We start from the raw sequence: 72089 nt of genomic DNA, 5'->3' as shown, positions 1-72089 counted from the left end.
CTCAGCCAGCTGTGGGAAGGGACCTTCTAATTCCTCATCTATAAAGTACTGGGAGTTAAAGAATTGCTTAGCCCTTCTCAGTGCTAATTTTTTTGGTTCTGTAATTCCATGTTCATTGACATTGGTTAACTCCTGATTGAATTATGTGAGTTTTGATTGTTTTAATACATGAGCAAGTATTTGGGTACTCTCCTTAAATACCTGGGTTTTATAGTTCATTATGGTTAGTGTGTGTTTTGCTTAAACAACACAGCCATTCTCACAGTCATTCTGGAAGGTGACTGTAGAGTCAAAATCTACAGTAGATTTTGACTGTAGGCTCAAATGTGCTTTGTGGAATCATAAGTGGTTGGGAAAGGCAGGGCACTGTCAGCATTTATCCATTCATTCAACGAAATGTTTGTGTGCCTGCTATTTGCCAGCCACTGTTTTGGGGACGTATGACAGTGAACAAAACTCCCTGATCTTTGTAGAGAGAAGATAGATGGTAAGCAAGAAATAAACCTAATAATGAGGGGAAAATATATTAGAAGGTGTTGATACAGTGGTGAAAATAGAGTAGGGTAAGGTGCTAGGAGACCAGCAGTGACCCAAACACTTTCAACCACTTTTTGTAGTTCTCAGGATAGAGATTGGTCCTCCCTGAGCTTCCCTTCTGGTCTTTGAGGGAACCCTGCAGGCCACATTGATTCCACTGTGCATTCAGCAGCCACCAGCTCCTGGTGGTGGCCATGGGGAATGGACTATTCCAGACCCCATGAGGCAGAAAACACTCACTCCTGCAAACTATACACCCACTGGAAATGACACGATCCATAATTTAGTTACATGTTCAGCTACATCTAGCCATTGAGCACACACATACACAGGATAAAGACTAGGACAGATTTCCTAATTTTTTGAAAACAGTTTCCTTAATTTTATGTTAAAAAGTAGCCTAGGAAGTTCCAAGAAAGGTAGAAGGCCTCAGAGTACCAAATTCTCTTACCCTTGCTCTAGCCAGTGGCTTTCCAAGTGTCCTCCTAACAAGTAACATCAGTATCACCTGGGAATTTGTTTGGGCTGCAAATTCTCTGGCCCACCCCAGACTTACTGAACCAGAAACTCTGGAGCAAGGCCCAGCAATTTGTGGTTTAATAAGCCCTCCAGGTGATTCTGATCCAAGATCATGTTTGAGAATCCCGGCTAGACCGTACTTATGAAAATAATTGGTAATAAAAATAATGTTTTATAGTTTTAATAGTCATTTTCTCACTTGAGCTGTGCTACAACAGTACAGAATCAGCATAGCAGACACGTACATGAAAAAAGCAAAACAAAACAAAACAAAACACATGAGGATACTTAGAGAGGTTAAGTGAGTATTCTAGGATCACACAGCTAGTAAGCATTGAAGTAGTGTCTTGGTGTTCTGTTTCCTTGTTCCTTCCGAGCTCTCTCCATTTCATTCTTTCTCAGCTCTCCCTTCTTTATCCACAATCTATATATACTGGAACTGAGATGCCTGCCTTATACCCTCAGAGCAGTAGGGGACAGGGAATAGAGATTATAGTTGATATGGCAAAATATTGTTGACAAAAATCAGTGTCTGAACTGTAAGCTTCTTCAAGTGAAGGGCTTAGAGTTGCAGTTCAGTGTTTCTCTCTTTAATAAGAATAAAAGACCTTGCAAAGTTGGAAAATATTCACTCCAAGTAGCCTCTCAGGCTAGTTAGTGGTCTGACTGCTGTTTCCAGGATCCTTTGCAAAGGCCCCTGAGCCCAACGCATGCCATTGTACCAGAAGGATTCACTGGCTGGTGGTGAAGTGTCCATGTGGATGGTGTGGTTTTATGATCCACACTGCCATCTTCTGGGGATCTCACCCATAGCCAGCCATTCCACTTTTAGTGCCAATGTTCCAAATCAAAGATGGGTCTACTTATCTCAACTGGACCTACCTATTTCAATGAGCTGAAAAGACGACAATGATGATGATGATGATGATGATAAAATACAGAGGATACTGTGGTTTACAGCTGTTCTCACTGTTTAAAAGCACATCTCATAAAGAGTACAGCTGATCAAACAAAAAAAGAGAAGAAAATACACAAGAGAGTTGCTGCTATTTTTAAAAGGTGGAAGTGGATGGAATGGCCAGGGGGAGGAAGTGAAGAAAACTTGAAAATATATGATCTTCAGTGATTGGCTCTGGAACTTGGGATCATGAGCACTTTGTAAATTTTCTGCTTTGTTTTCCAAAATTTCTACGGTGAATAGTTTGTAGGGTATATCGTGGACTCTATTAGTTTGCTAGGGCTGCTGTAACCAAGTACCACACAATGGGTGCCTGAAAACAACAGAAGTTAATTCTCTAACATTCTGGAGGCCAGAAGTCTGGAAGCAGGGTGTCAGTAGGGCCATGCTGTCTCAGAAGCTCTAGGGGAGAGAATCTGTTCCGTGTCCTTCTCTCAGTTTCTGGTGTCGTCAGCAATCCTCATCATCCCAAACTCTGCCTCTTCCATCCTCACGTGGTGTTCTCCCTGTGCTTCTGGGTCTCTTCTCCTCTTATAAGGACACCAGTCATATTGGATTAGGGTCCACCTTACTCTGCCATGACCTCATTTTAACTAATTACATTTACAGTGACCCTGTTTCCAAAGTCACATTCTGAGGTTCTGGGAAGTGCAGGAATTTGGGAGACAGTATCCAACCCAGCACATGGTCATTGGGTTCAGATATCAGCTCAGCTACTAATGAGCTGTTTCACCCTGAGCAAGCTGCTGACTCTTTCTGAGCATCCGTTTTCTCATCTATAAAGTGAAGCCAAGAATATCAACCCCACAGGCCCTTTGAAAGGATGAATGTAAAGGGCTTAGCATATGCCTGGAGCAGAGTAAGTTCTCAGTAGGAGACAGCTATTTCACTCTCAGGAGAAAAAAAAAAAAAAGCTTAACAAATTTAAAGAGGGGAGAGAAAAGGGACACAACCTCTGGACCAAAACACGCCATTTAAATCCAGGGAACTTTGGGGAAAACAAGTTCTACCTTTCTCTCTCACATTATATTTAGTATTTAGTTAAAAAAAAAAAAGGAATTTAGCCCAGGAGATACTGGGTTGTGGTTAACTGACTGTTTCCCCTGCAAGAGGTAGTATTTGGGTCTGTTTCAGTCTCATGTGAGAGGCTCAGAAGAGAGACACTATTTTAAAATCTAAGGGTACCTGCAGCTCCCTTTCCCGTTCCCCCCACCCCCCTCCAGCTCTGTGCAAGCCTGACTCTCCAGGACTAGGTTCATTCTAACTTAGCTTTATGGAAGTTTAGTTAGAATGTCCAAGACCTTTAGTGTTAATAGAAGGGAGCTGTAAGATCTCCTTGTCAGAAAGTAGCCCCTTGTCAACCTGATTAAACTTCTCTTCATTAAGGTTGGGGACTGGGGACTTACAGATATGTTATCTGGGAAGACCACGATATTGACTTATTAGAAATCATTACCGCTTTAGGATGCATTTGCTTTCCAATAAATTAGAAGCTCAAGAGACTAGGACATTCTCAGGGGAGGAAGAAAGTTGAGAAATTTCCAGAGGCTGACTTGCTGCAGGGTACATGCTTACCTGAGAAAAGGTAGTAACTGAGAAAAAAGACCCTGAGGCATCAACTGTGGTATGCAACATGTGCAAAATGTTTCATGGCTCCTCTAAAAATGTCCATGTGGCTCTGTGTATACATATGTTTACAGAATGTGTAAATAAATATGAGTAGAATATGAAACACATGTGCCTGTGTTTATAAAATATGCAATCACTTATGCTAATGGAATTACTTCCATCTGAGAATAAATGGTCATTGTCTGCAGAAGCACTAAGAATTAGGGAGATTCCTGGAATTTTTATCCTTACGCTTGGAGAAACTGAGTCACTAAAGTAATGTTTTTGTCATGTAAGGCAGGAAATGTGGCTTATGCCAACATTGAAAACTTTATTGCTTAAAGAGCATATAAGTTAGAAAGAAAGCTACTCTCAGAAATCCCACTTTCACAACAGAGGAACTTTTAAACTCAAATTCACTTCCAGTGCTCGTTGCAGTAAGCATCCCATGTATTCACATGTCCAGTTTTAGCAAACTTCTCCAGGCCTCCCAACAATTTGATGTGCATAAAAATCCCTGGAGACCTTGTTTAAAATGCATATTTTTGTTAATTATATTAATCATGTAGCACAATACATCGCTAGTAATTATTTATCTTATAACTGAAAGTGTGTACCTTTTTTTTTTTTTTTACGGGCTCTAGGCGCACGGGCTTCAGCAGTTGTGGCACGCAGGCTCAGCAGTTGTAGCTCGTGGGCTCCAGAGCACAGGCTCGGCAGTTGTGGCGCACAGGCTTCGTTGCTCCGCGGCACATGGGATCTTCCCGGACCAGGGCTCGAACCTGTGTCCCCTGCATTGGCAGGCGGATACCCAACCACTGTGCCACCAGGGAAGTCCCAAAAGTGTGTACCTTTTGACTATCTTCATCCAATATATATACTGGATATATCCAATATATAATTAACACTGCTGTATATTATATATGAAAGTTGTTAACAGAATAAATCCCAAGAGTTCTCATCATAAGGAAAAAAAATTTTTTTCTTTTTCTTTTATTTTGAAGCTACATGACATAATGGATGTTCACTAAAATTACTGTGCTAATCATTTCATGATATATGTAAGTCAAATAATTATGATGTACACCTTAAACTCATACTGTGCTATATGTCAATTATATCTCAATAAAACTGGAAGGAAAAATGAAATTAATTAATTAAAAAAATAAAATGCATATTTCTGAACCCCACTTCCAAGGAGTCTAATTAATTAAGCCTGGGGACCACACGTTAAGAAACACGGCTCTAATGTCTGAGTGGTGGAATGAGGAGGAGTTCTTTTTTTTAATGGGATGTGGGTAAGGAGGAGCGTTTATATAGAAGATGACATGCAAACAAAATGGAACAAAAGTCTGTCTGCTCAATGCAACCCCAAAACCAACTCCACTGGATGGCTAATAGGAGTTAAAGTTGTAGCTCAGCTGCTCAAACGCAGGTCTGAAGAGGCTGAGGTCCTTCTTCAGACAAATCAGTTCATGTAGCCACAGCTGCATGCTAATCCAATGTCCACCTTTGGAGAAATAGGGCTTAATTTTAAAATTATGGGTTGTAACCTCATGATATCAATCTAATGGGTCTTGAGCAACATTTTAAAAAACTTTTGTTTTGAAATAGAGATACACAAGAAGTAGCAAAAATAGTTCAGAGAGGTCCCATGTACGCATCACCTAGTCTCCTTAGAGGCAGCATCTTATCATCTATAGGACCTCATCAAAAGCAGGAAATTGACATTGGCATAATACATTCACTATTACAGATTACTGACCTCACTCAGATTTCACCACTTTTTACGTGTACACCTTTATGTGTGTATATATAATTCTATAGCATGTACAGATTTGTATAACCACCGCCACTGTAATCAAGATACAGAACTCTCCCTCTCTATGATAGTTGATGTTACCCCTTTATGGTTACCCTCTCTCCTATCCGTAACCCCTGGAAACCACTGATCTGTTCTCCATTTGAGCAGTATTTTAAAAAATGAAGGGCTTCCCTGGTGGCGCAGCGGTTGAGAATTTGCCTGCCAATGCAGGGGACACGGGTTCGAGCCCTGGTCTGGGAAGATCCCACATGCCGCGGAGCAACTAGGCCCGTGAGCCACAATTACTGAGCCTGCGCGTCTGGAGCCTGTGCTCCACAGCAAGAGAGGCCCGCGCACCGCAATGAAGAGTGGCCCCCACTTGCCGCAACAAGAGAAAGCCCTCGCACAGAAACGCAGACCCAATGCAGCCATAAATAAATAAAAAAAAAAAAAAGAAAGAAATAGAATAGAACAAATGGAAAATAAAAGAAGAGAATAGAAATAAGAATGGAAACAAAGAGAAGAAGAAATAGCTGAGTGCATTTCAAAGGGGAAGAGGAAGTTTTGATTTGGGAGACTTTTGTTTCTGTTATATGTATGTATGTATGTACTGGGCTGTGTTAGAAAACATATTTCTTATGGAAAGTAACAGGCAAGAAAAAAAATTGAGAAATGCTGTGATATTAGACAGCCTGCATCATCAGCCAAAGTTTCCTGCTTCCTGGGCTCACAGTCACTGAGTAGAGGCCTTTTCTGTTGGGTGATATCTGCTGTTGTCCTCCAGGCCCTTAGTTAATGACTATCTGTTTCACATTTGGATGGATATCCACCATCTGGACCCTAAGTGTTTGGATATTTCTGCTCAGACCTGCAGACCAGGAGACAAAGTGAACCAGAAGCAGGTAACGGACCCTGAGGGACTCAAGGACCATACAAGTTCCAGGCTTCCCTGCCCCCCTAGCCTCCCTTGGGGCCTAGAAGCTAAGAGAAGCCAGAAGATAAACTCCTCAACTCTACCGACACACCAAAGACTGTTCCAAAGAGCAGCTAAGGGTGTTCCTGGAACATTTTTTTCATTTATAAACCAATTTGGGGTGTGTGGTTCATACTCAGGCAATTTCAGGAAAACTTAAAAGGTTCATCACAATTTTAAATAAAAATATTTGTTAACATTTTAAATAATATATTTCATATTATTGACAGGGATAATATTTTGGTAATATTTGGTAATATTTCACCAAAAAAAATATATATGGCTAGAAAGTAAATGGATTAATGCATAGGTGAGGTTCCCCACTTGTTTTCTTTTCATGTTCCTTATTCCTAATGAATTAGAGCTTATTGTGAATGGCACGTGTTTAGTGACTTTGTCAAACATGTTCAGAAACCACAGGGTTATTTCTCTGCAGGATGCCTGTTAGCGCCCTGTAGTTGTGATGTGGATGGGCTTGTTCTGCCCAAAAGCTGAAATATGGAATGTTTCAGCTCGGGAGACAGTGGTGAATGGTTGGGTGCCTAATCCATTCTTTGGTTGCATATATCCCCGGAAATAATTCCTTCACATTCTGTTGCAACATTTGGGCTTGAGTTTTTAAGTACGTCCAACCTTATGCCATCGATCTATTTCACCAATGAGCAAAGGAAAACACCTAGAGTTGGGGAGAGTCCAGCTCTCAGGGACTGAGCCGCTTACCATAGAGCTTTGTCATCTTACAAAGTCCGGATAGCCTACTCTCAATGCTAAGAATTTTTACAGCCTGAAGTGACTGAATCAGGTATTGCAAGGTACTGAAAATTTCGCTGCCAGATGTCATTTGAACAAACTTTATGAAATCACAGAAACAATCTTTACTAAAATTATCATTCTTTACTTCAGAACCTCATGTGAGCATTCTTTACTTTGACAGCTGTTATATTGATTTTGGGACAGCAACGTCTCATGTTTGCTGTCATTTTTTGCCACAGCTTTTTTTTTTTTCAGTACATGCATTTGGATCACAGGTGCAATTTTCTCCATTTTCTTAAACACTGACTCAGGATCAGAAGCATGCTATCGACCATTGGCTGTTCTCTGGGGATAACCCTGAGTGTGGATTGACATTCGATGTAGCCTCTTTTCTTTACCTGGCAATGTCCCTTCTTGTGGACACAGAGCCGATACCCCATCAGCACTGACCCCATGGCAGCTTTTCCAGGTCACATCACATCTCCCAGGTTGTTTAACCAAAGAGCCACACACACCATTTTTCCATAGCATGGGTTCTCATTGGTAATCAGCAACAACAAAGTCATTAATTCTTCTCCCTCATACAAACACTATGGCAGGGACCATGGTTTGTTGTCCCCACACTGTTTCCTCCTGGCTTTTCCCACTGTGTCATTTCCAGGCTAAGGTATTTAAGAGCTGATGTGCCTCCTCCATCTCTTTCCATGCTGCAGTGATCTTGGAAGACCTTGTTCTACATGGCCCAGCTACAATACAGTAGGGGGTCACCCAGCTGCGTCAGACTTTATAAAGGCACAGTTTCAGGGTTTATTTGTTGTTACATGTAGTCTAGCCCTACTTGACTTTACACAGGCCAAAAGTTGATTCATACTTTGGACATGAACACTTTTATCCAGCTTTAAAGTAAACTATCTGCTCATACACATATGATAGCCATGGCTTTTCCACATTTTTACACCATTGAATTTTATGTGATGTCCACAGAGATGTTTTATATAGGAATTTACTCTGCTTTTTCTCCTGGCATGACATTTACAAATTTGGGACTGATTTTACAAGATTCTTGGCAGCAAAGCAAACTACTTGTTTTTATTAAAAGAAGTAGGAATTTGAATGGTGTCTCTATGGTTTTGGTCTCTTCTTTGGCCTTAGCAACAAAATTGAATACTGCAAAACATTACTTTGTGCTTATCCTAGAAAAACTCAATTGTTCTAATAGAGAGTTCAGAGTGTTTTGTATAAAAATAAAGCAAGAGTTTTACAAAGTTTCATAGAAGACAGTACATGCTCAATTTGACTTTTCTCTTTCTGTTTCTTTTGTGAAATAATCACTTGTTTGAGCCACATGGACTCATATTCCATATATACAAGAAATTCCTACCCACTGCTTATATTTGGGAAGCTTTTCTGAATTGTAGTTTATGTTACCATGCTCATTACTCTGTTCATGCCTCAGTGAACCATTTTAAAACCAGTAACCCAGTTTCATAAATTGGGAATATAAAATAATTGTTTTAACCCAGGTCCTCAAGAAAGCAGAGCCTGAGACAAGGATTAAAGTTCTGGTAATTTATTTGGTAGGTGCAAACCTAGGGCAGTGAGGGTGAGGGAAGAGAGGGTGTGTGAAGCAAGGAGAGATGTAAATCAATGTGAGGTAACACATTACTGCACTGGCCATGGCATCACAATGAGCCACAAAGAGAAAGAGCATACTGTACAGGAGGCATGGCCACTTCCCAAGGGGGCTTCTCTGGAAGGGTTATAACTCCATGGAAGAGGGGGAATCTCTCTGCCCAACTCCTTCCTGTCTCCTGTATCCCAGTGGTCAGTGTATACCCCTAGATGGCCAAATACCTGTCACTTCTGGGTTGTGCCATCTAGACCCTTGGTGGCTTCTAAGTCTCATTTCTGTCCTCTGTCAAATGAAGACAATTATATGATCTCCTTGTGAGGTGTTTGGAGGGTTAAGCAGGACAAAGAATTTAAAAGCTTAACAATTGCAGGTATTCAAATAAATGACTGCTAAAGGAAAAGATGATAGGAACTCCTAGGTGTCCAGCCTTTGACCAGAGTTCCTATTCATCTATGAAATGATGAGCAACTTGCAATCAGCCAGACAGAAAGGAACAGTGGAGACAGCTCGGTGTGGTGACAGACTTGGAACCTGGTCCAACAGTGATGTGCAGCTATTTTGACCATATTCATGAGAGTGGATGGAAAGGATGGGCTCCAAAAATGTTTCAGCAGGAATAATAATAAGCAAAAATTAAATAACTTTGGAAGGAAAAGACCTGCTCAGCAGTGGCCAAACACAATACCTTATAATGGCTTCCTCAGAAAAATGTCTATTTCAACATTGTTCCAGGAATTCAGAGAATGTTGGAAATCACTTATTTTACCCTGTTTCTGCCTTTCTTTTTTTTTTCTTTTTTTGGTAAATATCACATAGACCAAGAGCAAAAGTTTACATCTCCATCTGTAGTCTCACTGGGGCAGAGCTGTTCCTTTAAATCTGGGAGGTAAGAAAATCAAAGTTCCCAGAGCTGTCTCTATTCCCTCACACAGAATTCTCTTATTTTGAATGGCATAGTTACAAGTTTCACTACAGAGTGGCAAGCCCACTGCATTTCAGCCAAGAAATTCACACTTAGAAAAAATATTTCCAAGCCCTGCTGAAAACAGATCCAGTGCTAACACAGTCAAATTAAACACTGAAGTCAAGACATTTAAAAATCGGTATCCTCATGTTGCATGCTACTTCTTAACATGGCATGCAACTGAATACCTTAAATCTGTTGAGTTCGTTAAGAACATGACTTTTCATTCAGCAAATACTCCTTGAGATTTGGTGTAGGGCTATGGACATTAACAGGCAAGCATTGCATATCATTTGAGCTTTCTATTATTTAGTTAAAAATATGTGACAGTTAACTAATACAGTAGTGAAAAGGATGTTATAAGGCAGTCTGCGATTCTGGACTACTGAGTGGTAAAGATAGCTAACTCCAACACCGAAAACTCGGTCTCTGTGCAGTTGTGCCAAATCGAATCACCGAGACAGAGTTTTGGGTGAAGTAGAAAAGAATAGCCTTATTGCTTTGCCAGGCAAAAGGGGACACAGAAGGCTCATGCCCCCTCAAAACTGTGTGTCCCAACACAGGAGGACTCGGTAAGGAGTTTTATAGCAATGGTTCAAGGGCGGGGTTGCTGATAAAGATTAGGGTGTGTGCAGGGCCTGCACGCCTTTAATCTCATCACAGGTGGTCTCCTAATCTTGATGAGCTTCTCTGATTCCTTTAATCTTGCCTCAGGTGGTTTCTTAGCTGCTCCTCCCTTGATTAAAAGCAAGGATGTGATTGCCATAAAAGTCAAGATAATGATTATCTCTGGAGTAGGGAGGTGGAAGGGAATTATGATGAAAAAAGGATACAAGATGACATTCTAAGGCATTGGTGATGTTCTTTAAACAGTACATTTGTGTTTTATAAACTTCTATATATGCTTCACTATTAAAAGTTAAAAAAAAAAACCCAACCACATTAGTCAAAATTCAAAAATCTTATCCTCTTGGAACAAAAAAGTACATAAATAGAAAAATAGATGAATTTCAAGTAAAATCTGAGGTGTAATTAATAATGTACCAATGTTAATCTCATAGTTTTGATGCATGTCCTATGGTATGTAAGATGCTAACAATCAAGGAGGATTTTTAGCGTCAGGAGAAGAAAGGTGCTTCAGTCTGTCTGACAAGCCAACAAAACTGGGCATAGGAAAACCTCAACACCACTGGAGACTGTAAATGTTGGAGTTTACAAGAAAGCACCAAGAGAGGAACAAGGAAGGGCACAGGAGGACCTTCAAGATGGCAGAGGAGTAAGATATGGAGATCAACTTCCTGCCCACAAATACATCAAAAATACATCTACATGTGGAACAACTCCTACAGAACACCTACTGAATGCTGGCAGAAGACCTCAGACTTCCCAAAAGGCAAGAAACTCCCCATGTACCTGGCCGTGTGGCTGACAGGGTTTTGTTGCTCTGGCCGGGTGTCAAGCCTGAGCCTCTGAGGTGGGAGAGCTGAGTTCAGGACATTGGACGACCAGAGACCTCCCAGCTGCACGTGATATCAATCGGCGAGAGCTGTCCCAGAGATCTCCATGTCAATGCTAAGACACAGCTCCACTCAAAGACCAGCAAGCTACAGTGCTGGACACCCCATGCCAAACAACTAGCAAGACAGGAACACAACCCCACTCATTAGCAAAGAGGTTGCCTAAAATCATACTAAGTTCACATACACCCCAAAACACACCACCGAACGCAGTCCTGCCCACCAGAAAGACAAGATCCAGCCTCATCCACCAGAACACAGGCACCAGTCCACTCCACCAGGAAGCCTACACAACCCACTGAACCATCCTTACCCACTGGGGACAGACACCAAAAACAACAGGAACTATGAATCTGCAGCCTGCCAAAAGGAGACCCTAAACACAGTAAATTAAGCAAAATAAGACAGAGAAATATGCAGCAGATGAAGGAGCAAGGTAAAAACCCACCAGACCAAACAAATGAAGAGGAAATAGGCAGTCTACCTGAAAACGAATTCAGAGTAATGATAGTAAAGATGATCCAAAATCTTGGAAATAGAATGGAGAAAATATAAGAAACATTTAACAAGGACCTAGAAGAACTAAAGAGCAAACAAACAATGATGAAAAACACAATAAATGAAATTAAAAATTCTCTAGAAGGAATCAATAGCAGAATAACTGAGGCAAAAAAACAGATAAGTGACCTGGAAGATAAAATAATAGAAATAACTACCACAGAGCAGATTAAAGAAAAAGAACGAAAAGAATTGAGGACAGTCTCAGAGACCTCTGGGACAACATTAAATGCACCAACATTTGAATTATAGGGGTTCCAGAAGAAGAAGAGAAAAAGAAAGGGACTGAGAAAATATTTGAAGAGATTACAGTTGAAAAATTCCCTAATATGGGAAAGAAAAGAGTCAGTCAACTCCAGGAAGTGCAGAGAGTCCCATACAGGATAAATCCAAGGAGAAACAAGCCAAGACACATATTAATCAAACTATCAAAAATTAAATACAAAGAAAAAATATTAAAAGCAGCAAGGGAAAAGCAACAAATAACATCCAAGGGAAACCCCATAAGGGTAACAGCTGATCTTTCAACAGAAACTCTGCAAGCCAGAAGGCAGTGGCAGGACATATTTAAAGTGATGAAAGGGAAAAACCTACAAGCAAGATTACTCTACCTAGCAAGGATCTCATTCAGATTCGACAGAGAAGTTAAAACCTTTACAGACAAGCAAAAACTAAGAGAATTCAGCACCACCAAACCAGCTTTACAACAATTGCTAAGGGAACTTCTCAAGGCAGGAAACACAAGAGAAGGAAAAGGCCTACAATAACAAACCCAAAACAATTAAGAAAATGGTAATAGGAACATACATATCAATAATTACCTTAAATGTAAATGGATTAAATGCTCCAACCAAAAGACATAGACTGGCTGAATGGATACAAAAACAAGACCCATCTATATGCTGTCTATGAGAGACCCACTTCAGACCTAGGGACACATACAGACAGAAAGTGAAGGGATGGAAAAAGATATTCCATGCAAGTGGAAATCAAAACAAAGCTGCAGAAACAATTATCATATCAGACAAAAATAGACTTTGATATAAAGACTATTACAAGAGACAAAGAAGGACACTACATAATGATCAAGGGATCGATCCAAGGGGAAGATACAATTGTAAATATTTATGCACCCAACATAGGAGCACCTCAACACATAAGGCAAAAGCTAACAGCCATAAAAGGGGAAATCGACAGTAACACAATCATAGTAGGGGACTTTAACACTCCACTTTCACCAATGGGCAGATCATCCAAAATGAAAATAAGGAGACACAAGCTTTAAATGATATATTAAATAAGATGGACTTAATTGATATTTGTAGGACATTCCATCCAAAATCAGCAGATTACACTTTCTTCTCAAGTGCTCATGGAACATTTTCCAGGATAGATCATATCTTAGGTCACAAATCAAGCCTTGGTAAATTTAAGAAAATTGAAATTGTATTAAGTATCTTTTCTGATCACAATGCTATGAGACTAGATATCAATTACAGGAAAAAATCTGTAAAAATTACAAACACATGGAGACTAAATAATACGCTACTTAATAACCAAGAGATCATTGAGGAAATCAAAGAGGAAATCAAAAAATACCTAGAAACAAATGACAATGAAGACACGATGACCCAAAACCTATGGGATGCAGCAAAAGCAGTTCTAAGAGGGAAGTTTACACCAATACAATCTCACCTCAAGAAACAAGAAATATTTCAAATAGACAACCTAACCTTACACCTAAAACAATTAGAGAAAGAAGAACAAAAAAACACACCAAGTTAGCAGAAGGAAAGAAATCATAGAGATCAGATCAGAAATAAATGAAAAAGAAATGAAGGAAACAATAGCAAAGATCAATAAAACTAAAAACTGGTTCTTTGAGAAGATAAACAAAATTGATAAACCATTAGCCAGACTCATCAAGAAAAAAAGAGAAAAGACTCAAATCAACAGAATTAGAAATGAAAAAGGAGAAGTAATAACTGACACTGCAGAAATACAAAGGATCATGAGAGATTACTACAAGCAACTATATGCCAATAAAATGGACAACCTGGAAGAAATGGACAAATTCTTAGAAAAGCACAACCTTCCAAGACTAAACCAGGAAGAAATAGAAAATATAAACAGACCAATCACAAGCACTGAAATTGAAACTGTGATTAAAAATCTTCCAACAAACAAAAGCCCAGTACCAGATGGCTTCACAGGCACATTCTATCAAACATTTAGAGAAGAGCTAACACCTATCCTTCTCAAACTCTTCCAAAATATAGCAGAGAGAGGAACACTCCCAAACCCATTCTACAAGGCCACCATCACCCTGATACCAAAACCAGACAAAGATGTCACACACACACAAAAAACTACAGACCAATATCACTAATGAACATAGATGCAAATCCTCAACAAAATACTAGTAAACAGAATCCAACAGCACATTAAAAGGATCATACACCGTGATCAAGTGGGGTTTATCCCAGGATTTCAAGGATTCTTCAATATATGCAAATCAATCAATGTGATACACCATCTTAACAAATTGAAGGAGAAAAACCATATGATCATCTCAATAGATGCAGAGAAAGCTTTTGACGAAATTCAACACCCATTTATGATAAAAACCCTCCAGAAAGTAGGCATAGAGGAAACTTACCTCAACATAATAAAGGCCATATATGACAAACCCACAGCAAACATCATTCTCAATGGTGAAAAACTGAAACCATTTCCTCTAAGATCAGGAACAAGACAAGGTTGCCCACTCTCACCACTATTATTCAATATAGTTTTGGAAGTTTTAGCCACAGCAATCAGAGAAGAAAAAAAAATCAAAGGAATTCAAATCGGAAAAGAAGAAGTAAAGCTGTCACTGTTTGCAGATGACATGATACTATATGTAGAGAATCTAAAGATGCTACCAGAAAACTATTAGAGCTAATCAATGAATTTGTTAAAGTAGCAGGATACAAAATTAATGCCCAGAAATCTCTTGCATTCTTATACACTAATGATGGAAAATCTGAAAGAGAAATTAAGGAAACACTCCCATTTGCCATCGCAACAAAAAGAGTAAAATACCTTGGAATAAACCTACCTAAGGAGACAAAAGACCTGTATGAAGAAAACTATAAGACACTGATGAAAGAAATTAAAGATGATACAAACAGATGGAGAAATATACCATGTTCTTGGATTGGAAGAATCAACATTGTGAAAATGACTATACTACCCAAAGCAATCTACAGATTCAGTGCAATCCCTATCATACTACCAGTGGCATTTTTCATAGAACTAGAACAAAAAATTTCACAATTTGTATGGAAACACAAAAGACCCCAAATAGCCAAAGCAATCTTGAGAAAGAAAAACGGAGGTGGAGGAATCAGGCTCCCAGACTTCAGACTATACTGCAAAGCTACAGTAATCAAGACAGTATGGTACTGGCACAAAAACAGAAATAGAGATCAATGGAACAGGATAGAAAGCCCAGAGATAAACCCACACACATATGGTCACCTTATCTTTGATAAAGGTGGCAAGAATATACAATGGAAAAAAGACAGCCTCTTCAATAAGTGATGCTGGGAAAACTGTACAGCTACATGTAAAAGAATGAAATTAGAGCACTCCCTAACACCATACAGAAAAATAAACTCAAAATGGATTAAATACCTAAATGTAAGGCCAGACACTATAAAACTCTTAGAGGAAAACTCTTAGAGGAAAACACTCTATGACATAATTCACAGCAAGATCCTTTTAGGCCCACCTCCTAGAGAAATGGAAATAAAAACAAAAATAAACAAATGGGGCCTAATGAAACTTAAAAGCTTTTGCACAGCACAGGAAACCATAAACAAGACGAAAAGACAACCCTCAGAATGGGAGAAAATATTTGCAAACAAAGCAACTGACAAAGGATTAATCTCCAGAATATACAAGCAGCTCATGCAGCTCAATATCAAAAAAACCAACAACCCAATCCAAAAATGGGTGGAAGACCTAAACAGACATTTCTCCAAAGAAGATATACAGATTGTAAACAAACACATAAAAGGATGCTCAACATCACTAATCATCAGAGAAATTTAAATCAAAACTACAATGAGGTATCACCTCACACTGGTCAGAATGGCCAACATCAGAAAATCTACAAACAATAAATTCTGGAGAGGGTGTGCTGACAAGGGAACCCTCTTGCACTGTTGGTGGGAATGGAAATTGATACAGCCACTATGGAGAACAGTATGAAGGTTCCTTAAGAAACTAAAAATAGAACTACCAAAGGACCCAGCAATCCCGCTACTGGGCATATACCCTGAAAAAACCGTAATTCAAAAAGAGTCATGTACCACAATGTTCACTGCAGCACTATTTACAATAGCCAGAACATGGAAGCAATGTAAGTGTCCATCGACAGATGAATGGATAAAGAAGATGTGGCACATATATACAATGGAATATTACTCAGCCATAAAAAAAACTATATTGAGTTATTTGTAGTGAAGTGGATGGACCTAGAGTCTGTCATACAGGCTGAAGTAAGTCAGAAAGAGAAAAACAAATACCGTATGCTAACACATATACATGGAATCAAAAAAAAAAAGTGGTCTAGAGAAACATTCTCTAAAAGAAAGCATTTTGATAGACATTGGAAATAATTTTAATAGAAGAAAAAGCTCATATTTATCTAGATGTAGCTATGTTACACAGGAAGATTTCAGTATCCAAAGTGCAAAGACAAAATGACTGTGGCTTTTCTTGCCACTCAAAATATTGACAATCCTCCCTTATAGCCTACTCTTAATTGTTAGTTGGGTGCCAAATAGATGGTACACTGACCTTTAGAAGCAGGGCTTCTAAATGGACAAGGGGGTGGGGGGTGTCAAGCATCAAAATGAATTCAACTTAAGAACAAACTGGCTTTGAGCCCAACCAAACCCAAAGTCCAGCCAGAGGCCCATTAGAAATAAATATAAATTGTAGTATCACTTTTACAAGGTTGTACCACTTAACACTATTAAACCTAATCAATCCAAATTAAAGCTAAGCACACTCCCATTATTAGTTCAGTCCTCACCGTACCCCATTTCTATGAAGACTCCGTGTTATAGCTCAGTTCATAATGGGGGAAGGGCAATTTCCAAGTTCTCGAAGGAGCCATCCTAAATCTTCTGTCAAAACCTTTCTTTACCCTGCCCTCCCACTCCCCACCCTGAGACAAGTCAGTCTTACCAAAGAGGTAGGGCTTCTACCAGTCTCATGGAAAGTACACCAGAGAAAGGCCATTACATGAGAGAATTTGGCTTTAAGCCAAAGGGACGTACCCGCAGCCCCCAAAAGAATCACAACGAATTTCATACCCCACTTCTACCCCTGTAAAATCTCCCATCTAAAAGCTCCCAATGACAGCACAAGGTGTTGATATTACATTACTTGAGGAGAAGGAGAAGGAGAAGGAGATATATATAGTTTTCATAAAGCCCCCATGCATAATTAAACTTGATTAAAAGCCTGGAGAATGCTAAAAGTAGTAATGAGTACAGGAGGCTGCAGAGCAGAGAGTACAGGTGCGCCCTTCCTTGCAGTCAGTAAACGCTGGCAAGTAACAGGAGACGTGACTTCACTTGAGCATTGGAGAAGCAAAAATGTTGCCTTGTCGTCCAAGGTTGGTGGCAGACTTGCTTTTGCTCCCAAATCTGGGAGTGTTCTTGGTGAGGGTGGAGCGGACTCTCTTTGACAGGGAGCTGGATGAAGAACCTAGGGGCAGGACAGGAATAAAGACACAGACGTACAGAATGGACTTGAGGACATGGGGAGGGAGAAGGGTAAGCTGGGATGAAGTGAGAAAGTGGCATTGACATATATACACTATCAAATATAAAATAGATAACTAGTGGGAAGCAGCCACATAGCACAGGGAGATCAGCTCGGTGCTTTGTGACCACCTAGAGGGGTGGGTTAGGGAGGGTGGGAGGGAGACACAAGATGGAGGGGATATGGGGATATATGTATACGTATAGCTGATTCACTTTGTTATACAGCAGCAACTAACACAACAATGTAAAGCAATTATACTCCAATAAAGATGTTAAAAAAAAAAGAAAAAAATAAAAAGCAAACAAAAAACAACAAAACAAAACAAAAAAAATCAAGGAAACTGGGTGAGGGATATATGAAGTCTCTCTGAACTCTGTAGCTTTCTATAAATGTGAAATTATAAAATAGTTCAAAATAAAAAGTTCATTTAAAACAAATCTCATGCTGGGACTTCCCTGGTGGTCCAGTGGCTACGACTCCATGCTCCCAATGCAGGGGGCCTAGGTTCAATCCCTGGCCAGAGAACTAGATCTCACATGCTGCGACTAAAGATCCCACATGCCGCCCCTGAAGATCCCACATGCCGGTACTAAGACCTGGCGCAGCGAGATACATACATAAATAAATAAATTAATTAATTAATATTTAAAAGCCAAAACAAAACAAACAAAATCCAAATCTCATCCTAACATTTATAAATGTTTTTCTCCGATCTTTCATCTTTTTCTAAATTTATACTTGATTTTCTTTTGCTAATATGAGCAATAGCTATGAAAATAACCAGAGCTAATAATTGCAAAGCATTTATTTTATGCAAGGCACTGCTCTAAACACTTAATCAGTATTCACTCATTTCATCCTAACTGAATTCCAAGAGTTAGATGTGATTACTATCTCCATTTTTCCAATGGTGAAATAGAGACAGAGAGCTGTGTGTGAGGACTAGCCCAGCTGGCAGGCAGCAGAGAGGGTAAAACACCAGCAGTGGCAACAGTCTGGCTCCACAGTCTGTGCTCATAATATACTGGCATTACTGAGAGTTTGGGAAGTACAGAAAAGTATGAAGAAACAGAAAAAAAAAGAAAAACAGATGCAACCACTATTTTTTACTGTAGCATGCTTCCTTCCTGCCTTATTTTCTCTGTGTGTTTTAATTTGGTAGACATCATTTGTAGCCAGATTTTCTTTTTACTCTAAACATCATGTCATAAGCATTTTTCATGCCACTAAAAATCTAAACAAAGCATTAAAGGCTACACAGTATTCTGTGTATAGGCACGCTATGCTTTACATACCTGTATCTGAAATGCTGGACGTTTAGGTTGTTTCTTTTGTCATTATATATAAAGCTGCCATGAATATCCTCATTCTTAATTCATGTTTCCTTTTTTGAGTATTTGTTCAATTTCTTCTTTTTTTGTCACTGACTTTTTCTGTTTTTCTTACCATAACTTACTATACCAAGCAATTCTATAAATTCACAGGGTACCATTTTAGTATAAATATTTGCAAGCTTTTAAAACTCTCTATCTTATACCATTCAGTATTTCCCCTTACCATTCAAGAGTGAATGGCAGCTTTTCCATGCTATGGAAATGTGAATAATAGCTTTCTTTTTTTTTTTTTTTTTAAATTGAAATTATAAAATTTATTATTATAACTGACATTTTTCAAGATAAAACTAGAGCACATAATGATTAGTGAACGCTACAAAAAGATTCCAAAATAAACCGTTTCTACAAATCAAGTTCTCTTAAACAACTGCAAATATTTATACAACAGTAGTCTTTACCTGAATGAGTCATTTCTTAAGGCCCTCATGAAGTGACTTTCATCAAGAATAAAATTCTACATGTATGGGAAATAATAGCTTTCTTTACATGTGATAGAAGGGAGGTTCCAAAGTGAAATGGGATTGAGACAATAATAACTATAATTTTATAGTTAATATTAGTAATAACTAAGTAATAACTAAGTAATTAGTAATAACTAAGTAATCCTTAGTAATAACTAAGGATGAGGAGACAAGTAACAGCTCGAAGCTTCCAGTGATGTAGCAAGTGCCCTTGGCATGCCGTATCTCACTTATTCCCCTAACCAGTACCATAGGTAGACATTTCTATCCCCACTTTACAGATGAGGAAACTGAAGCCCAAACCCAGAAGGAGTGGGCAAGGAAATAGGGATGATATGGGAGGGGGAGAAACTGTGCAGACAAAACCCCTTGGGATATGTGTCTCTGAGCGCTTGTGCCAGATTTGTACTGAATATTTACAGGAAAACACACACACACACACAATTCCCTTCAGGGTTGGAATCTTCAATTTATGACATTCTAACACAGATATTTGCATTAATTCAATCCACTTGGGGTGAGGCTGGGGTGGGAGTGTGGTGCCTGTAAATCTAGCACCTGAGTTTGTCAGACACAGGGAACATCAGACCCCACCCCGGCCCACTGACTCAGGATTTGCATTTTAACAAGATTCCAGGAGATCTGTGTGCACATCAAAGTCTGAGAAGCACTGCTCTAAGAGTTTATTAAGAAGGATTTTCTTTCATTTTTTTTTTTTAAGAAGGATTTTCTTAGGGTGTGTTTGAGCCCAGTGCAACACCTACAAGCCATGAAACACGTTATCCACCTCGGTATGTTCACAAAAGTGGCTCAAAGAATGTTGGCTGACAGCAGAGGCTGTCTAGGGACTCGTGGAAAGGCAGGTGTGGGATCAGAGAACTTCAGCTCTGCCAACATTTTTCTGCCCTATTCCTACTTCTAACTGCAGCGAATTCCAATGTACTCTAAAGTTCCAAGGTGGGATGGGTTGGAGGGCATCTGGGGGAGTCCTATAAATAGAAAACAGCTGAGCCCCAGCTGCTACTAGTATAAACTTCCCAGAAAGGACAAAGACCGCAAAGACAAAACAATGCTACCTTTGGGAGGTAAGGGGCAGGAGGATGATCTCTCCTCATGCTTTTTACAAAAGTGAATTTTTCTTTCAAGAACTGACAAGATCTTTAGAAAGGGTGTAGTCCAACCTCCTTGTTTTACACGTGAAGGAACCAAGAGCTTTTATTGTGATCACAGAGCTACTAGCAAGGGGCAGAGTCGTTGTTCACATTTGGTTCCTTGGCTTCCAAGCCCAGTCCTGCCCCACATCACAGGTGATGCTAGAATGGGCTGGTACTCAGCATCCATTTCCAGCTCCTTCTAGCATGCTTTCCTGCACCTCCTTCAGAAGTAAGAAACCTCCTTTCCAGACTCTCCTACAGTTGGATTCTGGATATGATTTGGGTTACATGGATTAGATGCACTACCACGATGTCTGAAGGCGGATTAGCGTAACGCATCTTTCTGTTCTTTCTGCTGGCAAACTCAGCAACGGAGGTGGATTGTTTGCCACACAGCTGCCTGGGAGTCAAGAGACATGGAGGGATACTAGTTTTGCCAGCACAGATCTAGGACAAGAGATGTGGCTCTGAGGGCTGAGGCCACGAGGCTTTCTGATCCCTGACTTGCATCAAAAGTACACCCCAAGGCTACAGTCCCGGGCGGCTTCTTGATTCCCCATCTTTCTGAGGATGCTGAGGCAGCAGCTCCTGGAGGGCTGTTCCTCCAAACCCTCTGATGATTTTGTAAGCACATAACTCACAGTATTAAGTCCCTTGTGCTTAAAGTGCCTAGGGCATTTCTATTTTCTGCTGCTGAACCCTGATGAAAATATTCACTCTCTTAAGGGTGACGCATAAATTTACAGTGAGTTATATTAGGAAGGAGCTGTGCAAAGACCCATTTTTTCCTTCTCTCTCTGAATACTAACGCACAGTATTTGAAACACATATGTTTCACAACGCATGATTATTTTGGAATTTATCTTATGTCGTCACCCAAGCTTCCTGGAACTGTAGGATATTGGAATATAAACATTGTCATAGGGCTTCCCTGGTGGCTCAATGGTTGGGAGTCCACCTGCCAATGCAGGGGACACGGGTTCAAGTCCTGGTCCGGGAGGATCCCACATGCTGTGGAGCAACTAAGCCCGTGCGCCACAACTACTGAACCTGAGCTCTAGAGCCCCTGAGCCACAACTACTGAGCCCGCGTGCCACAACTGCTGAAGCCCTCACGCCTAGAGCTCGTGTTCCGCAACAAGAGAAGCCACCGCAGTGAGAAGCCTGTGCACCACAACAAAGAGTAGCCTCCGCTGCCGCAACTAGAGAAAAACCCACGTGCAGCAGCAAAGACCCAACGCAGCCAAAATTAAAATAAATAAAATTAATAAATTTTAAAAATAAACAAACATTGTCATACATCAAAACTCTATGTATCAGGGAAAATGTCAGAGGTTTCATTTAATTTGAAATAGTAGTGCTTGCTGACAGAACAAACAAACTTGACTCAACAAGAGTTACTGGGGGATAGGAAAATTTCAATTTTTCTTCTGAACATTTGTATGCAACATTTCTAATGCTGAGTCCTTTTTATTTTGTTACAGTGCAGCTTGCATTCATTCATATGGCACGTTTGGCTCAAAAGGTTTGAAATTAATCATTTAGAGAAAACATTTATTTCAAAATTCTAGCTTATTTTAATAATAATAATAGCTGTTATTTACTGAGATTTTCTATGCTCCAATCACTGTGCTAAGTGCATTCTATCTTGTGGGCATTATTGTGTTGAATGTTTCCATAAAGGAGATGTTATTATTTCCATTTTACAGATGATGAAACTGAGATTCAGTGAGATTAAGCATGTTGCTCAAGGGTACACAACTAGTAATTGACAAAGCTGGCATTTGAACTACTCCTTTTTGACTCGAAAGCTCATAAGCATTCTACCATCATCTCCCCAAATAGCACCTGCCTGAGAGAATAGGACGTTTAGGATTTCACATAACTTTAAGAAGTTCAAGATGTCTGCTGTAAGTTCTAATGCAACTAAAGGATGCTAAGGGAATGGCTTCCTTTAAAAAAAAAAAAAAATCTTATTCCCTTTCCTGGTAAAAATTTTGGTCATGTAAACTTTTTATATATGTCTTAATTCACGGAGTTCTAGAGAGAGGGGTTAGTAATAGGTACCCATGAAAGGTAAACTAGACCAAGGTGGGAGGATAGGAAATTTGCCTTTTTGTTTCTCCCTCTTGACTACCTGAGGATTCTGTGCCATCCACATTTTGACAAAGGTTCGTAAGGATCTGACGCTTGCTGGATCTCACTCCAGGCAGGTGTGAGGTGCAAACTCATTAGTCATCAGGAAAAGCCCTCATCCTCACCTCCATCCCCCAAAGTAGCTTTGTGCACATCTCTGCAACAACCTTCGTTTTCAGTGCTGTGCTAAGAAGCGCCTCAGAGATAACCTTATCTGTAGAAAAATGATCTTTCCTGTTTGCTCAACATTTATGACAAAAGGAGTGTGGGGAAGCAAGACTGCCACCCACAGCAAAGCGCTTTATTCACTGGGGCGTTGGAGTCGAGACCTTGGCAACTGGGTGCTGGAAGACTCGGGCTGGGTTTAATTTTGAATGTTGCCCCATACCTAAGTCCAACAGTTACGTGGCTGCAAACAAATGCTGGCTTCCCTTCCCTGAGTACGGACGTCATGAGGGGTCGGGTCCCAGTTGTTCAGTGGTTGCATCAGCGGCTTTTCGCAAGAATAGCTGACACCAAGAGCTATTTTCCTGTGTTGCAGGCTCGAGGCCCCCAAAGCCCACAGGGCCTGCAGAAGTTCCCCTTACATCTGGACCTCGTGCTCCAAGTCAAACACCACCCACTCTGCAGCACAGAAATAGCTGATTCGGCTTTCGGTGACTCTTCAGACACGACCTTTCTCCTATACTCTCTAAGCTTGTTTTTAATAAATGTTTAACTTCTTGATTAATTTCCTTAATTTCTGAGGGCAGTTTTTCACAACTGAGATAATGTGTTCTAAATGCTTGCTGAGCTGTTGGCGCACTTGAAACTGTAAACACTTCAGACTGCTTTTTGTCTCCCTAATACTCTCCCTTATTATGTGGGCTTGCATCGCCAATGAAATTGAGGCTTTATTCTTTCCGCCATCTGCATAATTGCCAGTGTTTAGAGATGCTTGCTTCTCCCTTTCTTTGCCACTGGGAAAAGAATTGTTTGTTCAACCTTCACTAAATTGGTATTTTTCTGGCTGCTTATCTCTCATTTCTTGAAGAGTGGTATGTAATTAACTCTGAAATTTTGACGGTTTTTCACGTTACTGTCTTTTCTTTGGCAGTTCACCTGCTTTCTACTTTCTTTCTCCCGTATCTGTTTATCTCAGGAAGGGGGACTTCTCACTCACATCTTTATTTCATTTGCTTTTTAAAAGGCTTTGTGGTTCTTTGGAGGAAGAGAATGTTATCTGCTCCCGTAGAGCCTGAACCACCGGCTCCTTTGTTGTTTTGCCTGCACTCCCTGCGCCACATCCCCCATCCTCAGGATGCAGGTATTGGACTTGGAGGCGCCGCGTAATCCCATAATGGAACCACATTTAAAAGCCGGACGGATTCCTCAGAGTACTATTGCTGTAATACGTTCCCATTACCGGCATTTGTCGATACAGGACTGAGACAGCAAAGCTACTGGGAGGATATTTGAAAATGGGAGAAAAGACCTGGATGATGTGAATCTTGGCAGATTTTTCCCAGTGTTTCTTTTCCCTCCTTCCATAGCCCCTAACAGGCTTCCTTATTTTATTTTTTTGCTCTCTCTCCTTATTATGTTGCCTTTTCTTACAATAGCAAGTGATTTAAACTAGAAGTCCTGTGATAGGATTTTCCAATCACTCATACACACTGGTTTTTAAACACAAATTGAAGAATGCTGTACGTACTCTTATACACCTTACTTTTTTCATTTAAACCTGTTAACTTGAAGATTATTCCAATCTCCCTCTCCGTTCTTTTGCTTTGCAAAAAATAGTATCAGATAGTGCATTACAATTTTCACTTAACCATATACAGCAATCATGTTTCCTTGCTTAAAAATATCTCCTTTAGGGCTTCCCTGGTGGTGCAGTGGTTAAGAATCTGCCTGCCAATGCAGGGGACACGGGTTCAAGCTCTGGTCCAGGAAGATCCCACATGCCGCGGAGCAACTAAGCCTGTGTGCCACAGCTACTGAGCCTGCGTTCTAGAGCCCGCGCTCTAGAGCCCGCGCTCAGCAGCAAGAGGAGCCACCGCAATGCGAAGCCCGCGCACCGCAATGAAGAGTAGCCCCCGCTTGCCGCAACTAGAGAAAGCCCGCGCGCAGCAACAAAGACCCAATGCAGCCAAAAATAAAAAATCATGTTAAAGGAGATTTTTTATTTTTGGCTACAAAGACCCAATGCAGCCAAAAGTAAAAAATCATGTTAAAGGAGATTTTTTATTTTTTTTTGGCTACAAAGACCCAATGCAGCCAAAAATAAAAAATCATGTTAAAGGAGATATTTTATTTTTTTATTTTTGGGCTGCATTGGGTCTTTGTTGCTGCGCGCGGGCTTTCTCTAGTTGTGGCCAGCGGGGGCTACTCTTCATTGCGGTGCGCGGGCTTCTCATTGTGGTGGCTCCTCTTGCTGCGGAGCACCGGCTCTAGGAGCGCGGGCTTCAGTATTTGCGGCGCGGGCTGAGTAGTGGTGGCTTGCGGGCTGAGTAGTGGTGGCTTGCGGGCTCTAGAGCCCAGGCTCAGCAGTTGTAGAGCACAGGCTTAGTTGCTCCACGGCATGTGGGATCTTCCCGGACCAGGGCTTGAACCTGTGTCCCCTGCGTTGGCAGGCGGATTCTTAACCACTGCGCCACCAGGGAAGTCCCAACATGATGTTTAAGAAGTTTAATTTTCTATTTTAGGATCCTGTCTTAGGTATCAGTAACTCCCCTTTTGCAGTTACTAGGTGCTCCATGAATATCTGTGGACTGGACTTGAATTGAACAGATGCATTTTTATGTAAAAAGTTAAATAATAGATTTGAGTAGTCAGAGGCGGGGTTTAGGGAGACTAGATTCTAAGCATCCAAAGGCACCCAAGGTTTTTTCGGTTTCTTGTTTTTCTTGTTGCTTTATTTCTTTAGAACAACCAGAATTATTTTCAAACCTCTCATCAGAGTGGTGATGAGTATTCTCATCACACCAGGGAAGATGGGAGGGAAACTGGTCTTCTGGGTCAGCACTGACATGTAATTTAGATTTTCTCTCTCTGAGATGATTTAGGTATAGACCTGCCAGGAAGCCTGCAGGTTGGACTAAATGCTCTCTAGAGGCCTTTGCCAACCGTATGGTCTTATAATTCACGGTAAAATGTTGGAATGACTAACTCACACTTACTTTAAGATAAAGCTCAGAAGACGGTGGAGATATGAAAGGAAGTTACCCTGAGTGACCCTAAGAGCTTATAATTTGACTTTCTTTCACAAGTGGATAAGAATACCCCTTGAGTATCAAGGTATTTTAATAGCTCTGAGGTCATAATTTTTCAAGTGTGAATCAGATCCTGTTACTCGCCATTTATAATGCTCCAGAGCCTTCTCCTTGCAAATGGGATAACATCCAAACCCTTATTGTGGCTCTACATCGGCGCCTCTTCACCACCCAGGACTCTGTTCATTTTGGTCTGCATCTCACTCACCTTCAGTGGCATGATAGGATTCCCTAGAGCAGTTGCTCTTTAAGAGCGTGCCTTAAAATCACCTGGAATGATGTTTGAAAATCTGATTCCCACCTGCCCTTCCCCTCCTCCACCTTCTGAAATAGAACTTTTGTGTGGGTAGGACCCCGGAGCAGGTATAATATTTTGAAACTTCCATGGGATTCTGATATACACCCACATTTAGGACTTCTGCCTCACAGGGAAGTTTCTGGGCCCAGCTGCTGGCCTGTCACCACATGGCTGGGGCCATACCCCCTGTCATCCAAGAGTGCTGACAACTGGGCTAACTTCTCAAAATCCAGACCAAGGAAAAGAAGACACAGATAGAGGATTTCCCTCTCCAATCTGCCTGTAGTTCACCGTTTGACTTTCTGCCTCCTGTCTGAGGATTGCCTCTGCACCCAATATTCAATCCCAGATATGGACTCATCTTCAGGAGAGACCTCCCCACTGCCCCCTCACAACTGTGCTAGTAGCTGATGGGCTCAGCAAGACAACCACATCAACATATGACAAAACACGACCCAGTGCACCCAGCTCCCCCCAACAAGGTCTGAGTACCTGAGGGTTATTCCAAATTTCTAAGGAACCTGTTGGGTTTTGGTGTTTTATTATCTATTTTGTTATATATATATGGCACCCCCATCTGCACAGCCCCCTTCAAATCAAGCCCTTCAGCTGCCCCTCTGGCACTGCTGGTTCTTACAGTAATTATGGAAACCCTCCCCTCATACCTCTGGAAGTTAAGCGTCAACACCTGGCCTCTTTTGCTTCAAGACCCTGTCATCCCCACTGCTTTCATCCAGCCAAATTCTGTGACTTCCTCTCCTACCCTCCACCCTGCCTGCAGAGGTGACAACATAGAACTGCTTAGTGATGCTGGAGTCCCCTCCCCAGCCCCTTCCTGATGTGAAGGGTGTGTCCCCTAGGACCCCACACTGGGGGCTCTCAGGGCCTCACATTCATTCTAGCACCCGCTTCCTTGCCTTTTGTTCTTTTTTTTAATATAAATTTATTTATTTTATATATTTTATTTTTGGCTGAGTTGGGTCTTCATTGCTGCGCGTGGGCTTTCTCTGGTTGCAGCGAGCAGGGGCTGTTCTTTGTTGCGGTGCACAGGCTTCTCATTGCAGTGGCTTCTCTTGTTGCAGAGCATCAGGTCTAGGCACATGGGCTTCAGTAGTTGTGGCACACAGGCTCAGTAGTTGTGGCGCACAGGCTTAGTTGCTCCACGGCATGTGGGATCTTCCCGGACCAGGGATCGAACCAGTGTCCACTGCATTGGCAGGCGGATTCTTAACCACTGCGCCACCAGGGAAGCCCCCTCTGCCTTTTGTTCTTTAGTGGAAATTTTTAAGTAAACAATTTAGTAGTACTTAGTGCATTCACGATGTTGTGCAATCTCCCCTGTCTAGTTCCAAAACATTTTTATCACCCGTAAGAGATCCTGTAACCCTAAGCAGTCCCCATTCCTTCTCCCCATAGCCCCTGGCAACCACTAATCTGATTTCTGTCTCTATGGATTACCTTCTTCTGGACCTTTCGCAGACAGCACAGGAATTGCACTGTCCCAGCTTTGACACTGCTCTTGCAGGAGGCCATAACTACAGCCACTGCTCAGTTTACTTGAGTCAGCCTGAGGCTGACTTTTAGTTATATGCACCCTGAACCAATAAACTGTGGCTGGGTGGGTGGGAGGCAGGGTCACAGGGCCTCCTAGGCAGGAGGGGCTGTTGACTGTGTAATTTCTTTTGGAAGGAAGTGTGAGAAAGCATGCCAAGATGATATCCCTAAAACAACACTTGAAAATAATTTGCAGAAGTCTGCTTTGCTAGGAGAGAACTGAGAAACCTAAGAACCTGTATAGAGAAAAAACAAAGAACAAGAATACTGAGGAGAGAAGGTTTACAACTTAATAATTTTCCAAGTGCTGAGCTGGGTGGTCCACAAGAATTCTCTATAATGGAGGCATCTAAATTTTGGTACACATTAGAAGCTCCTGTATAGTGGCTTGAAACACACTGCAGATTTCCTGGATTCTGATTCACTGGGTGGGAGAAAGGGTGTGTTGAGAATCTATATTTTAAAATATACTCCTCTGTTGATTCAGAATTTGAGAAAAACTACCCTATAGGAATTTTCAGTAAGAGGAGAATTAAAACAATAGAAAATCAAGACTCATTCTTGGTCTAAAAATTTCTTCTCAGTTGCCTGCCATCTGCCCTGGCCCTAGGCGGTAATTCAGCAAGTGGGAAATTAGAATGCATTTTAAAGTTTAATAATGATAAAAATTGTAATAATAATAATAATATACTAAAAAGGCAGTCAGGTGCTATGAACAGAAAGGGATACAGTCATGTAGGAGAAGGAAGGAATCCGTGTTCTAATTAGGGATTTTCAAAGAGAGTGTTGGGACTTCCAAACCAATAGAGAGTAGCAGGGACTAGGTGTATCCTTCCACCTGAAACACCTGGGAAAAATCTGGACAAAATAGCAAGGTGGTGAGACCAATAATATATATTGATCAATAACAAGATTAATATAAAACCCCAGTTTCTTTCTTTCTTTTTTTTTTTACTAACAATAAACCACTAGAGGTTGAAATTTTTTAAAAAATGCTATTTACTATAGCGTCAAAAATTATGAAATGCTGAGGATAAAATCTGACAAAGGATGAGCAAGACAGGTACACTCAAAAAATACAAAACATTGCTGAGAGAAATGAAACAATATCTAAATGAATTGAGAGTTATGCTATAATCATGGGTCAAAATGCCTATCAAAATTCTTGCAGGATTTCAAAAAAAAAAAAAAAATTCTTGCAGGATTTCGTAAGAATTGACAAGCTGACTCTAAAAGTCATATAGAATTGCAGGAAGCTAGCATGGCCAAAGCAGCTTTTAAAAAGAACAAAGTTGGTCAATTAACACTACCTGATTTCAAGACTTATTTTAAAGCTACAAAAATCAAAATATATGGTATTGGTGTAAGACAGACAAATCGATCTATGGAACAGAATAGGGAGTCCAGAAATTAGATGCACACATACATGGACAACCAATTTTTCACAAAGGTGCAAAGGCAATTCAGTGGAGAAAGGATGGTGCTGAACAATTGGGTATCCATAGGCAAAAAATTGAACTTGGATCCATGCCTTGCACCACATATAAAAATTAATTCAAAATGTATCATAGACCTAAAGATAAACCTAAAGCTGTAAAACTTCTAGAAGAAAACTTGGAAGATAATTTTGTGATATTGGGCTAGTCAAAGTTTTTTTTAGATATGACAGTAAAATACAATCCATAACACATAAAATTGATAATAGGACTTCATCAAAATTAAAAACTTCAGCTGTTCAAAAGATACTGTTAAGAGAATGAAAAGACAAACCACAACCTGGTAGAAAGTATTTGCAAATCATATATTTGATAAAAGGCTTGTATGTGGAATACTTAAAGAATTTTCAAAACTCAGTAATAAAAACAATCAACCCAATTTAAAAAATGGGCAAAAGATTTGAACAGAAACTTCACCGAGAAAGACATAAGGTTGGCAAATAAGCATATGAAAAGATGCTCAATATCATTGCCATTACAGAAACACAAGTTAAAATTACAATAAGATACCCATACAGGGCTTCCCTGGTGGCACAGTGGTTAAAAATCCGCCTGCCAATGCAGGTAACACAGTTCTGAGCCCTGGTCTGGGAAGATCCCACATGCCATGGAGCAACTAAGCCCGTGTGCCACAGCTACTGTGAGCTACTGAGCCTGCGCTCTAGAGCCCTCAAGCCACAACTACTGAGCCCCCGGCCACAACTACTGAAGCCTGTGCACCTAGAGCCCGTGCTCCGCAACAGAGAAGCCACCACAATGAGAAGCCTGCGCACCACAACAAAGAGTAGCCCCCACTCACCGCAACTAGAGAAAAGCCAGCGTGCAGCAACGAAGACCCAACACAGCCAAAAATAAAATAAATAAAATAAAATTAATTAAGAAAAAATACCCATACAACCTGTTAGAATGGCTAAAATTAAAATTACTGACCAACCATACCAAGTATTGGTGAGGAGGTAGATCAATGTAACTTTCATAAATTTCTGATGGGGACAAAATGGTACAATGGCTTTGGAAAACAGTTTGGAGATTTCTGAAAAATTAACTGTATGCTTACCATATGATTCAGCCGTTCCACCCGTAGGTATTTTCCCAAGAGACATGAAAGCATATGTACACACAAATGTTTGCAGCAGCTTTATTTGTAACAGCCCCAAACTGGGAACAGCCCACAGTTCTCAACAGCTGAAGAGCTAGATTGTGGTATATCTGTACAATGGAATGCTACTTAGCGATGAAAAGAGATTATTGATGCTAGCGACAACGTAGATGAATCTCAAAATAATTATGCTGTGTGAAAAAATAAAACAAGAGTGCATATTGTATGATTCCATTTACATGAAATCTTAGAAAATACAAACTACTTAATCTATAACAATGAAAAGCAGACCAGTGGTTGCCTGAATATGTGTGTACTCTCACGTGTGCAGGTGGGGGGCGGGACTGGCGTGGGGGAGTATTTTGGGGGGGTAGATTGTAAAGGGCATGAGGAAATTTGAGATAGCAATGATATGTTTATTATTTTGATTGTGAGGTTATTTCCACAGGTATATACACATGTCAAAGCTTATCTAATTTAAAGGTATGCATTTTATTATCTGTTAATTATACCTCAACAAAGCTGTTTTTACAGAAGAAAGATCTTATTAAGGGTTCTCACTTCCTGTGACTCTCCCATAGCAGCAGGGAGAATGGGTCTAGAGCAGAATCTGGTAACACAGCAGCCTTGGGTCACTTGGCTGGTGGCATCTCCTGGGGACCCAATCACCTGCAGTGCCCGCTGAGGCAAGAAAATGTTCCAAAGGATGGCTCTGGCTGTATCTGAATTATAATCAAAGCTGCAAATAACCCCAAATGAATTAAGACTCCCCAGCTAATGTGTTGCTCCTAATTTAACTGGCCTCTGAATGAGAGCCTCAGCCTTTCTCAGAGGCAAAATTTCCCAAACGAAGTGACTTTAAACTGCTAAGTAATTGCAAACTAGGGGGTTTTATCACAAGAACAATTGTTATTGTTCTTTGATTATTTGCTCAACAGGATTGTTCGCTCATTACCATTAGAACCATTGGGACTTTGATGTAGTGCCCCTTGCAGCACATAAATATTTTATAAGACAGACTGGAATGGAGGGTCCCCCAAACCTGCTTGGCCTGGGAGAGCTGTTGATTATCTTGACTTTCTGAGTGTTTGGAGAATCTTAAAGCATATTTCATAAAGAAATGAACAGCCCATACAATTCATTCAAGTAACTTGCAGCTTATGACCCCTGTTGTTTGGAGACATCAATTTTTATTTAGCCCAAGGATCTAGGTTATGAGCTCTGAGGTCATCCCGCAGAACCAGTCTCTTGATGGTTCCACAGAGTTGAGATGCAGCCTATTGTACCTGGAGCAGAAATGGGAGGGAAAAAAGTCCTCTATTTTAGACTGTCTCTCATCAGCTGTGTGATGTGGATATGTCGTTGGACCCCTCTGAGACACAGGCAGAGAGAATTGGTGGGAAGAGTATGAACTTTGCAAGAAGAATCCACCTGCTGCTCCAGTGCTCAGCTGCTTGTTATCAGGCGAATCATTGAACTGCTTTCAGTTCCCTCCTCTTGCGCAACAACCGCTATCTTGGAGAGTTGCTATGATTATTGAATGTGATCAGCTATGTGGAAACATTTCATACTTGCTAAGATATTATTTTTCTCATCTGTAAAATGAAGGAATTCGATCAGGGGATTTGAATTGGCCCTGTATTAGTTCCCTGTGGCTGCCAGGGAACAAAGTACCACAAATTGGGTGACTTAAAACAACAGAAATGTATTCCTGCACATTTCTGGAGGCTAAATCTGAAATCACGGGGTTGTCAGAGCTGTATTTCCTTTGATGGTTCTAGGGGAGAAACACTCCTTGACACTTACCACTTCTGGGGGTTCCAGGTGTTCCTTGGCTTCTGGCTGCATCACTCTAGCCTCTGCCTCTCTCTTCAGGATGTGAAACAACAGGAACTCTCATACATTGCTGGTGGGAATGCAAAATGGTACAGCCTCTCTGGAAGGCAGTTTGGTGGTTTCTTACAAAACTAACATACACTTACCATACAAACCAGCAATCATGGTCCTTGGTATTCATTTAAAGGAGTTGAAAAGTTATGTCCACACAAAAACCTGCAAGAGGATGTTATAGCAGTTTTGTTCATTATTGCCCAAACTTGGAAGCAACCAAGATGTCCTTCAGTAGGTGAATGGTTGAATAAACTGTGGTTCTTTCAGACAATGGGATATTATTCAGCACTAAAAAGGAAAGAGCTATCAAGCCATGAAAAGACATGAGGAAACTTGAATGAATATTATTAAGTGAAAAAAGCTAACCTGAAAAAGCCGCGTTGTGTATAATTCCAACTATGACATTTGGGGAATGGGCAAGACTATGGAGACAGTACAAAGATCAGTGGTTGCCAGTGTCAAGGTGGTGGGGAGGAATAAATAGGCAGAACACAGAGGATTTTTAGGGTAATGAGAATATGCTGTATAATATAATCATGAATATATGTCATTATACATTTGTCCAAACCCATAGAATGTACAACACCAAGAGTGAAGCTTAATGTGAACTATGGATTTTGAGTGACGATGTGTCAATGTAGGTTCATCCTTGGTAACACATATACCACTCTAGTGAGTGATGTTGATAATGGGGAGGCCGTGCATGTGTGGGGCAGAGGGTGTATGGGAAATCTCTATACCTTCCTCTCAATTTTGTTGTGAACCTAAAACTTCTCTAAAAAGAAAAAATGGGGTCTTTTTGAAAATATGAAGCAACTGAACGTAGGAATCTGGAGCTCCAAGGGGAGATCTGGGATAGAGATGGGAGTTTAGTAGCCATTAGAAAACAGATGGTAATTAAAGCCATGGGCTGGCCTTGGGAGACTACTACCAAGAGGGTCCATGAAGAGCTCCAGAGGGGTAGAAGACAAAGCAGGAGGGCGTGTGACAAAGGAACCAAGAGAGTGTTGAAAGAAAAAGGGAGCAGTCGACAATGTCTAATGTTCCTGAGAAGTCAAGAGGAGAACTGAAAATGTATGCTGAGTTTAGCAACATGGAAGTCATCAGTGACCCTGGCGAGGGTTTATTCAATGGGCAAATCGGGTTCAAAGCTAACCCACAATAGGCCGTGAAAATGGAGCAAGTTTTTATAGTCGTTGACCCTTTTTACATTTTCTCAAGAGTCTTGACTGTGAAATGGTAGCTGGAGAGGAGTAAGGGGGGCAAGGGAAGGATTTTGTTTGTTTTCCTTTTAAGATGTGAAGGATTTGAACATAATAAGATAATAAGACAGATCCATTTGAGAGGAGGTAGTTGAATGAACAAGAAGCAGACACTCAACAGTGGGGTAGGGTTTGCTGAGACAGCAAACAGATGGGCTCCAAGGCTCAGATGCAGGATTGGTTTTAGGAGAAAGGAAGGACGGTCAGATTAGAGGCAGATGTAGTTAGATTTCTCACTTAGGCAGAAGTTGAAGAGCTCCTACCTAAAGCTTTTATTTAATCAATAAAGTTGGAGGTGAGGGGCTGGAGGTTTGAGAATAGGTGGATGAATTGATTGGAGAAATGTCCAACAGTGTTGAGGGCAAAGTATGGCTTTATGAATCTATGGTGAGCCAGTTGGTATGACTTTCTCCAGTGGAGTGATCAACGGAGAGAGCAAATAGCTGGGTTTATCCTGGCAGAGGTGATGAAAATACAGGAGGGCAAGGAGTTGAGAATATTGCCAAGAATGTCAATGAAATGATGCCTTGTGGGAGCTATGCTGGAAAAGGAAGTCTGGAACAAAGAGGCTAGTAGGTTAAGAAAAAGTAGAGGATGACTACCAAACCCAAGTTCACCCCTCACTTCCTCTGTGAACGCTTCCCCAGTTACCTCATGGAGAAGTGATTCTGCCTTCTTCCTGGTTCCTGAGGAATCCATGTGCATATCATTCCTCACCTGATGCAACAGTTATTTGTATTTATGACACTCAACAAATATTTATTGCACTTACTATGTGCTGTCAAAGAATAATACAATGACCATCAGAGAGAGCCATACATACATTAACTATACTACTACTACTACTAATTATAATAATGCTGAATTTATTTACTTGTCAGGCAAGTGAAGAAATTCACTCACTTGTTTTCTGGGAGGAGAAAACTCAGGGTTTTTTGTTTTAGGAATTAGGAAAAATAGGTTTCGTGGTAGCTATGCTAATTGAGGATTGACAGCATGTACCCTGGATAGGATGGCTTAGAAAAAGTCCCTTGTTCATTGGTCACAAAAGAGTCTTCGGTGAGTTCTACTATGGGTCTAGCATCCTGGGTCTCTTCAGCCAGTTAGAATGAGTTGAGGTGAAGCAGCATTCCGTTTTGATATCTCCTCAGTGAGTGCTGATCTAAGTAAAAACATTATCCTTTTACAGTACGATGCAATGCGTTGTTCTATGTCCTGGGGCAGCAAGGGCAGTTCCTGCCCTCCTTGGAGCTTGTAGCCCAGTGTGGGGGGCAGAAAAGGTACCGAGCACTGGAATAAATAGATGATGGAGGAGGTCCAAAGGGCAGTGAGGGCCCACAGGAGGGTAGCTGACCCAGCTCTGGGGAGCTGGGCCTCAGAGACCTGTCTGGTGGCCAAGAATTACCAGGGACAAGTGAGCTCAGGGAGAGGGGTGAACTGTTTCAGGCAAGGAAACAGCAGGTGGCCCAGGCTTGAGGCAGGAGAGAACTGGGCTACAGAGATCTTGGAAGCCTGACAGGCTAAGAAGTAGACTCCTGAGGCAGCTTCTCTGAGTTAGAACCTGCTAACCCTGCTGCTCAGCTGTGTGACCTCGGGGAGGGCTACTTAATGTCTCCAAACCACAGTTTCCTCATTTGTCAAAGTGGAATCATAGCTGCATTTATTCATAAGGGTGTGTGGGATCAAATGAGATAATTTGTTTAAAACCACACTTAGCACAATGCTAGGCATTTAATAAGAACTCAACAAACATTAGCTATTATTATTACTCAGAGTCAAAGAATGTAAAAGAAGGAAGGAATTTTGCAAAAACATTTAGTTTCACCTCCTTATTTTACAAGTAAGGAAGCTTGGCCCAAAGAGATTAAGTGACTTTCATAAGATAAGCTGGTTTCTAGCAGAGTTGGTCCTGGAATCTGGGTGTTTTCCTTCTTAGTCTCATCCCATGATACAGAAGCAGTATGTTTAGTGCTTGGGTTCAAATCCCCACTCAGCTACTTATTACTGTATGGCATTGGGCTGGACAGTAAACCTGTCTAAGCTTTATGAAAATGGAGCTAAGAACCTCAGGAGATTGTCATAGGGATTAAATCAGATGACAGGCAGTGAAGACACATTCAAGAAACCCAGCCCATGGATGTTCCATTATGCCCTTTTTCTTTTTTTCTTTCTTTCTTTTTTTTCTTGAGAAATTACACTTGGAAGAATTTATTAAAAGGAAAGATTTGGACATACGGGCAACACTTGGTGTACATGAATATATATCACTGCATCATACATTATTATTATCACTTTTTTTTTTTTTGGCTGCATTGCGTCTTTGTTGCTGTGGGCGGGCTTTCTCTAGTTGCGGTGAGCAGGGGCTACTCTTCATCGCGGTGCGTGGGCTTCTCATTGCAGTGGCTTCTCTTGCTGTGGAGCATGGGCTGTAGGCGCATGGGCTTAAGTAGTTGCACTACGTGGGCCCTAGAGTGCAGGGGCTTCAGTAGTTGCGGTGCGTGGGCTCAGTAGTTTTGGCTCGCGGGCTTAGTTGCTCCATGGCATGTGGGATCTTCCTGGACCAGGGATCGAACCTGTGTCCCCTGCTTTGGCAGGTGGATTCTTAACCACTGTGCCAACAGGGAAGTCCCCATTATTATTTTTAAAAACAGTAACAATTCAATGGATATCATCAGTAGGAGTCTAGTGAGAAGTGTTTTGGTATACTCACAGAGTGAAATACTTTCCACTAGTTAAAAGAATCTCCAGGTGATAGTCTTGTGAGTGGTTTGTTTTTGTTTGTTAGTTTTGTCTTTTAAATTTTAAATTTTTTATTTTTTTATGACTTCATCATTTAAATGTTTATTTTATATTGGAGTGTAGTTGATTAACAATGTTGTGTTAGTTTCAGGTGTACAGCAAAGTGATTCAGTTATACATATACATGTATCTATTCTTTTTCAAATTCTTTTCCCATTTAGGTTATAACAGAATATTGATCTCTGCTCCCACTGGCCTTTATTGGCTCCCACCCAGACGGCCCTGGGAGCCTCCCACTTGGTGTCTCTTTCTCCATTTTCTCTCCACTTCAATCTACCCCAAGCGTTACATCTAGGAAAAGTAGGATCTTGTCACATGTCATTTGTCATAAAACTTTGAAGGTCCTCTGCCGTCCTCAGTGGTGCTTCTCCAACTATTTGTGGTGAAAGACTGGTTTTAAAAAACATTCCCAATCCATCATGGGTCATTGCTTCTGTAGAATACAATAAAAGTGAATTTCAAGAAAAATGAGATTAAAAAGACATAAAATACAGGTCCCAATTATTTATTATTAGGTTCCTTAGACATACATTTGTTGTCAAACTGCTGTGACTTTTTACTCCCAATCTCTATACTTATCATAGACAGGTAATGAACACTGCAGACCAGACCCCACCTGCAGTGGCAATGGCCTCCAGAACTACATTCAAACGCCTTACTCTCATGTTCAAACCCTCCATAGTCTCAGCCAATCTACTCTCCAGGCTTCTCCACTATTCTTCTCTCATCACAACCTTCCACCTTGTCAATCTGGTTGGCTCACTGTCCCTCAAACTTGACTCAGCTTTCCTATGCTATTTCTCATTCTTTTTAACTCCAGAATGTTCCATCCTGGATATCAACCCTCAATACCTATCTAAATCCTAACAATAGCAGTAGATTAAGCATCTATTAATTTTCAGGAGCTAAGCTTTTATGCATGATTTCATTGAACCTGTATAACAGGCAAAATGCTAATGTTTATAATTATTTACATTTTTTATAGATTAGAGGAGATTCAGTGTTATCCCAATAATGACAATCATTGGCTGAGGAATGATCACTTATCTGGACCAGTGAGAGTTCAACATTGGATTTCTGCTGGAACCGGGGGGTGGGGAGTAGCTCACCTGGCAGAACATAGGTCTGGAAATGCCTTTGACCATCCATGCTCCTTCAAGGGGAGAGAGTGTCTGAGTGATGACACACAGAGGAAAAGAAAACTGAAAGCTGCAGAGAGACGCTTGCCTCACCCCAGTTCCTAGACTTCTTTGGTTATTATTCACCTGGTTCCTCACTGAAGTCAAAGAACTTGTTCTCCAGCTCCTGGGACTATTGCCTGGGCAGAAGAAAGCTACCTCTCCTATATCATGACCCTTCCCACAGCAGCCTAGAGCCAATGACAGGTTGACACACGGATAGAAATTCTGGCCCCCTTGCCCCAGCTACAGACTACTCTGAAGGGTCACCCCAGCTTCAGAGGTCCCCACAGGGCTGGCTGAGCCCTCTCCTGCAATTGCACCATGAGCTCCATCCTGCTGCTGCAATAATCAGCCTGTTTACTATCAGCAGGGGTAAGAAAAGAAAGCTGATTTTTTAGGTAGGAGAATGGATCACTGGGGAGTGGGGTGGAGCAGGAGAGGGGGAGCCATCATAGAAATGGAGCATGGTGCGGGAAGGAGTCTCAAGGAGTCAATGGGTTCAGCGCAGCTGTAACAAAATTGCTAATGGCTCACACACTACGCAAATCTGCAGTACTGTGTGAGGTGAATGTGTTTTGTGATGTGTGAGGAGGAGAAATTGTTGCAGCACAGGGAGAAATCCCATGTGCAGAGGTGTCCACTGTCCTCTGGTCATGCACCTTCCTGACTCTGGCTAACACCCGGGTGATGCGTTTATGTATCTTGACCCAGAAAAGAGCTAGTCACAGTCAACGACATGATGGATGGGACATAACTGCACAACAGGCAAGTACAATCTGAGTCTCCATTCCCAAGTCCCTTCAGCCCCTTTTTGATGACAAGGGAACTTTCTTCTGTTCTGATGAAAACAACAGTTGTTGAAATGGAGCAGGACCCTGTAAGGGCTCTCTGGGTACAAATTCTTTCCATGTCTCATCTCTAGTTTGTAGGAAATAGGTTTTATTCAGCCTTCTAGACTTTCCCTGAGTTCCAAAGGGCAGATTCAAATAGTTGCTAATCATGGAAGGAAGGGAATGCAGAAACAAAGGAGGAGCAGTCAAGAAACAATAGTGCAGCCATGGGGCAGCGTCCTGGTTCTTTCTCAAGTAGTGTATACAACAATATCTTTGAGTTCTTCTGCAGGCACTAAGGCCCCTACCCGGGTGGAAGGTGGTAACTTCAGGCTGAGCCCAAGATTCCTGAAATACTGCCCTATTACCAACCAATCAGAAGAAAGTCTGCACACAGTGGAAGATAATGAAGACTCTGAACCCCTCCCCAAATGATTCTTCCTTTAAAAACTTTCATGGTCAAGCAGAATCTTTGGAGTTGGTTCTTGGACATGAGTTTGCCTTTTCCTCAGGTTGCTGGCCTCCTGAGTACAGCAAACTTTCCTTTCCAACCAACACTTTCTTGAGTATTGGCTTCCTCAGTTTAGTAACATTGTCACTACTCATATAACAAAGCTTACATGGCATGTACTTACTATAGGTTGGGCGTGGTTCTTAAACACTGTACCTGCCTCACTGTATAATCTTATGAGGTGGCTACAGTCATTAGCCCCAATATACAGATGAACAAAATGTTGCTCAATGAGGTCGGTAACTTGCACAGGCCTATACCACCAGTAAGGGGTAAGGCCGAGACTCAGACCCAGGCCATCTAGCTCCAGAGTCTGTGTACCTGACCACCATGCAAAGTGGCCTATGTCTAAGGGGATGGTTTGTCTTGTAAGTAGTGGGCGTCCCTTCATTGTGGGTGACAGGGATCAATAGCTGAGCTAGACAGAGGTCTCTTCCATGTACTTAGTGTGTCCTCTGTGTCCGGCTGGGAGTTGAGCACTCTGCCATCATATCATGTCTTGCTCATGACACCCCTCTGAGCTGGAACAACCATCCTACTTTACCAACAGATAAACTGGGTTTAGCAAGATTGGGTAACTGGCTGAGGTCTCCAGGTTGGGGAGAACTGGAGCTGGGAATCCAGCAGGCCTGCCCAACCCCAATCCTGAGTGCTTCACCTCTTACCAGGGATGGTTTCCAAGGGATTAAACTTCAGGAGGGCTGGGCTGGACTTTTACAGTCCCAGCAAATCTGAGATCCCCAGGGACTAAATGTCTGACACATAAATGGGCAAACACTTGAATAGAGCTGCTATAACTAGTTGCTAGGCCAAAAATATTAGTCATTACACTTCAAATTTTATATTTAAGGAAATATTTCTTTTCCAAGGCCCTCCCCCCTTTTTAGCTCTCTGCAGTATTTCTCCTGAAAAGTTGCCCAAGGAGCAAAGAGTTAACTGGGTCCTCAAGGGTCTGCTCTTCCTGCTGTCTGTGGTGGCATCAGCCCCCCCTCGCCTCGGGCTATGTGAGGAGTCAGTAGCTGTCTTTCCTGGTGGTCCCACCAACTTACCTCATCCAGTGCTCCTCCACCTGACAACCCTGGGCACAATCATCAGCACCAAGGTCCCCACGGCTGAACTCAGCAGTCAGTTTTCAGCTCTCATCTTGCTGGGCCCACCTGCAGCATTTGGCACATGGGTCAGCCCTGAATCCAGTACAATAGTACAAAACTCATCAGTTACAAAAGAGGTTGGGTTCAAATTGCATTTCTGGCAAATGGAACAAATGAAGGTCACCTGTTTAGATGGTTAACCCCTTTTTACTAATATTTATAGAGACGACACTTAAGATTTGTATTTGTCCTTGACAAGTCAAGTTCCGAATTACCTACCCCCTCTTTCTTTTTTTCTTTTGATAATAGTTACCTTCCTGAAATTTGCATTTTAAAGATGGCCTAGATAAGAATGCTTGGAGAAGACCTAAGAGGAGAAATGCAAGTTCCTCCTAGAAGAAACTTGTGTTACCTTAAGACCAGAAAAAAAATTTCTCAATACTTATAAGCCTCTTAAGACGAATAGGGGAGGTTTTGGGAGTCGTAAAAGGATTGGTAGGCTTTGGATTGTTTCTGTAGGACCTCTGGTCCTGTAAAGACTAGATGTGTAAAAGAAGGACAGCTGTTTTTAATTCCCCCTCCCGCTGCTGGTCTCCAGATCTGGTGATTGGGCTGCGTTTGGCGTTGCTGCAGCCCCTATTTTGGTAAAGTGCCATAAGGCACTGCACATAAGGAATCTCGTCCCACTTGTCTAACCTTTTGCAGTAAAGATCCAATTGCAGGGTGGTGTTATAATTTAGAGACCCATTTTCTGGCCACTTTTCTTGATCTTCTAACAAGTATTGGGGCCAGGCAGCATTACTGAGAAACGCCATCTGGTTTTTCACGTGGGTTGATACTCAAAAGATTTCCAATTTAGAATACATTCCAATGGACTACAGTTGGGAACAGAAATGTTGTTTCCCATTCTGATGTACCACAGGGAGGCAGCCATTCTCAAAGGCTGACTAACGTGAGTTATAGATACCAGAGTTTGCTCATCTTGAGCCTGAAAGTGAGGCAGGAGATAGTTGGGCCCCAGGGTAAGCAGCTGGAGTTCATTCCCTCTGGACAGAAACTCCAAAATATCAATAACAGGACAATCGAGAGAGGAGGTTGGACCCTGCCCAGATAGAAGACAAAAGACCACATATTCCTCATTCTCGAAGTCAAGGAGACCCTCCTGACTACACGTGTGCAGAAAGACTCCTTGGAGGTCAAAAAGTGAGGGGGCACCATCCCACAGTAAGTGATGCCAACCTACCCATAGGCCTCTTCGCTAGAATCCACCTTGGCTAAGAGATGCACATGCACACATAGGAGGACCCTGAGATAAACCAAATACAGACTCAGAACCAGGCAAAGCAAGATGATTGGTCAAAGGAAACCCAGAAGAAATGCCCCATAAAAGAGATTCTATCATGAGGGCGCGACTCTCTCTCTGAGCCCGCCCGTGTGTCTATCCACAAGTACTGTACTCTTTTTCCTCCTAATAAACACTTCACTTGCTTCACGGCTTCCCGGGTCTATGTGGAAATTCATTTCTGCACAGCTGACGGGCCAGGGCCTTGTCAATGGCCACTGGTCCCTGGTGGTCTAGTGGCTAGAACTCAGTGCTCTCACTGCCGCAGCCTGACTTCAGTCTCTGGCCAGGAACCGAAATCCTGCTTCAAGCCGCTGCAGGCCGAGGCCATCCAAGATCAAAAGTAGTTTTTCTAAGGTCGCGGAGGAACTCAGTTTCAACTAATTTTTTTAAACAGATAAGATAATCAGATCCAAGTTTGACAGTAAGTTTCTGCCATCTGGAAGAGTGATTTCAGGGACCCTGTTTGCACCTGTGTTCCCTGCACCCAGAGGTCTCTTGTTTCTTATTAAAAAGGAACTCAACCCCCGCCCGCCTCCAGTCACAGAAAAGGTGGATTCTAAACCCAGAGGTCTCTAGTTTCCCATAGGAAGGAATGCAACCTCCCAGAATAGTAGGAATGGAGTTCCCACTCACAGAGACCTGTGGTTCCTTACCGGCAGGAATGCAACCTCCCAGTTACAGAAATCAGAACCCCTGGACTCAAACCCAGGGTGAAATCAAATACCCAAGCCCAGTTGTGTGCTTCTCAAATTCTGCTTTAATCAAAAGTGAGGCTATCCTGATATCCCTACCTATTATAGCACCAGTCCTGAATTCTACACACCCTCTGTAGTCTGCTGGTGTAATAACATGGAAGAGCTAAATCGGATTCCATGTTTGATCTGTTTCTTTGACTTTAACCTTTGCTTTTCATCGCTTTTGTTATTATAATCATACAAATGGCCTGCCTCAGGGAACCGTGCCCCTCTGCCTGAATGTTAAACTGAAGTGCCTCTGTTCAGCTCACAGGGAGACAATCTGACCCTGCCCACCTGTGGATGGCTGCAAGAAAGAAGAAATTAACACATCCCCTCCCTGAGGCTGGCCATTTTAGGGGATATTGGCAAAACTTATGGCCTTTTTACTTTACTTCCTCATCTCCTCCCCTTCTGTGTGCGATAAAAGAAACTGGCATCCAAACCCTGATAAGATGGTTTTTCAGCGACACTAGTCTGCCATCTTCTCGGTCTGCCAACTTTCCAAATAAAGTCGTATTCCTTGCCTCAACAGCTCTCCGATTCACTGGCCTGTCGTTAGGCGAGCAGAGCGAGCTTGGACTCGATAACACTAGCACTGAACAGAGTCGTTCGCGTGACCACTTTGCCCACAGAAATCCAGGGGGCGAGCAGTCTCTGAACCAGTAAATACCCAGAAGAACAATGTTTGACCAAGAGAACCCGGATGATCTGACCAATACCAGAAGCGAATAAGTCTACTTCACTCCAGTGTGGTCGGCTCCCCTTGTCCCTGGTCAGGGCACATGTCCTACCAGAGTTGCCAGAAATTGCACTGGACTCAGTGGGTCCATCTTTTGGGGTGCTTAGCCAACGAACACACCAAGTACTTAAAAATATATATATATATATATATATATATATGTATATTTATTTATTTATTTATTTGGTTGCACTGGGTCTTAGTTGCGGCATGTGAACTCTTAGTTGCGGCATGCATGTGGGATCTAGTTCCCTGACCAGGGATGGAACCCAGGCCCCCTGCACTGGGAGCGCGGAGTCTTATCCACTATGCCACCAGGGAAGTCCCCACACCAAGTACTTTTGATCAAACTGAAGCATTTGTTACTTGTGACAAGGAGACAGGGGATAGTTCTCAAATCACTGCCTCACTAACAGTAAGTGCTCAATAAATGTTGTTCTATGAATCAGTGTATGAATTGCCTTAGGACTGCAGCAATGTGCCTACAAAGCAGTCAAGATGTGGCCTCAGAGCCCCTGGCCTCAGTATGGTATCCAGGAGACACTTCCCTGTGTCTGTGACTATTTTCTCTGCAAAATGCAGTTGTTGGAAAGGAAGGTCCCCAACAGCTCTCAAATTACAGGAATCTTGAGAAGAGGCCTGAATTAAGATCCCAAACCAGGCCATCAGACAGGTAAGGAACAAGGGAATCCACGTCTCCTGAAGTTGGTCGGAAGAGCCAGGTGACAGGCCAAGCAGGGGTGGACAGAGGGCAGGGAGCAGATGGCAGGTGGCCACGGTGGGGGAGGGAATCGCAGCGGTTAGAGCCGCCAGCCGGAACCCGGGAGCAGCTGGGCTGCAGCGCTGCACTGAGCACCACGCTTACCCTTCCCAACTTACGTTTTATATCTTGGGGGGAAAATCATGATTGCACCTCTGTGGCAGGGTCGTTGTGGGGACTGAAAAAGACCATGTAGGTGGCCCGGAGCAGCGCTCCACCATGCCAGTGGCCGTGCTTGGAGGAGGCGTGGCGCGGCGACAGCGGAGGTGGCGGTGGGCCGCGGGGGAGGGGGCAGCCCCGCTGTTGGAGGAACTGAGACTGGACGAGGATCCCGGACGGGGGATGGGGGTGGGGAGCGGAGTGGGCGGGGCTGCATTTGGAGGGGCGGGGCCAGGGCGTGGAGGTGTTCCTGTAGGCGGAGGGCGGTAACCCGCGCCTATAGGCTCCGCGGGACACCCCGCTGGGACCAGGCCCACTCCGAGCGGTGCTGACCCTCAGAGGCCATCGGTCTGCGCTCCAGCCGCGTCCCACCGCGTCCTTCCGCCTGCACCTGCCGCCCAGCGCTCAGCAGCCCGGCCACAGCATGACGGACCAGGCGGCCTTCGACACCAATATCGTCACCCTGACCCGCTTCGTCATGGAGGAGGGCAGAAAGGCCCGCGGCACAGGCGAGATGACCCAACTGCTCAACTCGCTCTGCACCGCGGTCAAAGCCATCTCCACCGCCGTGCGCAAGGCGGGCATCGCGCACCTGTGAGTCAGGCCTCTGTACCCCCGACCCCTCACCTTGGCCGCGTCCTCTCTCTCTGGCAGGGGATCTGCCGGGCAGTCCGATGTCTGATCCTCTGCCCCTGCTGTCAGTCTCTCTGTCTGACATCTGGGACTCTCTCTCCCTCTCCCTCCCTCCCTCCCTCCCTCTCTCTTCCCCTCTGCAGAAGCTCAAGCCGCACTCAAGCCTAGTTCCCCCTTCCATTAAGCTTCCCACCTGGGGGCCTGTCTCACAGTCCACAGCTGCATCCATCCTGCAGCCTGCTCCATTGGGCTGAGCAGCCTGCCTTAGCACCCCTCTGGCCTCCTCCTGATGAAATTGGCTGGCCAGGTGGCACCTGGCCTGACTGCCATACCCATCCTAGCCTCAAACAGGAAAGTGCTGGCCCAGGTGCCTTCCTTTCCCTTTCTTTTCTTTGACCTCCTTCACTCCCTTTGGAATTGGGGTCCCAAGTCAGGTTTCTAATTCAGTATCTCCTTGACCCTAGACAAGTCCTGTTAGGAGCAGTAGGTGGAACCCCCACTGGGAGGAGGCTGGGAGGAGGCCCTCTGTCCAGAGCTTTCAGGGGCAGCAGTGCTGGTGTGCACAGGGCTGCAGGAGGTCTGGAGTGGGACTTGAGATGCTGTATTTCTAAGACGTTCTTCTGTGGTAGGTGGGGCTGAGACTGCTGGTCCGCAGATCACGTTGTGTTTAGCAAAGCAATCACAGGACACGGGGATTCAGAGAGTACCTTCTTGTGTGGCTTGTTGTAAGTAACACAAGTGCCCTTTGGTTTATTCTGGTGTGCACGAGCATTTTATGTTTAGACTGGCCCTCACTGTAGCTGAAGGGTGCCTGGGTTTTCAGATTGCCCACACTCCTTCCTAATATTTCCCACACTTAGGAACACCTTAAACATTGTGCACAGTGCTCTTAGCTGATCTGAAAAAGTATAACCCCTGCAACCTAGTTTCCTTTTCTGGTCAGCTCTTTGCCTTTGGTCCCACAGTATGGCTTGGTAGAGCTAACTATTTTTTTTTTTTTAATTTTTATTTTATATTGGAGTATAGTTGATTAACAATGTTGTGTTAGTTTCAGGTGTACAGCAAAGTGATTCAGTTATACATATACATGTATCTATTCTTTTTCAAATTCTTTTCCCATTTAGGTTATTACAGAGTATTGAGCAGAGTTCCCTGTGCTCTACAGTAGGTGCTTGTTGGCTATCTATTTTAAATATAGCAGTGTGTACATGTCAATCCCAAACTCCCAATCTATCCGAGCTAACTGTTAAGGAAGGAGTGTATCATCACATTTATTTTCAGATGTCAAGCAGGGACGGCCCTTGCTGGGAGAGGGAGTGGGACAGTACGTTAGGAAGGTGGTGTTTCCATTACTATTTCACCTATGGTCCCTCTTAATACATTTCTAAGGAGGCTGTGCTTTAGGAAAAACACTCAATTAAAATCTTACTTCAAATTTAATTTACAATAAGTAAAAGTGTCCTAACAGCTTTACCTGCCTTTGAAAACCAGGGGGCTTCTTCAAAAAGAGTGCTTGTCATGTCTTGTATTAATTAAAAATGTGTCAGCACCTTTCACAACCCCAAAGAGACTCAGAAACACAAGATCTGCTTTGAGGTGCATCTTTCCCACCTTTTAAGTAATGTCAGATAGTGGGACCTTAGGTAGTGGGATTTTGATAGTGGGACCTGGACAAAGGGTGCTAATGTTGGCTATATAAATTACGTATATTTTTACACTAGGTACCTGTAAATACCAGGTTAAAAAATATTGTTGTTGCTATAATTATAAATTCCTTAATAAGTTGCACTCAACAAACATTCAAACCACTCAGAAGAGTACAACGGGAAAAGTGAAACCCACCTCTACCCATTCCCTGGGGTATCCACTATTCATAATGTACTGGTTATTTTACTAGATACTTCTTTTTTTTTTAATGTCTTTTTTTTAAATTGGAGTATAGTTGATTTATAATGTTGTGTTGTTAGTTTTTGGGTGTACAGCAAAGTGAGTCAGTTATACTAGATACTTCTTTATATTAATATAAATTTATACATGGATACATATTTCCATATGACTCTTTGTACATAGCAAACAAAATGGAATCACACTTAACATATTCTTCTGCAGTTTGCTTTCATTGTTCAACAATATATATATTCAACATCCTTCAATGTTAGGACATGTAAATCCACCTCCTCCTTTTTAATTGCTGCATTGTGTTCCGCTGCATGGACATATCATGAGCTATTTGACATTTCCCATATGTTTGGGCATGCCACTGGTCTTTGACTATTTCAAACAGCATTGTACCTGTGAAATGGGTGTTGATGCATGGCCATGTGGGTGGCTGCCAGAGGAGGACTAGAGCCTGGACATTAAGTACTCCTGTGGGAAAATAAGTTTGACTGTCTCAGTATCACGTGTAGTTGAGCAGGGGGCAATAAGACAAGATCTCAACGTAGGTCTCCAGATTACACTCATGACTTCGATATCCTGGATGAAAAGGCCAGCATGCCTGCAGATAACTTGTTAGTGCTGATGACTTGCCCTAGAAGGGCATCTAGCCAGAGGGACAAGATGATTGCAGATTGCAGGAACCTTGCGGAACCAGTTTATGGAGCTCAGCCATGACTCCTCATCAGAGACAGATCAGGAGTTTAAACGTAGAGCCTGGAGAGCTCTCTCTCTCTCTCTCTCTCTGTCTCTTTAGTTCTAGAAGAGACTGAGAGATGAGAATGATACAGAGCTTATGCTGTAGGAAAAATATTACAAGTATAGAATTATAAAACAATAGAGATCTGAAAGATACTTTCCTAGAGGTACCAAAAATATGATGTGGATGCAGAGGACTGTGGAGTATCAAGATAGGCATTTGCAATGGTCAGGAAAAGATGCTCATAGGCTTGATGGCTGGAGAGCATTTTAGGCTGGGCCATCGTGTGAGGAAATGTACAAAGTAGGAAGGTGTTTCTGGAGAAGTTGCTCATTCAGTTTGACTGAAGCCTGGACTACTTCAAGTAATGTAGTGGTGGGACATTTGCGGATGTTAAATTGTGGGTGCATTGGGGGAACATCAAATGGCAAGGGTGAATACTTTATATTTGGGGGGATAAGCAAAGGGGAGAGGTACAGGTTTTTGAGTGGGGCAGTGGAATGACTGGAGATTCATCTGGGGCAGGTATGGCTGGAAGTATAGAGTTAAAAGAGGGAAAGCTAAGACATGTGGAACACCAACTGAAGAGGGGAGAGGTGAGGAAAGCAGCATTCAAAGCTAGGAGATTAGAGGGGAGGAGGGGGAGGACCTGGGAGAAGTCTGGGTGGGGATGGGGGAGAAGGACAGCAAGGGAGGTTCTCAAAGAACCCCTAGAGCAGGGCTGTGCCATTAAAAACAAAAACGAAAAAACAAAAAGCCCCCCCAAAACCCAGAATTCCAAAGGAGGAGCTGAGTTTTAGAGGCTGGAGAAGGGTAGGAAGATGATGCCGACACTTTGGTGATGTGGAACTTGAGATGTTAGAGGGCCATCCAGCTGGAGATGTTGCCCAGGCTGCAGTTAGTTGCGACAGTCTGGAATTTGGGTGTGAAGAGCTGACTAAAGATAAGGCCACTTGGGGCTTCCCTGGTGGCGCAGCGGTTGAGAATCTGCCTGCCAATGCACGGGACACGGGTTCGAGCCCTGGTCTGGGAAGATCCCACATACCACGGAGCAACTAGGCCCGTGAGCCACAACTACTGAGCCTGCGCATCTGGAGGCTGTGCTCCATAACAAAAAGAGGCCACGATAGTGAGAGGCCCGCGCACCGCGATGAAGAGTGGCCCCCGCTTGCCGCAACTAGAGAAAGCCCTCGCACAGAAACGAAGACCCAAAAATAAAATAAAAATAAATAAAATAAATAAATATTAAAAAAAAAAAAAGATTAGGCCACTGGATTTTGGCACATTCACCCTCAGGCAAGAGGAAGAGGAGAAGAAAATTAGGAACCGGTTTAGCAGAACAGGAACATGCAAGGCTTTAAGAGCACATTTTGGAGAGAGGTGGAGCTGGGCTCAAATTCCTGGCTCTGTTATTTAACTTCTGTGAGGATTTAGGCAATTGGCGTAACATCTCTGAGCCTCAGCTTCCCCACTTGTAAGATGGAGACAACTGTTTTTTTAATCCTCAAAGAGTTGTATGCGGAGGATCTGAGTTCATTAAATTGATACTGTCATCATTGTTTTCCTAAGCTGAAGTTTTTTGTTTCTAGAAAACAGATAGCTCTATATTCTGCTTTTCATTCCTTAGTAGTTGCCCACATGCATTTCAACAGGGATATGTTCCAGGCTAGAATATTATATATTAAGATGACTTTGCTCCCTCAGATTGGTTACCAGAAACTTCCCATCATGCTCACGTGACATCAAGAAAACTTTCTTGTAAATATGAGGTCACCTCTGTTGTTTGGTGGAAGAAAATAATAAATAACTTTAGTTTTAATTTTGGAATTACAGGTCAGTTAACACATACTTGAGCTTATCTTCAAGTTTGCAGAGTTTACAATCTTAAACTTCTGGAAATTTTATCACATGTATCTTATATTTCTTGAATTATCATGTCCATATTACCAAAAAGGAATTGTAACTTCCTTTCCACACCAGAAGCATAACCAGCCACATACCATCCTATTTGCTCATTTTGGGCTGGCATGAACTCAAGCCAACCTTGGGGTTTGTGGCCTTTGAAGCTGCTCTGGTTGACACCTCTTCTTCAATGTATAGTCGTCCCTAGGTATCCACCAGGGATTGGTTCCAGAACACCCAGCAGATAGCAAAATCCGCAAATGCTTAAGTCCTTTAGGTAAAATGGCTGAGTACAGTCCGCACTGCGTGATCTCGGATTCAACTAACTACGGGTGGAAATTCGCAGATGCAGAACCCCAGGATACCGAGGGCGGCCTGTATTTCTCATCTGACCTTTGGATGTTCTGGGCTGGGTGAATGGTTGGTCATTTACTTCAGAATCAATCAATAACAAGTCATGTTACCTTCGACTTCAGTAATAAGGATTAAATAATAATCTGCCTCCCTTTTTCTTCTAAAAATGAGCTCTTCCACTTGGCTCTTGTGCATGCTATCTAAAGGGCGGCCTACTTTACACTGCCATGCTGACATCAGAAGGGAAAGGTCTAGTTAGTTAGCAAATCAAGGAAGTCATCGAAAGTTCTTCCCTAAGTGTGGCCCTGGCTCCGGTCCTTGTGTCTAGGGATCTGCTTCAGAAATGTTAAAGGAGCCTTTCCCCTGACCATCATTAATTGCAGACTTTATGGCTGTGAAATGGCTGTAGAAACCATATGCAAATTTGAAAAACCATGCTAATATTTAGTCCAAATATCTAAGGATTTAAAAATACTGGCCAAATTAACCTATCCTTCTAAAGAGTTTCCCATCATATGAATTAAAATGACTTATCAGTTGTTTCAAATTTTCAGTGAGGTTTTTATAGTAAGCATAAAAGAAGAGATATTACAATACTTGCCCTGTGGTGTGGCCAAAAAAAAAAACAAAAAGAAGAGATATTACAGACAGCAGCTTCTCAAATTGATTTTTCTCCCCAAACTCCAGAAAGAGAAATTTTGTGTATCTGGGGGTTGAAAAACAAAGTCACAGGGGCATAAACCCTGACAGCATAAACCACAGGATGCTGTGCTGCCCTGAACAACTTAGGCTGCAGGGCCAACTAATATGAATAAAATTGAAGTGACATATCATAAGCATCTCAAATGAAATAATATTCCCAGGGAGACTTTAGTCAAATGTGAACTTTGAGTGCTTTCTTTTCTTGTCAGTTACCTGTGACACTGTTCTGCATTGCCTGTCTTCCCAGAAGCTGCCTGAAAAACTGGTTTAGAAGTCATTTCCCCACCCCTTCATCAAACAACCTGTACAACCAATCTGTGGGCTCCATTAAGAACAATGATGAAAAAAAAAAAAAAAAAGAACAATGATGGCTGCCATTAGCCGCTATGAATCAGGTGCATCACGTGGGTTAGCCCTCACCCTTACAAAGCCTGGAAACAATCAGGGAGCTGAGACAACTTGATGGAAGTCATATAATCAGTAAGAGGAAAGGCAGAATTTGAACCCAGGTCCCTGGTGTTGTGTTCTTGTCAGGACCCACCTTGCTTCTCGGCATGGTTGTATTACTGCTGAGGGGAGTTAGGGATGGGAAGAGAATGATACCATTTCTTGTTCACTACCTTGGTGCCAGTCTCTGTTCTAAGCCCCTTACCTATGTCAACTCATTTACTCCCCCCTCTACATACTATGACATAGATACACTAAATTCCCATTTTACCAAAGATCAGAGATGCTAAGAGACTTGCACAGGGTTGGTTAACACGTGGCAGAGCTGGGATTTGAACCCCCATGGCCTAGAGTCCCAGCCCATGGAGGAAAGCACATGATGCTGCTGCCTTTCCCCACTGCTCCTGCGCGTGGCCATCGGGTTATACAGTAAAGGCTCTTCTTCTATCCTTTGGGGCTTTTGATGGAATGATGACTGGTCAGAATGCAGAAGAGTATTGTTTCTAAGCGATTTTCTGAAAACTTATGAAGAAAATAAACTCTATGTGCTCTTCGGCTAATTAGTTCCTTGAGGATTTTCTTAGGGCTTTTTTCTTCTGTCAAAGTTGTAGAAACCTTTCCTGCTTCCGGCTTTTCATTGATCCATGGAATGTGTTCCCTCGGGGGTCTTGCTTCCCTTCTGGGGGCACCTCCTGAGGCATCTTGGGAGAAGCCTGACTGAGCATTTGCCTAGTCCTGACTCATCATCCCTGGGCAGGATGACACAGGGCCGTGTGAGAAACTCCTCGTGTCATGGCTAACTTCCTGCGCTAAGGTGCAACGTACAGAATCTGAGGTGATTGGGTATAGACTCAGATATTGTCACTATTGACATGGCAAGCTGGGAATTCATTCTCCTGAATCCTGTTTCTACCTTAGAATCACTTTCCTGGGCCTTCTCGAAGACTTTCCTAACACAAGGTCTCACCAAGGGAAACCCTCCCAGAAGATGACCTAGAAGAGTTATAAAGTGCCTGAATTTTGATTTTGAGGGGCCCAGAATCATCTATCTCCATGTTTTTTATGCTTCACAAGCAACTGGAGGATAGATGGGGAAGGGTCCTTCTGGTTAGAACAGAGGAGGGACCCTCCATGGGAGTAAAGAGGAGGAAGGAGGGGTGACCACCCAACCAGGCAGGGTGGTGGAGCCATCCCAGTGGTCTGCATGGTTTGGCCATGAAGATGGCCATTTCAGTTCTGGTGTGGTGAGTGTCCCCTACAGTGTTCATCCTGCAGTTGTTATATGGCCCCTCCCGACTCCCCGTAGACAGGTGGTGCCACTCTCTCTGACCCAAGGGCAGGATCCACCTCAGAACCCTGGAACAGCAGTGAGGAACCTGGCTGGTGGTCTTGGCTGGACAATCCAGCTGCCCTGACGCTGACTGTAACCTCTTGTAGCCCACCGCATGGGAAAAAGACTTTGAGGTTTAAAAAGTTACTTATATAAATGTGCACAGAGTAACTCCTCCCATTTGGAAATATGTGAAAAACAAACTCCCTGTTCCTTTGGATAAATTACTGACCCGGAGCTGTTCTTTGGAATCATTACTGGCTGGCTTCTTTGGGTTCTTTTAGGGCTTTGTTATAGCTTCATTTTCGTTTGAAAAACAGTCAAAGTATCCTTCAGCTGGAACTGCTCCTTTCCAGTGAGACCTTCCTTGACCATCTAAACCCCTTGACCTGCCATGCCCCAGCATCTTGTTTCATTTTATTAGAGCACCCGTCACTATCCAACATTATCTTATTCATTCAAAAGCACTTGCTTGTTTCTTGTTTGCCTCACTCACTAGAATATAAGCTCCATGGGGGCAGGGATCTCATCCATCTTGCTCAGCACTGTAACCCCCGCACTCAGCACAGTGGGGACAATAGATATTTGTGGAATAAATGATCACTCACACAGGCCTCTAGGAAGCTTTTGAGTAAGAGGAACTGAGGCATGACTGTTCTTCACCTATCTCGCTGAGCCAGATACCCAGAACAAAGTGTAAAGTAGGCTTTTCCCATGCCTGCCTCAGGGCCTTGTCCACCTGTCCCAGCCTCCCAGGCCTCCCTGGAACTGTCCCCATAGGCCGGTCGCTCTGGTGACTGTGCCAGTGGCTTCCTCCACGCTCCAAGGTGTGGAATGACCTTGAAGTCTACCGCTCCTATACTTATTCCTTCAGGCTTGGGTTTCTCTTCTCTTCAGCGGATGCTTTTCAGCAAGTATTGCTTGAGGGCCTACTGTGTGCTGGAAGTTGGGACACAGTGGAGGAAAACATACCCTCTGTCCTCATCCTTATGGAAGTACAGATTAAACAACCATGACAACACGAAGATGATGAAGCCTGGGGGATCTTGAGAGCCCCCTCCCCTCCCACAGTATTGCAGATCCCTAATGAGTGCTCCCTTTAGCGAGCAAACAAGGGACTTAACATGAGGCGTGAAGGGCTGTGCTAAACCCTTTGTGTATGTGTGATAAGTGTGTAATCCTCCAACAGCCCCACGAAGATCATTACCCTCCATGGTCATGATTGAAAAGGAGGACTCAGAGAGAGCAGGGGACTTGCAGAGCTGAGACCTGAGCCAGGTCTCTGCCATGAAGCCCATGTTCTTTTCCATCAGTGTTATTCACCCTCCTGAATTAGTAGTGACTTTAATGGTGGAAGTGTCAGGCTAGGAAGGAGAGCCAATTGGTGCCAGCAGGGCCATTGAGGAAGATGTAGGCCATTGAGTTGTTGGCCCCTGCCAAGCCCTAGTTCCATCCAGAATTTGGCTGCCTTCTTTCTTCATCAGTGTCAGCCTCATAATTGAAGTGAGAAAGAGACTATGTGGAAAGAAAAGCAAAACCCCATCTGCAAGTCTGATAGATCCCTTGGTCTTTTACTCATGAAATAGGAGTGACATGATGAAAAGAAGTGGGACGAGGGCTGGAGGGACAAGATGCTGTTTTCCAGGTGGGCGAGGGAACGATGCTGAAAGAGGCAACACTGGAGAATGGGCTTGATGATAACTGGAGTTACCTCCTGGAGAGTCAGGCCAGGCGAACCGTTTGGGTTCGGACAGTTTCTGGTGTTGGTTTAGTTTTGTCCAGCAAGAGACATGCAAGTTATGTTTAGAGAAAATGCATTTTCAGGAGTTGAGCAGTGAATGCCATGACAATCAGTCCCCAGGCAAGTGCTCCCAGCAATCTCAGCCAAGGGCGCCATGGTACCCCTTCTCTCCCATTCTCAGCTGTTTGGTGGTATCTTCAATGCTCCTACTCTTTCCCTTCCCACATCCAGTCTCTTATCTTGTTCAGTGCATCCTTCTTCTAAAACATTTCCCCTCCTTTCAGTGTTCCTACTCAACCCCAGGCTATGACAACCCTCCTCTTCCTTCATTCTAACAAACTAGGCTCCATTTTGTACCAGCCACTTGGATTCTGGAAGCTCCACAATTACTGACTTGCAGATACCTTGAAAATAAAGTAAGGACTCCAGACTTCCCAATCCCTTCAGCCCCTAGGACTCCTGCCAGAGGCAGTGAGGTGCCATTAGGAGAGGCCTGGTTTGGAAGTCAAAGTGAGCTTCTCACCTCTCCTCTGCTGCTCCAGTTTAGAGAAGCCCATTGGTGTCTTGGAGTGAGCGTCCTCCTCTATAAAATGGGGTAGTGGGATCTGTCAATATTTCTTTTCTTTTAGGGTCTCATCAGCTATAAAACCATAGATCCCTTGGCTTAGTCTCCCTCTCAGGCTCCTTCCCACCCAGAAGGTTTCTTTGCTTGCTGTGCCTGTCAACTGATTCATTATGCATTAGCTCATGCATTCGGGAGTGAAAATTGGTTCTTGGGGCAGGTGAAAAAAAAATCAATCTTTTTGGGTGTGAAATATATGTACATACAGTGCGTAAACAGATACACACTTTATCTGCAATATTAAAATTTCATGGGGGAGTGTGTTAGGGAAAAAAAACCTCCTTAGGGGCCATAATGAAAAAACATCGATTTAACCACAAAGGTGTGCTGGGTACCATGATAGGAACTGGACAGGTGAATGACAATATTTCCTTCCCTCCAGGAGCCAATCCAGATGGATGACCATCTTTCTCATTCTATTTCTCCCAAACCATGTGTCTTCTTTCCTTTCTTCTAAATCTTACCAAATGCCCTCTTTGAGTGAGTTTATAGATGCATTGACATATTCTGGTGGTCATGGCTTATATTTTTGTATCTTTTCTTCCCTGTAGCTATGGAATTGCTGGCTCTACCAACGTGACGGGTGATCAAGTGAAGAAGCTGGATGTCCTCTCCAATGACCTGGTTATTAACGTGTTAAAGTCATCTTTTGCTACCTGTGTTCTTGTGTCGGAAGAAGATAAACACGCCATAATAGTAGAACCTGAGAAAAGGGTGGGTCTGCTCCTACACTATTGAGGATTTTAATGTAATCATTTTTCTTTCTGGCTTCATAAATGACTCCACTTGTTCAGCCAAGCTGGATTCCTAAGACACAGCCTAGATCACTCCTGAACCATCAGTCATCATTTCACAGATTCCACTTCACTGCCATATCTCAAACTGTCCTCTCCTATCTACACTTCCACCACAGTCCATGCCGTTATCATCTCTCCTGCATGCTCATACATGGGAGAGACTTAAATATACTCATACTCATCTCCACTTCTAACTTTTTATTGTCATGTTCAAGGCTCTTCAAAGTCTGGCTCTGTTAACTACGTCCTTCCATCCACCCAATTCCCAACCTTCATAACCAACCTTCCTGCTAATCTAAGCTGTTCATATCAGTGATTCATGCATTGGAATCCATTGGAATCCTATTAATCTTGTTACCGAACTCAGGATGCTCAAGAATCCAATACTGAGAGACAAGTGTTGGGTAAAAGGAAAGATAGCCTTATTGAGGAAGCCAGCAATCCTGGGGAGAAGGTGGACTCATGTCCCAAAGAACGAACTCCCTGTTGCTGATCTGGGGGCAAGAGTTTTTAAAGGGGAGTTTCAGGGGTGTATAAGCAGAGGGAGGGGGCTACATGCAGAACAACACAGTTAGCTCTGATAATCATCTTGAAATTGGCCATGTGGTGGTCTGATCAGTGTCATCTTGATTGTTTTAAGTACAACTAATCTTCAACTCCAGGGTCAATTTGTTCCCATCTCCTTGAGGCCAGTTCTTAAAAAGAACTGTGTAAGATGGAGGAGCTTTTGTCATTTCTAGTCTGGTCATCATGTAGCTAACTTCTTCCACCTGTAGGGGATTCAGTATCTGCAAAACAGCTTAAAGGATATGGCTCAGAATATTATCTATACCCCATGAGGAGGAACTAAAGTTTCCTGACTTTGTTTAATGACTAAACTATTATTATTTTGTCTTATTTGATTGTTTTCCTTTGTTTTTTCATCTTCTCACTTCTCTGGTTAAACTTATTCTTTGGCTAAAGTTTTTCTACAGACAAGAGGCAGGCAGAGGACATTGGGGTGGGGGGAATCTGTCTTAAGAAAGCCCTGTAGGGTCCTGCTCAGTTACGGTCTGATTGCTTCTTGAGGGCAGAGAATGAATTATATTCTTCTCTGTATCCCAGCCTCTAGCACAACATTGTAGGGGATCAACAATAAATTATTGTTGAAAAAGTGAATGAAAGAGTATATCCAGCTTTCACTGAACAACAAAAATCATGTAATAATAATAACAAAATAAACCATTTGAGATGGGTTACAATCTTTCCCTGTTTGAGATGAACTAGGGACATGAGGGAGTAGGATGAGAAAAAAATTAATCAGAAGATGAATTTAAAGAGACTGCCTGATATCCAGTCTGACCTTTACAAGAGGGATGGGGAGCCACATCTGATCAACTTGTTTTACATCATTCTTAAAATACACTACGTGTCAGATTCAAAGTTCATGTTATTCGCTGCTGGGCTTCTGAAGGTACTTGGCAGTTTTAGGCATGTGGATTGAATTTGTTGTTTAGTATTCTCTATTGGTCTGCCCAACTGCTCTGACTACAGTGTGCCTTCGTGGTAAGCGTGTTCCTGTTTTCCTGATGACAGTTTCTCCTGTGTCAACCAAGGTGATTTGTTAAGAGCAAGAGGTCAGGGAATCAAAGAATTGCCTTAATTTGATGCAGAAATTTAAAAACCACCTCTTAAACTGGCTAATTTGGAGGTGGAAAATCTCCAGTGGTGTGCTGGTAAACTGGCTCTCTATTAGAAAAAAAACCCTCTGATTTGTAGCACTTGCCACTTTCAACTGTGCAAATGGTCCCCCAGAGTTGATTTTAAGCTACCAACATGACATCACTGAAAACAGAGTTGGGAAGAGATGTGCACCATTGGCCCTTGAGAGCTGACTCCAGCCAGCTCCCACATACCCCTGAAAATCCTGTCCAAAGAATGAGTCTTTAGTAGTCCTACAACAGCTGAGGGTTATTTCCTTTGGGAATTACAGTAGGGATATGGTTGAGAACTCTGTGCACTGTAACCCCAAGTGTCATCTATAAGAACTGCATGAAAATTTTCTTAGAGATCTTAATGTTGTCTTTGCTTCACCTAAGATATTATGTTTTTCCCTTATGAATAAAGTTTTGTTTCTCTACTTCCTTTGACTGCCAGGAAACTCAAACCAAAATTATGATTCATTCAAATCAATGATATCGGAAATTATTACTTAATTATCTGTATTCCTCACCTTCATCTATATCTATACCTCCTATTCTAAGTTGTGTTTTCTCTGCCTAATGATCTTTTGATATATATTTGTTGTTGTTATTTTCACTCTGTATACCACCTCATACCTTCCCTGACAGAGTATAAGTAAGACATATTTCTTGAATTTTCGCCTAGATTCCCTCTTTTAACCCCTTCGTGTATACTCTTTATTTCGTTACAATGTGTTCTTTTTTTTTTTCTTTTTTGGCTGCATTGGGTCTTCGTTGCTGTGCGCAGGCTTTCTCTAGTTGCAGCGAGCAGTGGCTGCTCTTTGTTGCAGTGCACAGGCTTCTCATTGCGGTGGCTTTGCTTGTTGCGGAGCATGGGCTCTAGGTGCGTGGGCTTCAGTAGTTGCAGCACGCAGGCTCAGTAGTTGTGGCGCACGGGCTTAGTTGCTCCACGGCATGTGGGAGCTTCCTGGACCGGGGATCAAACCCATGTCCCCTGCATTGGCAGGCGGATTCTTAACCACTGCGCCACCAGGGAAGTCCCAATGTGTTCATTTTAAATGTAAAGTTGTGTTTTCTTTTTTTTTTGCTCAGGGTAAATACGTGGTCTGTTTTGATCCTCTTGATGGATCTTCCAACATCGACTGCCTTGTATCCATTGGAACCATCTTTGGCATCTACAGAAAGGTAAAATGTAATGGATCAAGCTCCTGGTTTGGGACCAAAAGGAGAGTTAAGGTTGAACATCCAGTCCTGTTTCACTATTGGTGGCACAGCCAGAATGTACATCATGAAACCCTGTGAGGCTTGAAATAGGTTTATATGTCAAGTTCTGACTTTTTCCAGCCTTAACTGCATAGTGAAAATCTATTAGGTTGTTAAAAGAAAATGTAGTAAAAGGTGGGTGGGAAGAGAAAGATATTTCACTCTTTTAACTGTACCTTGCTTTCTTTTGTGACAGAAAATAAAATTAAAAACAAAAGAGACAGTGTAGGGTAGCTGCAATGATGTAACTATGTGAACTGAGAATTGTGAGAGTGTGACAACAATAGAGAGTACTTATATCAAAATTGTCCTTTAAATCCTCTAAATCAGGGGTCTGCAAACTATGGTCTCCCTGGGCCAAATCCAGCCCATTGCCTGATGGTTATGGCCTGTGAGCAAAATATAACTCTTTTGAATTTTTGAATGGCTAAAAAGAAAATCTAAAGAATAACATTTCATGACCCGTGACATTTATATGAAACTTAATTTTCACTGTCCATAAAGTTTTAATGCCATATGGTCAGCTCACTTGTTTACTATGTTGCCTTTGGCTGATTTTGCACTGCACAGGCAGGGTTAAGTGATTTTGGTAAAGACTGTGTGACAGTAGAGCCTAGAATATTTACTATCTGTTGGTTTATGGAAAGAGTTTGCTGACTCTGCTATAAATTATAGAAAGCACACTGGTACAGTGTGGGGATCCAGGCTCGTGCCCTGGGTCTTTTCTATTTGGGTGACCTGAGCAGGTAACTCTACCTCAAAAGTCTCTTCCCTTCTCTTACTTTAAGTGTGTGTGTGTGTGTTTGGGGGTGGAGGGGGGCGGTTTGGTGGAAGTGCATTCAAATATATACAAGTGAAAAATAGAATGAATAGCCGTGGGCCCATCATAAAAAATGGTGAAATCTAAAATATGTCATCTTGGTTTCAGCCTTCTTGTTTATTTTAGAAATAAAACCTCACAGATGCCTTTGAGGCTGAGCCCTTTCCTTCATCTTAATGGACGTGGTGGCTAGTTCAGCCAACCTCTGAGGTTCCTCCAACTTTCCTATTCTGGGATACAGAGGCCATAACTTAAGAAGTGAGACCGCAATTTGTGCTTTGTTTTTCAAAGTGACTTGTTGTCTACTATTGCACATAATCTCCTTTCAAACATGGGAAGTAGGACCACCATGGGACAGTTCTCCTTCATCATTGAAATGCATCTTGCGTTTGTCTTGGCCGGGAGGCAGATCAATTTGAGTAAATGAAAGTTCTAATACTCATACCAGAAAGACAAAGGCAGTAATTAATCTGTTTTCCAAGTCATACCATGAAACATCCCATTCTTGTTATAGACATGGAGGCATGTAATTTTACCTGCAAGGTATCAGATCTATACAGTATAGCAAGAGAACTTTGCAGCAAAATTCTTCATGTAGAGAAAGACTTCTGGTAATGACTCAACCAAAGCTAAAGCAGCACTAATGTTTGCCAGCCCCAGTTTCCACCTTAAACCCCCAAATAAAGACTCTTTTTAAGGAAAAAAAACCCTAGAAAACTGACACTGGCTATCACCTAAAAAAAAATCAAAACAGCCTGCAACAGCAACTCGAATTACAAATGCTAGAACAACTCAACAATGAGTCTCCACACTCTTCTCAATAAACCTGAAGTGACTCTCTTAAAAGACCGAAAGAGGTGATGAGTGTCACATTCCCTTTAAGTCACTTCAGTTTTCAAAAGCCTTATTGATTGTTTGAGGATTTATGGGGCATAAATATTGACTGTCTGATGCTTTAAAGGAGACCTTTCCTGCTTTCTGTAGAGCTGGATCTGGGCTGGAATTCAGCTCCCTGGTGCACCCGCTCAGTGGCATAACATTAGTTGGTAACTGGAACTCGGAAACAGTGATCTGGTCTTGCCCACATGGTGCCTGGAAATAGGCTCCAAAGGGATCTCTTAGGGCCTGTGGTCCAGTGTTTCTACAAAGTTCCTGCCACAGCACCTCCGGAAGGGTCACCTTGCCTCTGGCTGGAGACATTCAGAAAAGGTAGAATTCTAGAGTGTTTGTCCAAATATTGGGTCAAAATCTGTCTCCCTGTTGCTCATATGGCCTTTTGGAGCATCAGAAAATAAGACTCTTTTACATGCTTGGAAATGGCTTTTTTGCCCTCCCCTCCCCTTCTTTTAAATCTTCTTTAGGTTGAATATCTTTCATGTGAGATGGTTTTTCGACCTCTCTAGTGTGGTCACCCTCTATTGGATACATTCTAATTTTCAACACTCTTTAAAAATATCCAGTCCCCACGACTAAAAGCAGAGTTTCAAAAGTGCTCTAGCAGCTTCAGAATCCAGTTCACTTCCCTTAACTGGGCACAGGGAGATGTAATAGCCATATGGAATGTGGCTTCCTGACATTGATGCTTACTAGCTCTGTGGGACCTTGGGCAAGGTAACCTCTTGTTTCCTTATCCATAAAGGGGAGATACTGAAAATTAAGCATAACAGCAATGAAGATAGTGCCTGGCACATAAAAAGTGCTCTATAAATGGTAGCTATTAATATTACTTGTCTTGTTTTGTGTATTAAGATTCAACAGAGAGTATCACAACTCAAACTACCTTGAGGAAGGAAAGGAGGGAGGGAGGGAGGAAAGAAAGGAGGGAGGAAAGGAAAGGAAAATTATTGGTTCATGTAACTAGAAAGTCCAGTGGGTAGTACAGCTGCATTCAGGGACTCAGGCGACATAAACAGGACACACTTCCTCTCCATCTCTATTGCTCCCTCCTCTCTGGTGGCAAAATGGCTCCCAGTAGGTCTGGGCCCACATCCAATCCTTTCAGCAACTCAAACAGAAGATGCAAACCTCTTTTCCAACAATTCCAACAAGAATATCATCTCATTGGCCCTGATTGTCTTGGCTTAGGTCATGTGTCCATCTCTCAACCAATCACTATGGCCTGAGGCATGCAGTGATCTGATTGGCCTGACCAGGGTCATGTGCCCACTCCTGGAGCTGAGGGCCAGGGGGGTAGTATTTTGAGGAAGGTTAAGGTGCAATTATCAGCAGAAGGGTGATGGGTGCTGGCCAGGCAAAATCAATGGATGTTCACTGCAGATTATAAACGCCTTGAGAGCAGGGACCTTCTCTTATATATTTTTTTGTCTGCTAGGCAGCCTGGTACAGTAGTAGGTGAACAATATTGGCTGAGTTACTGAAGACTCTGCCATATGCCCTATGAGACCTTCTAGGGAGGGTCTGGCTGCCGCTCTGAGGGAAGACCATCTGATGATATGACAGCCCCACCCCACTTTTGCCTGACTTTCTCCTCCACCACCTCAAGTCTCCAGAATCCATGGTGTCTTTCGTACTCTATATGGAGTGGTGTGGATTAAAACAGGGCAACACCTACAGCAGGTGGTGGCCTGGGATAAGTAAAGGTAGGGTCCAGAGGCTTTTTAATTTTGTCAAGTGCTTTATGCACATTGGTCCATGAGCATCCCCATGAGACTGTAATGGATTCACTTGGAACAAAGGCATTCATTGCTGAGGGTTTGGAGGAGGGAATTCATGCATTAGAAAGGGGGTCAGGATAGAAAAGTATTCCTCCAAATTAATGACTAGATGGAATTATTTTGTCTTTCTTTTGAGTATATGGATCATAGATAATGTTACCATTTCTTATTCCATGCAAGGAAGTTGAAGGCTGAGATTATTTGGTGACAGTGTTTCAGGGAAAGGCTGTTCATCCTTGTGCCACAGACAGACATGGGTGGTTCTGGATGAGGTGAATCTCTGGGGGACTTTTCTTGGTGGAGAACTGACTACTCCAAGCCTAGGGGCTTCCAGTCAACTTATTTATTTACATATTGTCTTTGTCTTGTTTTGTGCTGCACTTTCAGGGTTAAGTAGTTATGACAGAGGAGGCAGTTAGAGCCTGACTGTTTTCCTCATACTGTGTCACTGGCTTTGAAGGAAGCTGGTTCCTTTTTCAAGGTTGTACACTGGCAAAATTTGGAGTTTGAGAAACAACTCAAATTTTTGATACTGTGTTTAGTCTGTGTTTAGCTGCACTGCACTACCCTGTGAATACAAACCAAACTAAATTAAATAACTTGACCCAACCCAACCAGCCAAGCAAGCAACCAACGACCTAGATGAAAACTATTAAACACAAAGATTGGAGACAAGGGGAAAAAAAGAGAGAAATGGCTTTTGTGACATTTCCTTTTACATGAGTAGTTCTTAAGCTTCAGTGCAAGAGTCAACTATGGTGCATGGTAAAATACAGATTCCCAGAGCCCACCTTAGAAAGTCTGACTTAGTAAGTCAAGGCTGCAGCCCCAGAATTGCATTTTAAATAAGCATCTCAAGTGATTCTGATGTACGTGGTCTCTGGACCACACTTTCAAAAGTTATAGGAAGAAATTACCAGGAATGTATTTCTTTTTTTAACATTTATTTATTTAGGCTGCACTGAGTCTTAGTTGTGACACATGAGAGCTTTAGCTGTGGCATGCGGACTATTAATTGCAGCATGCGGACTTAGTTGCGGCATGTGAACTCTTAGTTGCGGCATGCGAACTCTTAGTTGCGGCATGCGAACTCCTAGTTGCGGCATGTGAACTCTTAGTTGCGGCATGCATGAGGGATCTAGTTCCCTGACCAGGGGTCTAACCCAGACCTCCTGCACTGGGAGCATGGAGTCTTACCCACTGGACCACCAGGGAAGTCCCATACCAGGAAAGTTTTTGCTGAGATGATCTCCATCTCTGGTATCATGATACAGATAGATGCCCTTACTTATTCTCAGCCCCTGGAATCTGTGGTTGGGGAAGGAATAAATGAAATTGGCAGAAACTGCCCATTTTCATTTCTGTTTAAATTCAAGTAGAGAATATTCAAGCTGAAAGATTTGTTTGAGGCTGTTTTGAGAACCATAGAAGCCAACTGTCAAGTGTTAAGAAGATAATTATCAGTTAGTAATCATTGATTAGGAGCCATGCCTTTAAGTTTTTCCTTTCCTTAGTATTAGGGAACAAACTGAGTCACACGACCCAGTGGGCTGTGTTTTTAATAAAAAACAAAGAAAAGATTAGTGTACATGTCATGTTCTAAATGTAAGTATTGTTTTATTAAATTTTTGTAGTTGTGTGTGCGGGTGCATGTGTGTTCGTTCTGGTTCGTGATGCAAAATATATTTTTTTACTGTGGGTCATGGTCAAAAAAAGGGAAAGCATTTGCCCTACACTGTAACAACTCCGCAGAGAGATTCTCAGTTGCCGTATTTCTGAGAATTTCTTTGATGTGTGAGTATGGACCACACTGCTCACTGGAGTATGTGCTGCAACTGGCCGGAGCTCATGAAATTGATTTCCTTACCAGACTTGAAGCCCTGCAGCCCAGTTTTAATTTGTTTAAATAAAGATAGAGTAGGCAGGGGAAAGACATTGATGACTGTAATAAGATTAAATTAGTAGGAGCTGGCAAGGAGGCATGCTCTTTTTTTGAGAGTGATAATGGAGAGATGAGGGAATATCAAATTAGCAAAATTGGAGGAGGACCCTGATTGGAAAGAAGGATCCAGATGCAGGAAATTTGGGGTTTGGTGGGAAGGCCGCTGTGGTAATATAATCAGGATATTACTGATGTGAGGAGGAAGGCCCCTCTGGGAAGATGCCCTATTTCATTACGAGAGCACCTTGATAATGCATCTTGCTAATGGATGAACTGCAAAAAAGAACCACAAAACAGAACACAACAAAAACGGGTTTTGTTTTCTTTGTTGTCCTAGATTTCAACTGATGACCCTTCTGAGAAGGATGCTCTGCAGCCCGGCCGGAACCTGGTGGCTGCTGGCTATGCACTCTATGGCAGTGCCACCATGTTGGTCCTGGCCATGGCGAATGGAGTCAACTGCTTCATGCTGGACCCGGTGAGAGACCACAGGGGAAGCTGGGTGCTTCGCTGGTGGCTGTGAGTGAGTGTTTATTGTGTGTGTGTGGGGGGAGAGGCAGTACCTAGAGGTGGAAGATGAGGCCCATGAAGGGGCAGAGGTGATGGGTTGGGGAAGGGGGGAAGGGAGATGGAGGGGCCATCAGGAGAAGATTATCGAGGTGAGAAATGGTGTCTGTCCAGAGCATAAGGAGTCTTTCTTCCACGATGAATTCTTTAGAGTGGACATTACTCAGCTGACTCAGATGCCCACTGGGCTGAGTAGGCCACACAGATGAGTGGAGTGTGCTAGGAAAGGATGGTCAGGGTGGTGGCAGGGCAGTGGTGGGGCATTGGGGAACTGGGGAGGTCTGGCAGTTGTTACTCCTTGGGAATAGCGGCTCAGTCTTGCCAAGGCTTCCAATGTTTCAAGAAACACTGGATTTTTAGAAAATGTAATGTTTCTGGATGTGTAAAACACTGTGCTAGCCAACTAAAACACGTTTGTGGACCAGATGGGGCCCATAGATGGTCTGTTTGCCACCCACGCTATCCATTACTAGCTTAGTTTCCTGAGGTGAATGGGTGTCCCAGCTGAAGCAGTGGACCACCTCATTTCTTCAAAATTAGCTCCAAAATTCATTTGATGTGCACGTGCACGCAAACCTTCAGTGAACCCCTGTGGTTTTGAAAGGCTTTGACGAACTCAAGGAAGTGAAAATAAAGAAGGAAATGAAGATAATTCCTTAGTCTGTCCAACTTATAGAGAAAAACTCCCTTGGGAGTTCCCTGGTGGTCCAGTGGTTAGGACTCAGCGCTTTCACTGCTGGGGCCCAAGGTTCAGTCCCTGACAAGACTAAGATCCCATAAGCCACATGGTTCGGCCAGAAAACAGAAAACAAAACAAATTCCTCATGGAGAGGAGCCCAAGGTGCCATGAAAAATATTCATTAACAATTTTTAATTTGTGGATAATTTCTTCCACATGTGTATTAATTGGAGTTCTTCATTTATTCTGTTAGATGACAGTTTCGACAGAGCAGATAAATTGAGCAAAGAAATCTCTTTACATATTTGGCATAACTAAACCCACCATTGAAATGGACTCCATAGAATCACCTCCCGTAGGTCGGCAGATTCATTATGCATTTGGTCCAGTGTCCCAAGGGAAAAAGAATTGAGGTTATAAATACCTTTCAGTTTTAGAAATGTCCTCAGATGACATTAATGAGACTATCTATTTGGTGCTTTTTACTGACAAACCGAACACCAGGTACAATCAGCTGCTAGAATCCTGTGAGGGGCGGGTTGCTGGTGGTGGGGCCTCGAGGTTTGTGGGTGGCGGGTGGGATAAATCAGAATGTAGGCTGCCTTTTTCCCCCGCACGCTTGCACAACTGGACTTTGCCTCCTTGGAAGCACCTGTGCTTAATAAGTCAACAAGGGTAGGGAAACAGCACAAGTTTAAGCCTCCAAAGGAGGTGATTTCAGGGTAAAATAGTGGCAGAACCCGAGCGAAGTTCACTCTGAGCCCAGGATACAGTTTCCGAAATCACTGATGTTTCGGATTTATCCTCTCAGCAGGCATTTACCGCTTCCCCAGACATTCTTCTGGTAACTTCTGTGTTACCTTTCAGTTGATGGATGTGTAGAAAACATGAAATCTCTTCTTATGTCCAGATTGCAGACCTTGTGTCCGGGAGTAAGTTTCTGTGTGTTTGATAGTCTTTTGCCCTCCTTACGCTTAATGGCCACTCAGTGTTTGGAGGCTGCGCTACCCCCTGCTGGCTGACCTCCCAGATCTGATGAATGCCTGGGGGGTGGGGGTCAACTTAGTGCTTTCTTTTCATTTTGGCTGACAGTTTCCGCTAAGAAGACCACAACAGCTTTATTTGCATTTCTAGCAGGCTTTAAGGTTTGAAAAGCTTTTCAGTCTCTTTCTCGCGTACAAGAGACTAACCTCCTTCACAGCTAGGATGCTCTGGCCAGGTACCAGGGCGGGGCGCCTGCAAAGCGTGGCTTCATGAGCACCTGTTGTGTAATGGCTTCATTTTCCAGACTTTTACCAAAAAACCATAAAAGAACAAAAGAAAAGAATCACTCACAATGATACCTTTCAGTGACCACTGTTAATTCTAGTCTCTTTTCTTCCCCTGCCCTCCTCTCTCCCTCCCCCGACTTCCTCTCTACTTCCAACGTGTTCCATATTGGCAGGAACCAAGCTTTGCTACGGGAATAAGTGGCTGGGGAGAGATGTGTCCAAGGTGCGACCTCCCTTCTTAACTCTGTCTCCATGGAGCAACCTCCCTCCCCAGATGGGCGGAGCCGCAATCACTCTCTTATCAGGGACGCGTAGGAGCCCCAAACAGTCCTCAGTCCAGAGCTATAGGAGTTATGTGACACCTTCCTCCAAAGTGCGAATCTCCTTTGAAGAACCTAAGCCTTAAAGGCATCAGCTTAGCACTGGGACTTTGTGGGAGGCTGAGTTCTCAGAAGCACTCTGTAGATCAGTGAGCGAAGGCACCGGAAGCTATATATGCTGTGGATCGAAACTCACGGTGCTCGGGTAAAATGCCATCAAGATAGAAACGAAAAAATGGAAAGCTAAGAGCAGCCATGAACACGTTGGTGTCACTCAGCTGCCCATCTCTCCTGATATCCTACCTCCTGTCTGCACCAAATTTTTTTTTTTTTTCTCAAAGGCATGGGTGTCCCAGGCCAAGGAGAAACTCCCTTGCTGGTAATCATTTCACAGTGTTACAAATATTGAATCATTATGTGGTACACCTGAGACTAACACAATGCTATGTCAATTATACCTCAGTTGAGAAAACAAAAAAAATAAAAACCAAGCTCTTTGTGCTGAAGGACACACGTGACCTCAGGCCTCACGCCACCCCCTCCCACAGGCCTGAAAGAGATGTCACGGCTCCACCTTTCCTTCCTGTTTCACAGGCCATTGGAGAGTTCATTTTGGTGGACAGAGATGTGAAGATCAAAAAGAAAGGGAGCATCTACAGCCTCAACGAGGGCTACACCAAGGACTTCCACCCTGCTGTCGCGGAGTATGTCCAGAGGAAGAAGCTCCCCCCAGTAAGTGAGGGCTGCGGGGTCGGGGTTGGGGGAGGGCCCCTGAGTTATGTGTTGATTCATGATCTACCCTGGAGAGAAAGGCGGCAGGGACAGAAGCGGGTGGATTCCACTGTGCTGGGGGCTGGAACCTCTGCCCTGAGACGGCAACCCCTCTGCCACTTTCTCTTGGCAGAAGAAAATCAGGACTGTAAAGTCCGCCAGATGAATGAAGTCAGGGCAATAAAACATGCTTCACTGCTGGGGTCCCTGATCCCAGCTGGTACGAAATGTGGTTCTTGCACCCCAGGCCCCAGCCCTGTGGCACCTGAAGGATTTCTATCAGTCATCTCTAGACTGAGAGCGTCCATCATGGCATCTCTCTAAAGAGGTTACAAATCACTGAACACGAAGAGAAGAAATGGCTGTTTGTAGAGATGGTTCTATGTAGGAATATCCAATCTTGTCCTACTCTTGTTACTGAAAGCTCGGCCTCTCTGTACACACCGGTGCCGAATCAAATCTCGGAGACAGAGTTTTGGGTGAAGTAGAAAAAGATAGCTTTATTGCTTTGCCAGGCAACGGGGGACACAGTGGGCTCCTGCCCTCGAAGACTATGTGTCCCAGGGACTTCCCTGGTGGTCCAGCGGGTAAGACTCCGAGCTTCCAATGCAGGGGGCCCGGGTTCAATCCCGGGGAACTAGATCCCGCATGCCACAGTGAAGATCCCGCATGTCGAAACTAAGACCTGGCGCAGCTAGAATAAATAAATACATAAATAAATATTTTTTAAAAAGTTTTATAAAAAAAAGAAAGACAAAGAAAGAAAGAAAACTGTATGTCCCACCCTGGGAGGATTTGATGAGGGTTATATAACAGTGGTTCGAGGCTGGGGTCTCTGACAAGATTAGGGTGTGAGCAGGGCCTGCCCGCCTTAGTCTCATCTCAGGTGGTTTCCTAATCTTGACGACCTTCTCTGTTCCCTTTAATCTTGCCTCAGGTGGTTTCTTGGCCATTCCTCCCTTGATTAGCAACTGTTTAAATCTGCCCTTTGGAACTCAGGGAAGGTCATGGAGGCTGGAGTCTTGCCTACAAGAAATGGGGGATAAAAGGGCCTCCATGCCTGGGCGCCCCACCGGGCCTCACTCAGTTTCACTCTTGCTTAATGCCATTGAAGGCTGCTGTGTTCTGAGGAAGGAGCCCAGATGTTGTTAGTTTGGCATTCAGGGCCCTCCAAGCTGGCCCCAGGCTCTCTCTCCAGCCTGGTTATCTCTCCTTCCACCTTTCCCTAGAGATCCCTTCCTGCCCCCAGCTGCACCAGGCTCCTCCCAGGGCCCGAGGCAGACTGCATGTGCTTCTCTAGTTGCCCCACCTTTGGCTGGGCAGTTCCTGCTCCTGCAGAGATGAAAACCCCACCCTTGCCCCCTCTCCTTAGCTCTGCAAAATCTTTCTTCTCCTTCAGGGTCCTGCTAAATGCCTGCCCCACCCCAGAGCCAGAATCCACCACACCCTCCTCAGGGCCTCCTCAGGTAATTTGAGTTATTGTAAGATGTAAGAGGCTGTCTCCATTATTCCATTTTCTGCTGCTTGGGGACAGAATTTTCATCACATTTCCTAGCACAGCCCCAAACACACACCTTGATGGTGCTCTGTTTGATTGTTTAATCAAATAAACATAGAGGACATGAAGAGAGCTCTCTCTTCTGTAACCCTAACTATTGCTGGTCTTAACCTTGTAGGACAACTCAGCCCCCTACGGTGCCAGGTACGTGGGCTCCATGGTGGCTGACGTTCACCGCACCCTGGTCTATGGAGGGATCTTTCTGTACCCAGCTAACAAGAAAAGCCCCAACGGAAAGGTAAATAAATCCCCTGAAGAGTGGTTGAGAAGCAGTGGATTTCATTTGCAGCCTGGGGGATTTGACTGAGGAAGAAAGAAAGGTCATGGTAGCTGTCATGCTCTGCAGTCGGGTGCCAAGGATGTCTGTGGCATATTCTTTTCTAGATTCAAGGCTGTCCTGGTTAAAGCCAGGTGATATCAGCTAAAACTGATCTCTTGAGAGCCCTTCCATTGCTAAAGATAAGTAATGATGTTATGGCCAGAGGGTACTAAAAGTGCTTCCTGCTTCCAGTGGATACACATGGTTTGGCTTGGGCAAAATGAATGCCATTCATAAAATGAAATGAAACAGTCCAGCCTCATTACCAAGGCAGCAAATCACATATGCATCCCAAACAGAGGTTTTCTTTGATTGCTTTCAAAAGGCATAAAATTGAAATGACTAGTGAGCTGACATTTGCTGCTTAGAAAATGCTACCTTTCTAGGGAAGGAAAGCATCTCTGGGGACACCTAGAGCTTTCAGGTAAGCTGTAACTGGTGCATTGGTCTCATGCCCACAACCTTCTTACAAGCCATGGGGTGGGCTGTGCTTGCTCATGCTGGCGAAGGGACACCCACTTTTCTTCGACACAGAGGGACAGTGTGTCTCCTTCTCAAGTATTGTCCCTTTGTTTTTCCCAAAGGACAGATAGGTTTTTCTTATTTTATTTTATTTTTAATGTGAGAGAAGGAATAGGAATAATCCCCATAAGATAGTTAGAAACGGATGTATTTCAGATATGCTCAGATCTCTGTTTATGGCATGTGGCGTCCAGTTCACTGAAAACATTAAAACACCCACTCTTACCATAGCCACCTACCTCGGGCATCCCAACCTATGTGATTAGCCTGCTTTATAGCACTTTTCTCTAATGCCTCAAAAAATTGTTCCTTAACACAAATATTGAGGTTCCTCCTTTTTCTTTTTTTTCAGTTTTGCAAATCTGACCCTGACACCTGTATGGAAATAGAGTCAGGAAACACCTGCAAAAAGCTGTCTACTCAGTAGGCAGACTGCATGAAAATGCATACAATAAAAAAGTTAATATTTAAAAGTAAATGCCAAGATGTATAACGTACTAAATCCCAACCCTCAAGCCTTAGGAGAATTGTAAAAGGAATGTGTACAGAGTTGCAAACAATATTATACTGTTTGGAGGAGCCAGTCTGCTTTCCAGATGTCTGCAGCCAGACACTACCATGGACTTTTAAATGCTTATAGAATAGGCAAAGCTCCATCCAAAACACACACAGAATCACTCATTAGGTCCAGTTTCCGTGCTATAAAGAGAAGGGAAACATCGGTTCTGCCAAAATGTCATTCGGTCCTGAGCCCAGGTGGTCTGCCTCACATTTGCATCAGGCAATCTATTGCTGGCTCTTGATGGATGGCTTAATTTAACCAAATGGTTAAATTAACCATTCGGTCTTAGATGCAACCTTGTGATGGAAAGTAAGGGAAAGTATCAGTTAATTTGATCAGCTCTGCACTATTTTGCAATGAAACAGATTTCTTTTCTGTGTAATCTGTTCTGGTCTGAGAATGCTGCTCTTGTTTTCCAGTTGAGACTATTGTATGAATGTAACCCCATGGCCTATGTCATCGAGAAGGCAGGAGGATTGGCTACCACTGGGAAGGAAGCTGTATTGGACATTGTTCCCACTGACATCCACCAGAGGGCGCCAATCATCTTGGGGTCTCCTGAAGACGTGACTGAGTTCCTGGAGCTGTATAAGAAGCACGCTGCCAAATGAAGAGCTGGCCTTGCCCACACCAAATAGAATTGCCTTTTATCTGGACCTTTGATCTCACAGGGTGCTACCCCATTCTGACTGTGCATCAGATATTCCTAGACATAGAAATAAAAAGTATGGATATTTTCACCATCAAATGCTGTGTAATGCCTTATGCTGCCTAACCAAAACGCTATCTCAGTAATGCCACAGATGGTCACGATATATTTTGAGTGGATAGAGGAGAAATAAACATATTCTTCCTTTTTCTAAAAAAAAAAGTCTTCATTGCTTTGTGCCAAATAACAGTAATAATAATAACAGCTAATGCATATAACATTAGATAACTCATTTAATCTTCATAACAACCTTATGAATTGGGCACTGTGAATAACCCATTTTGCAGTTGATGAAATGGAGGACCGAGAGGTGAGGTAATCCGCCCAAGGTCACCAGCCCATGAGCGACAGAGCTGGGATACGAACCCAGGCAGTCTGGCCACTAAACTCGGAGTTAATGAATTGCTTCTCCTGTGTGTTGTCTGTTCAGGTCTGGGTGTGCAGGATCAACATGAGCAATGCTGTTAAGCCCTCCTGGGAACTGGAGAAGTGATACATTATCGGTGGTACCCATCTAGGACCTCTTGGCCTCCTGTACATGGGTGTAAGCATCTGAGGCACAAATGAAGGTTTATGTTATTACTCAGTGATAAGTTTTTTATAAAAACAAAACACTTCATTGAATTAACATAATATAATAATTCCTAAGGTTTAATTACCATAAAGAAAAGGATTCATCATAAGAACAAGATTTAAGGAAATACAATTTGTTGCAAACAAGCACGTTTCTATTAGGCTCTGTAAAAACAGTTCCTCCCTTAGCTGACCCTGGTTCTTTCTGGACTGGAATTCCAAGATTGTAGCAAGTAATATCAGATGTTAAGAAACATCTGGACTTTCTTAAGCTCTACATATATTAGGATTTTGCCAATGGAATGTAGGTGGAAATGATGTATACTAATTCTAGTTTGAAAATCCAATGAATAATCCTTCATCCACTCTTTTCCATGCATTAAACGTCATGCGTTTCAATGACAGTATTACAACACGACAAAAGCCTGGGTGCCTGAGCCACCACTCTGTCTACATTAGGTTGTGATGTGAAATAGAAATGAACCTTTGATGTGCTAAGCTACTAGGATTTCAGGCTTATTAGTTACTGCAACATAACCTAGGCCATCCTAAGACTGAGCTTGGATAAGCTTTTTTTTTTTTTTTAACTTCTCTGAACCTCAGTTTCTTCATTAAAAAAATGTTAATTGTAGTACTTATTGTTGTAGTCAAGGCCATATTCACTGTAAGTAACCTTCTTAGGCCAACTAAATCAGAAAGGGAATTTGTTGGAAAGATTCAAGGGGATCTCATGAAGTCCAGTACCCACTGCAGAGGACAGCTTACAAAGGACACATCCTTCTTAGTTCCAGCATTATCATCCAATTCACTAGTGTCTCTGCGTCTCAAGCTAAGTTCCCAGGACAGAAAATCTGATTGGCTCACCTTATATCAAATGTCTACCTCTGATCCAGT

At 42.8% G+C, this 72089-nt stretch overlaps 1 protein-coding gene and 1 long non-coding RNA gene across 2 annotated transcripts; one reads left to right on the top strand and one right to left on the bottom strand.

Moving 5' to 3' along the window:
- Positions 1 to 36864: 36864 nt before the first annotated feature.
- LOC133097445 (uncharacterized) lies at positions 36865 to 44485 on the bottom strand. The gene is made up of 3 exons (XR_009702009.1): positions 44427 to 44485; positions 40018 to 40125; positions 36865 to 36879 (listed from the first exon to the last, which is right to left on the bottom strand). It is a non-coding gene; the product is annotated as an uncharacterized LOC133097445 (long non-coding RNA).
- FBP1 (fructose-bisphosphatase 1) lies at positions 44089 to 70661 on the top strand. Its single transcript, XM_061199300.1, has 7 exons — positions 44089 to 44393; positions 54717 to 54879; positions 57737 to 57829; positions 63682 to 63822; positions 66776 to 66913; positions 68629 to 68748; positions 70333 to 70661. The coding sequence occupies exons 1-7, from the start codon at positions 44224 to 44226 to the stop codon at positions 70522 to 70524; spliced, it is 1017 nt and encodes a 338-aa protein (XP_061055283.1). The 5' UTR covers positions 44089 to 44223; the 3' UTR covers positions 70525 to 70661.
- Positions 70662 to 72089: the final 1428 nt, after the last annotated feature.

This window comes from Eubalaena glacialis, chromosome 9, assembly GCF_028564815.1.
Source record: "Eubalaena glacialis isolate mEubGla1 chromosome 9, mEubGla1.1.hap2.+ XY, whole genome shotgun sequence".
NCBI classification, from domain to species: domain Eukaryota; kingdom Metazoa; phylum Chordata; class Mammalia; order Artiodactyla; family Balaenidae; genus Eubalaena; species Eubalaena glacialis.
Note: the sequence above shows the minus strand (reverse complement) of the source record. Positions and strands in the feature narration are given on the sequence as shown.

Excerpts from the sequence above, each read along its gene's own strand:
- FBP1 (XM_061199300.1), top strand. The coding sequence starts at position 44,224 with ATGACGGACCAGGCGGCCTTCGACACCAATATCGTCACCCTGACCCGC. Across the intron at positions 66,914-68,628 it reads AGAGGAAGAAGCTCCCCCCA|GACAACTCAGCCCCCTACGG; the intron begins GTAAGTGAGGGC and ends TTAACCTTGTAG. Across the intron at positions 68,749-70,332 it reads AGAAAAGCCCCAACGGAAAG|TTGAGACTATTGTATGAATG; the intron begins GTAAATAAATCC and ends CTTGTTTTCCAG.